This window comes from Desmodus rotundus, chromosome 3, assembly GCF_022682495.2.
Source record: "Desmodus rotundus isolate HL8 chromosome 3, HLdesRot8A.1, whole genome shotgun sequence".
Taxonomy (NCBI): domain Eukaryota; kingdom Metazoa; phylum Chordata; class Mammalia; order Chiroptera; family Phyllostomidae; genus Desmodus; species Desmodus rotundus.
In genome coordinates, this window is record NC_071389.1 from 120,277,759 (window position 1) to 120,349,847 (window position 72,089).

The 72,089-nt window shown below is 35.2% G+C and overlaps 3 pseudogenes; all 3 read left to right on the top strand.

The window, feature by feature from the left end:
- Positions 1-30,484: 30,484 nt before the first annotated feature.
- LOC112316436 (U2 spliceosomal RNA) lies at positions 30,485-30,658 on the top strand (annotated as a pseudogene).
- Positions 30,659-40,227: 9,569 nt separating this feature from the next.
- On the top strand, positions 40,228-53,348 carry LOC112303896 (proteasome maturation protein pseudogene; annotated as a pseudogene).
- On the top strand, positions 53,277-55,163 carry LOC112307859 (heterogeneous nuclear ribonucleoprotein Q pseudogene; annotated as a pseudogene).
- The last annotated feature ends 16,926 nt before the right edge of the window (positions 55,164-72,089 follow it).

A 72,089-nucleotide genomic window follows, 5' to 3' on the forward strand; every position in this document is an offset into this window, starting at 1 on the left:
TTTAATATTTATATTTTCATATTGGATTTCAGCAGTAAAAATCATAGAAAAAATCTACTAAAAACAACAATCCACTTATCAACATAAAAAAAATTATAGCTTAATACAACTACAAGGTCACAGATGTTTACGATGAGTTATCACCAAAGAAATTAAAAATGGTCAGTATGTACTCAAAATTTCAAGAAAGACCAAATTATGTAATTACATAGACTTGATAGATATAATGGTTTTGCTTTCAGTGTCAAAGTTTTGTCCTTGAAGATTTGTCACTATAATCACTGACGACTTTCTGTCTTGCTCTTTTTCTATATTTGGAAGACCTACCTTGCATAGGAAATAGATTTGTTTAAATGAAGTAAGAGTCACTGTTAAACAAGGACTCCAGGCCTCAAATAATGAATATGCATAATGGAAGTAAGAAATGAAGTACTCTAAAAATAGAATAACAGAATTTAGTGTTGAAAGCTATAACATCTATCTAGCATGTAATGTCTTTATTTTATTAGTGAGAGCAAAGGATCCAAAAAAGTTACCTGACTTGCTGAAGATCGCGAAGTTGCTTGTGGCGGCAGTGCTAAAAACTGCGTGCCTTGGTTGACAGGAGTGGGATGACTCTCTACTGCGGACATCTACCGAAAAGTAGCCACGTTTGTATCACTTTATCCATGCAACCAGTCACCCAACGAGCATTTCTATGCATCCAGATTTTATTCAAGGCTGTATCAGATAAGTAAAAATGCACGACATTTTTGCTTAGCCCCAGGGAGAGTTTACAACATTACGAAATTGCAAGTAGGATGTGTTATTCACACGGAAAAGGGCCAAATTTGTCTAGGACTTTGAAAATAAATAAAACCGTGGAGCAAAACACCAATTTTGAGTGATTGAATCAAAGAATATTTTCTATTTAAATCCACATTCAGTTCAAGTGGATTTAGTTTTATTTTATAAAGTTTATGTGCATTTTCCTAAATGATATGATATCATATCTTACATTCGCTTTGAAATAATCTAGCACAGATTATGTGGGGCAGAGGTGAGGGTACAGAGAAAACAACATTGCTGACAGTCGCTTGTGAATGTGCTGTAACGCTCTCCTCTATAACAATTCAAATGTTTTCATAATAACAATATATTTCTCTGTGTACTTTAATGTTACTTGGGCAGTTCCTAACCAAACATTAGAGATCTTAAATAGGCAAAATCCCATAGTTTAGCTAACAACACATCTTCCTGACTTCCTTCCTCCATAATGGGCCCTTCTTCTGCATTTATCTCTTCGAAATGCCACCGGACATGGAAACAATGCCTTCTTATCTGTAGTATTGTTTTGTCTTTCTGCATTTTTCAGAATTTACAACTCTAGGAGAATAAGTAACACATTTTACCCACTCTCACTGTGCTTGTGAGATGTGGGAGATACTGAAAATAAAAGCGTTTTGCAAGCTGTGAAGAGTTTAAAACAGGTCAGTCATCATTACGATAAAGATGATCAGAACGATGAAGACAATGATAATTGCTCCGATTGATTCTCTTTCCATTTTATCTCACACAGTTGCATGTGCAGTTAATGTTCTTATATCACTGTTAATGTTGCCCAGTTGTATACAGCAATGTTATAAATCAGTGCAATTCTGATAATGACTTTCATTTAAGTTATATGAACGTTGGTATTTTCCAAATCTGCATTTGAATATTCTTTGTTATGTCTAAAGATTTTTTTTTTTAAAAAAAACACCATTTTATTGAATATCAAGATAGAGTGTGACTTGTTTTATTTTTTTTAATTTTTTAAGATTTTCTTTATTTATTTTTAGAGACAGGGGAAGGGAGGGAGAAAAAGAAGGAGAGAAATATCAATGTGTGGTTACCTCTCAGTGCCCCCTACTGGGGACCTGACCCACAACCCAGGCATGTTCCCTGACTGGGAACCAAATTGGCAACCCTTTGGTTTGCAGGCTGGCACTCAATCCACTGAGCCACACCAGCCAGGGTTTAGAGTGTGACTCACTTTAATTTTGAAACTCTTTTTTTAATCCTAGGGGGTTTTGGGTAATTGGAAGCTGGAGGCCCTCTATTACAGGTCATTATTTATGTGAATGGAAAAGCTAATAATCAAATTAATTTTATTTTCTATTTTGATTCTTGTTCACAGAAACTCAGGCACCAATTTTTAATGTGTTTTTTCACACTACAAGGGAATTCTCAAGGAGAGAAAGTGAAAACTTTTCCTCTATCCATTTCATTCATTCTCCAGGGTTCTTTCCGTAATTCCTTCATGGAACCTAACTGAAATGGAGCTATTCTATGGTGATGCACTAATATAACTGGTACAATCCACTTTCGTCACCCTCAACTCTATCTTAATTGATATCATGGAACATGAAGAAGAACCTTCATATGTATATTTCACAGTGAAATAGTTTATTCCTAAATTTAAAAGCCCTAAGGTAATTATTTTTAAAGTTCATAAAATAGAACCAGAGACATTGAAATAAAGAACAAACTGACAGTAACCAGCGGGGAGGGGGGAGGGGGGTGATGCGGGAAAGGAAGGGAAGGGCTGGCAAGGAACCTGTGTAAACAACACAGGGACAAAGCCAAAGGAGGTAGGTTCGAGGGTGGGGTGGCAGGGCCTGGTGTGGGGAGAATGGAGACAACTTTATTTGAACAACAACAAAAATTATTTTAAAATATTTAAAAATTAAATTAAATTAAAAATAAAATAAAATGTATGAATTAATATTACGTAACAACTGTAACTCTACGAGGAAAGTGAAGTCAAATAGCAAGACGGTATCAAAGTTAGATTACTCAGCTCACAATTAGTGCCAAAAGTGAGAATTTTTCAAGCCTAAATTAAATAACTAACTCAGTTCACATATGACAATTACTGCTGAAAAGTTTGAAAAAGTTAGTATACTTTTTCTTATTCTGCAATCCTGCAATTTTCTTGTAAAATATATTTGTAAATATTAAAACATTTTAATATACAAAAATGACAGAGACACCAGATTTATATGTTAATGTATTTCCATACCTGCGCCTCATCTTTAAATACTAAATCCAGTTGAGAACAGTAGCCTCGCCATCACCTCATCCCTTTGCCTTCCCAGAAGCAGCCACGGCCTGATATCAGCATGTGCCCTCCCTGTGCACATTTTTCCACTCTTACCATGTACATCCACACCATTGACAATAGTGTTGTTTTGTGTGTGTTAGACTTTACATAAGTGCTTTTATCTTGTACAGAGCCCTTCATTTTCACACTTCTCCCAGATCATAAATAAAATCACAATACAGTCAGATGACATGTTTAACTGGCTGTATTCATAGAGCACATCTCAAGAACAGGCCCCTTTCTGGGTCAACTTTTTATTGGAAAAAATACTTAAGAACATACAACATGAAAGGTTAATGGAAACATTCATCATCTGTGACACTTAACCTGTAGCCAAACCTGTAGCTTTCACAGTCTAGTAAATTATTTACTCCTCAGTTCTGTCTCCTCTTAAGCAACGTGGGGGTGATAAAGGAATGCAATAGTGTAAAAAATTATTAGGATCTGATAAAACACACGTAGCCAAGTCAGTGACTTGGCATTAATAAATTCATTTCTTTCTTTTCTGAACTGGTGAAATGAGTATATGGGGAGATGTGGATCTCACACCAGCTTCATTCAATTGCATTATATCACCAGCTTCATTCAATTGCATTATATAAGCAAAAAAGAACACAAAGGAATGAGCTTACCAATTACAAATTGGTGTAACACAAATGTTTTTTGGAAGTCAATTATTTGGAATTTAAGAGATATTTTCCCATAGACAGAATGTCATACACAATGGGGTTTATTCATTCAGGACAGGAAAAACTATTAAATTCATATCTTGAGTCCATGGTTTAGACCTATATTCAAAGTATAAAAGGGCTACCAGAAAACCAATGCTTATATGAGGAAATGAAATATGATATCCAATTTGAGTTTCCAGGCACATTAGTACCCCTTTGGCAATCGATTGGAAACTTCCGTCCACAGCCTCCTTCTTTACCAAGCACCAAGAGCAAGATATGTCCTGATACCAAATGCTGGTACTGATTGACAGCACTTGGGGTCAAAAATCCAGCAAGTGACTTGAGAATTAGCAGCTGGGGTTGACAACTCTTTGAAGAAAGAGAATTCAAAAAAAACATCAGAGAAGGAGGGGTCAGGAGAAAAATCCTAAAGAATTACGGGTCTCAGGGAGCCCTGATACTGAGTTTCTCCATCCTGAAATGGTTTTCCTGTCACCTCCTTTCTCTTATTTCACTGGCTTTGGGCATTGGCCTGATGTTTCCTGTTTCATTGTTTCACTCCCCCTTCTGACAAGTGTTTCTCATTCTCTCTTTCACTGTACGAAAGAAATCAGTCCAATGACATGGCTTATTTTTAGAGCTGAATTCAAGGGCCATTTGGTCAATGCTTCAGTAATAAAAGACCTCAAATTTTTACTTCTACTTTTATCATCAAATGAGTTTATGCATAAAAGCCATGGGGATACATTGAAAGAACTGAAAGATGGTATTCATAGACCTTTAGTTAAACTGAAGCACTTCAAATATGCCACCATGTTTATTACATTGTTTTGTACTTCCTTCATTTTTCATATCCTTGGATCACAAAAGTATGCCTCAAGACTGATCCTTTCTTACCTCTGAGAAGGCATGTCCACACTCCATGATTCCTTAAGAGAAAAAGAATTGCTCTTTTGAACTTTGCTTTTGTAGTTATAATTATCATATTTTTCTTATTTTATTTTTTGAAAGAGCACAATTCAGGATACAAACTCCTGGCATGAATGCCATTGTTCACCCCCTGCAACTGGGAAAGGCATCCCTAATTGATGAGGGCGCTCTTTCTTGCTGAGACAAACACATTGGTCTCTACTTTTCTAAATGGAACATCTCAGGAAGTCACTAACAATTCATCAGTTAGTAAATGAGATGAACTATACTTGTAACTCCAACTTACATACTATAGGAAAAATAAAATCATAAAAATTGCTAAAATGAGTTTTTGAGTATAGAAAGGATTGAGAATTTAATTACATCTAAGAAGAAGAAAAACAGTGACTCTGTCCCTCTAAGATATCAAATGATCTCATTGGGAAGGAATGCAGGATGTAGAATAATACTGGGGCATATGAGTAAACTGAGAAAAATAGCATAGGGCATTGAAGATGTTACCTTCAGAACTTAGAAGGGGGGGGTGGAGAGAATCCTTAAGAAGATTAATTTTAAGTTTATTTTATTCTCCCCTAAACTCTCTCTTGCATACCATTCTGGTTCTCCCCAAAGTAACATTTTTCTAGACCAATCCTGAGTAATATTAGAATATTGCTTAGAAGTAGTAGGTAGAGAAGGGGAAAAAAATCTCAAATAGCAATAGTGAAAAGAGAAGTGTAATCACTGTGGTTTTAGAAACAACTTTTCATAAGTAGTTTTTCATAAATAAATGACATATAGAGAGTCATGAGTCCCTGTAGTTCTTTGGAACCTGAAAAAGTACAGCATCCTTTATGAACTCCAGTAAATTCTCTAAAAGTAATCCACTCTATTTATCTGTCCTGCTCCCCCTAAGTTGAAGGAGAGAATCACTGAGATCTTGCAGCATGGCCTCTGGCAAAAGGCAATCTTCAAAGGACAGAGCAATCCCCTGCCACAGAGGGTTCTTAGTGGGGCTGTGAGAATCTGCAAAGTGCTCATCGTGTCTTATAAGCATTGGAATTTCTGGTCTGTTCTACAGTTGATAAAATAGGACATACCACAACAGACAGATAAGTGAAGAAAAGAAATTTTTCCAATGTTACTGTTAATTTTTAAAGAAAATTAAAATAATCAAACAGCGAACATAGGTTACTAACTGCTGTAAGAAGTAAACCCCAAATCACAGAAACTTAACACAAGTGAAGTTTATTCCCCATGATCATTTGGGAATCCTGATTTGTTCTGGTGGCTTCTCCAGGCTAATATGGATTCCAGGTCACTCTGGAAGTGATCTCATCTAGACTGTTGGAAGGGAAGCCATCATTGTAGGCTCACTCTGAAAGTCTTTATGGTCCAAATGTGAAAGCAATTCACATCTCTTCTGCTGTGTTCTGTCGGCTTGAACTTAGTCACATGGACACAACTGACCACAAGGTGTGCTGAGAATGCATTCCAGCTGAGTGTCCAGAAATAAGAGAAAATGGGTTTTGGTGAACACCTAATAGTCTCATCCACACCCCGCTGTGTGCCTACTGTGTGCTATGAACTAGGAAGCCTCTTTGTATTTCTTACCTTGTCATCAAAACAACCTAAAATGAATATCATCTCCATGTTGCAGATGTAGAAATTCCATGTTATTTGGACTTGCTCAGTACTATCCCACATCAGAGCTAGAATTTGAGGTGGATTTCAAAATTTAGTCAATGGATACCAAAGCCCGGTCCAGGGACAACCTGCACTGAGAGTATTTAGAGGACACGTTTAAGTATAACTTGATGGGAATAACCCCTGGAATTTTGTATTCGGTAGCTTTGGGGTAAAGGCCAGTAATATGTGTTTTTTACCCCCCCCCCCCCCCCAGGTTGTTCTGTATCTGGCCAGAGTGGAGACCAACTGCTCTGTTTTCTTGAAATGAACCACTAAATGGACCCTACAGGGACATGAAAATAAGTAGTAATCAATTGCTCTCAAAAGGCATAAATGATAACATCAGACCATTCCCATTTTTTTCAATCTTTTATTAAACATGAAGAGAGCATTGAAGTAGTCAATAGCTTCCTAGGACGAATGGGTTACATGACAATGGTGTTTGAATGGTGACACTTGTCCCTATGGGAGTGAACTGAAAGATTTAGAAATTTCAGATGACATTAGTCACCAAGCAGCCATAAAATAACGTTTGTTACAGACAACCAGATGATGACTCAGCTGGGTGATGTTTGAATTTGTGTCTGAAAAACTCCCACTGTTTTTTCAAAGCAGAGTCTCTTTCTTAAAACGCTATGAATCTTAGTGTGACTGAAATGATAATGGTTAGAAAAATTTTCCTAATTTCTCCAAACTAAAAGTATATACTATACTTCACCATCCTCCCCTAGATTCTGGCTGTTCTCTTGAAAATCTTGGATAATGGCAGAAGCTTTGCTGAAAGGCATTTTCTGTTTTGAGCTCTTTCATATTGGTGTGATCTCCCACTGTTCACCTTCAGGGTAACTTTGGACCCTCATTCTAATGTTGTTCTGTTACCATTGAAATAACAAATAATTCTTAAAGACCTATTCTGTCAGTCTTTGTGAGCTCTACAGGTAAACATAATGATTCAAAGTTAGGGATTTTACTGATATTACGTAAAGGGGTTCAGAACAGGCCTCCCCAGGGTGTGCCACTTTGGCACACAAATTATTTTAAACTGAAGGCAACCAAGACCCTATGGGCTCACGAAAAACCTGTACCTCTCCTTTAAAGAATTTAAATTGGGGTCTTTACCATAATATGAGTTATCGCAAGAAATATATTTTAACGACCTATATGTATGGCAGGGCAAACATCTAATTACAGAACATCTGTTCCTCTATTGTCCTGTGAATTCCCTTCCTTCCCTTTGAAGTCCCAGGCCTCTATCCCACTTCTTGACTCAACATGGTATATATACCTCATTTAGCTTTCCAGTTTTGAACTTGTCATGTATATGGGGTTTCTGTGCATATGAAGTAAAATGTGGTTTTTCCTAGTTAAAGAAAATGCGTCCTCAGCACATGTGTGTGCCTGTATTATATATATGTACAGACACAGATGAATTCTAAATGCCAAACATAAATACACTATTGGAGAGTGCACATACCTTAAGATTACCAGCTGTTACTTAAGTCCAAATTTATCGAGCTATGAAATTCCAGAATAAGAATGATATACGTAGTTCCCTCCATTTAGCTTCAAAAGGGTTCGGAGAACTTTGATGCTTGCTAAAATGCTCAGCATACACACATGTGTGCACGTTTGGACACTGCTTAATATAAGCCATTACTTAAAATTACAGATAGCTCACTTAATAAAAATGCAAAATCTGCTGTTCTCTTTGTCTGTTAAAAATTATTTCCATGTGTTGTAATTTAGCATGGTGTAATTTGTTTGGAAAATTAAAGTAACAAAACCGTAGTTTGTCGTGTGTCTGAATGGCGGCAATGGTTGTCTCAGTGGGTGGCTGCAAATGTGGAAAAGTCATTGTCAAGATATGCAGACAGAATAAATACTGTTTACTGAGGGCTAATGTATAAGAACTAATAATAGGCATATTGTTGCGTGAAAAAATTACATCCCCGAGAAAACTTAAACGGTTAGCTCAGTGCAGTTAGCGCGCATATTCTTTCCGTCTAAACCACAAAATAACCTGCTGGAGAAAAAGGAAATCCAGAGCAGTCTTTTCTTTGTCATATCTCTGTGTTGTGTTATCTGGGGTTATGTGGTGGACTACGACTATGAAGTTAATAGTAATTAATGATGATTATAATCATTGGATTGTTAATATTTTAGAAGCATGATAACATGATTATTGTAATCATATCAAACATCATGAACACATGTCATTGTGCTAATGCTGGCTATTTTAGTCATTTAGAAAATTAGTGCATATTAAGAGACCAGTCAGGGCAATTTAAGAGTGTGTGAGAGTGCATGTAAGAGGAAAATGTTTAAAGGGCAAAGCTGACCAGCTGGAAAAGTAACTTTCTAGAACTTTTCATTCTCAGACCTTCTTCTGCAGGAAGTTTTGCATTTTTCCAATGCAAGACCCCCTAAAAAGAGTGAGAGTTAGGAAAGATCTCTTGGATCGATGAAGTTCCAATTACCCAGGCAAAGGAACCTTCTGTCAAGATGTAAAGTACTGGGATTTGGTGCTATTGACATGGATTAAAAACAAAGATGTATTTTTTCTTTTTTTTTAATGTTTATTTATTGATTTTTATTTTATATTTTTAAAGATTTTATTTATTTATTTTTAGAGATGGGGAAGGGAGGGAGAAAGAGAGAGAGAGAAACATCAAAGTGTGGTTGCCTCTCATGTGCCCCCTACTGGAGACCTGGCCTGCAACCCAGGCATGCACCCTGACTGGGCTTTGAACTAATGACCCTTTCATTTACAGGCCTATGCTCAATCCACCAAGCTACACCAACTGGGAAGATGTGTTTTTTCTAAGAAGATCCATGTAATTTTTTTTCTCTGATGAATTCTATCAAAACTATGGATGAGCTTGGTTTTGCTTTATAAGAGTTTGGTCAAGATTGGTAATTGTAATCTTATTGAATGGTAACTACAAGAAAGTGTCAGACTCCTCTAATAAGCACTTTATGTTGAATTTTTCAGTTAATTCCACAACAGCCCTGTGAGATAAGTAATATTATTAAACCAATTTACTGAGGAGGAATGAGAGACATAAATTTGTTAACTAGCTTGTCCAAGGATGCATAGTTCACAAGGAGCAAAGTGGTATCAAACCCAGGCAGGCTGACTCCAGAATGGAAATCAACGCCACTTCTCCTTCATACTGTACATGGAATTTAAAAGTACCTGGGCATAGTGTGAGGTTCATAGTTTCCTGATCCTTCTTCTGTATAAACCTTAAATAGGTAATAGCCAAAGTTATAGGCTGAATCCAAGTGAGGTGTATCAAGAAAATGACGTGAGAGTAAGAGTAAAAAAAATAGATTAGTATTAGCAACAAGACATTTGAAACATATACAAAATCTGAGACTAAAAAATATGAATAGAAACCAGCAGCCAAGAACTAGAAGAAGATGGGTATATATGAGCAAGATGCAAGGTAAGAACAAAGTGACAGCATGCAGAATGGTAAGTATAAACAGGGCGAGCGAGACAGGGATCATTCTTATAAAGGGTTTAGGTGACACATAGGTGAATTAACTGCAATGTGTAGTAAAATAACATGTAATTAACTACATTGCTAAAATGGAGTTTTTTGCTCATTATTGATTTGTCTCCAGTATTTATCCCTGATACTCTATATTTCAAAAATTATGTGATTTGGACAGTTCATACAAATTTCCAAAGTCATCAATCAACTAGACATGGAATTAATTTATTTTTACTTCAATTTTATTTTTCTTTACTTCTATATTTCTTTTTTTTAATCAGAGAATGTTCTTTTTAAAAAATATTATCTATTTATTTATTTACTTTTTTAGACAGGGGGTAAAGAGGAAGAAAGAGAGGGAGAGAAGCATCAATGTATGGTTGCCTCTCATATGCCTCATACTGGGGACCTGGCCTGCAACCCAGGTCCTGATTGGGAATCAAATTGCCCTAATTGGGAATCGAATTGGTGACCCTTTGTTTTGCAGGCCAGTGCTCAATCCACTGAGCCACACCAGCCAGGGCTATATTTTTTCTTATTGCTATTTTGTTATAGGAAAAATACATGCTTTTCTTTATCTAATACTTATCTTCTGCATCTTTGCTTATGATCCTTTCCTTACATGAATGCTGTCCCCTTCCTCAGAGATTATCTTTGTCTCTTCTGTTTCCAATTTCAGATCAGGTTAGTGCTTTCCTGAAGAAATTTTTCCTGGGCATCCCAGCACAGACTGACCTCTCTTTTTTTTAACTGAATGTAAAAAGAAAAATCAACTTACAATTTAGAAAATGTAATTTTTGTATGTTTTATCTCCTCAACCAAATTTTAAACCTTTGAGGACTAGGAATGATTAGTTCTCTTTTTTATGTGTATACAGATGGTCCCAGATTTACAAGTGTTTGACTTTATTATGATACAAAAGTACTACACGTTCTGTAGGAACCATACTTCAAATTTTGAGTTTTGATCTTTTCCTGGGCTGGTGATATAAGGCAGGACACTCTCTCTTGACGCTGCACAGCAGTGAGTCATAGCTCCCAGTTAGCCATGTGATCACAAGAGTAAACGACCGATCCTCTAATGCATACCGTGTTCCCAGTGTTTTGTATTTTCACACCCTATCATGTCTACAAAATACCCACCTGTGAGTCCTGTTTCTGGTGAAGAGGAAGGCACTACTTCTTGAGATAAAACTCAAGATAATTGCCCAACTGAAGACTAATATAAGTGTTCTGCTCATGTTTAAGGTAGGCTGGGCTAAGCTAAAATGTTTGGTAGGTTAAGTGTATTAAATGCATTTTTTACTTATATTTTCAACTTACATTGGGTCTGTCTAAATGTAACCCATGGTAAGTTGAGGAACATCTGTATATTCTCTGAGTTAAAATTAATTGAATTACTTTAATTAACTATCATTTACTGAATACTCACCACATGCCAGTTTTTAGACAATTTGTAAGTGGGAATAAAGAAGTAATCATTGAACAAATACACAGTCCTATTCTATAGCATCTCATCATTTGTTCAGGGAGGGTGGTAGTCAGAGTATGCTAGATTTTGCTGCCATAACAAATGCCTACCAAACCCTCACCACTTACAAAAAATAGTTTGTATGTATATCTTTCACAGTACATGTCCATTAACAGTCACTAGGCTCCACTTCATGATCTGCATTCCAGGACCCAGGATGACAGCTGAGGACTATGGCGGAGGTAAAGGAAACAGTAAACAGAACAAATCATAAGCTGACTCTAAAGCTTCTCCCAAAAATCACACACAACTTTCCCTGACACAACTCTTGGCAAAAGCAAGTTCCCTTGTACTGCTCAGTTCTCCAAGGTTGGAATATACCTTTCTGGGGGCTTGTGGGGTGGGAAGATAACTCAGAGAGGGAATGTTTAGTGAATTGTAATGCAAGTTATCTAATGGAGAAAGACATGGAATGCTACCGCTAACTGCTGTCAGAGAGGTACTCATAGTGTCCTATAGGAAGCTACCCACGGTGGACAGTGTCCAAGCACCTCCTGTCAGCATTGGAAAGGATGTGAAAAGCCATCTAATGTAACTGTCTATTCAAGGCAATCCATAAATGCTTGTTGGGAGAAACTGAAAGAATAAAAAACAAAAAATAAGTAGTGAGACCATGGGATCATTTCTTCCAGATCAGATACATTTTTGAATATAAGAAATGATACATGAAACAATAATCCATTCCAGAAAATTATTTTGGAATTCTACAAACATAATATATAGAATGTGCACTGTGAACTTTTTTACCCACAGCATTTTGTTGGACCAATGTTAATATCTGAAATTATCTTTACAAAACTAAAGATAATTGTCATTATCTTATTAATGATAATTTAATAATTATATCAACATATAAGAGCTCATGCAACTGGATTTTAAAGGGCTGATGAGTACCTTTATTATGCTAAAATCTGTTTGCTCTTTCAAAGCACATAGTGATCTCTGCGGATCTATTTTCACCAATTTTCTGTTTTATATAAATTTCACCAGCATTCTTTTTGCATAATAAAATAAGCTATACTCTGAATAATTGTCATCTGTAACTTGTTTATATGAATTCAGTGGATGTTTTCTATTACTTTGCTAATAGTTAAGTTTGTAATATATTACAAATTTCAATAGTAAGCATGAAGATATTTCTACATTTTATAATATCTATTTGTTGTGTAGAAAAAATCATGCAAGTAGACCCCATGCTCAATGTGGAAATGGAAACCCTAGTGATGTAAATTTCAACTAGATTTTCCTATAGAACTATTGATATTAATCTAAAATTATGACTATCCACTTCTAAAACTAATGGAATATGAAAGAAAAATGCAATATGGTAGATAACTGTCTTTTTATTGATTCTTCCCTCTGATTCCTTTCCAAAGAACAGAACAGTTCATGTCAATGGATGGGTGGGTCCTTCTCCAACCACGAAAAATGACATGGCAAAACTGCACTATAGGTCATACCAAATAGGTGCACTTTGAAGGTTTAGATACAGTTGTAATATCCCGGGTAAGGGCTGGTACTCTCCCAACCAATGAGGACTTCCTGTGATGGAGGCCAAGGTTGTGCATGGCATACATCTGTGGCCAAAAGACTTGATTACCAGTCATCATCATGCAGCTTAAAATCATTAGAACCATGGGGGCAGGTTTACTTGAGAAGAACCTGTTTTGCAGCTCTGTTTGCTACTTGTAAATTACCGCAAAATGTGACAGCTATGCAGATAATGTGTCTTCTTCTGATTCTTTCTGCAAATAAAAAATAATATTTTTACTCACCAACACTTTAGTAATAAATATACATAAAACATCCTAAATAAAATATTAGCAACTTAAAATCATCAATATAAAGAATGTTAATAAATCACAACCACATTATTTAAGATAAGTATAATATTCAAGTATCAATCAATGTAATTAACAATGTTAAAAAATAGCAGAGAAAAAATATAAAATCATTTAAAGACCAACAGGAAAAAAATGATTCAGCTTTCATTCCTGGTAAAAAATATCAGAACATAGGAAAAGAAAGGAACTTAATTAGATAAATCACATTAACAAAACCTTATACCAAATATCATCCCCATGGTAAAATGTTGAAAGCTTTCACTTTGAGATAAAAACACAAAGATGCATGATATCACTATTTGAATTTTACTTTATACTATCAGTCTCTGTGCAATAAGTCAAAGAAAAGAAATATAATGCAAAAGGATTACAAGTAATGAAAAATACATTATCTGTAATTTGCTATAACCCTGATTGTCTACTTAATAAATCCATACAGATCTATGGTGATTTATTAAAGTTAATGGTCAATAAGAAAAAGCAAAAAAAAAAAAAAAGAAAGAAAAACACGATAAAATAATAAACTATTGCATTTCTGTGCACCAGCATCAGAAAATGAAATTCCTAAGAATAAACCATTAAAAGCAACACTTTAATGCAAATTCTCTGAAGTGTTATTAAGAAAAATTAAAGGCCTAAAATATAGAGGGCTACCCCATGTTAGTGTTTGAAAAACTTACTGTTTGAAATATGGCAATTATCCTTAAATAGATGCAATGCAATCACAATCACAATCTCAGCAGTTTGGGAGAAAAATAATTATCAAATTCTGAAATTTATATAGAGATGCAAAAGGCAAACAATAGTCAAGACATTCTAAAAGAAGATGAACTATGGAGAAGTACTTGTTTTTCCAGATATAAGAATTCCCAGATATTACAAAATTTTGATAATTAAGTTAAGGCAGCACATAATTCAGCAAAGGGTGGCTATGTATTCTGGTCGTGATGAATAGAGAGTACAGAAAAGACCCAGGCATGAAAAGAAGGTTGTTTTTTCTATAAGAAATAAGTTGAATACTTTAGATTTCCAAAAAAATACATTGTTACTTAGTTAGGTATGGGGGAGGGACATATACAAGACATGTAAGAAAAGATTAAACTCTGGGATAGTCTTGATTCAGATTAGTTCTTAAATTGCTTTGTTGTTGCTTCTATTTAGGAAAACCCACAATGGAAATTTTACAGAATGCATTACGGTTGGGTTAACAATCTTTTAAAAGTGCCCTGATGTGGAGCTGATGTCAGAGGATCCATACACACTCAAATCAGATCTTTGCCAGCAGGTCCAATTTTGTGTGAATAAATGTGTATCTATTATAGATTGTTTACATTATCAGATTGGGTTTTTTCCCTTAACTTATCACAATTATTTTATATATTTTTAAAAATATTCATTTATTATTTCCAGAGAGAGGGGAAGGAAAGGAGAAAGGGAGAGAAAGAAAAATGTGTGGTTGCCTCTCTCATGCCCCCAACTGGGGACCTGGCCTGCGACCCAGGCATGAGCCCTGATTGGGAAGGCAACTGGTGACCCTCTGGTGTGCAGGCCGGCACGCAATCCACTGAGCCACAGCAGCCAGTGCACAATTATTTTTGATTAACTACTAGGAGTGAATATACCATGAAAGGTTTCTACTGTGCTTCTTATCGTGTATTGTATTTAAGTGCTTATAATAAAAACAAGCAGAAAAAGGGGAAGGGTGATCAATGAACATGTATAAAGAACACATGGATAAAGAGAAAAAAATAAAAGAATTAAAAAAAAACAAGCATACAAATAAATACTAAATTTCGTGGACTTATTAGGTGACATCTACAGTTTTTTACTTTATCTTAACTGCAAATTAAGTATATCTGATAAATGTTTATGGTACAGAAATATCGATGTGGAGAGAAATCTATCTTTAGAATGTTTTCAATAGGATACATATAAAATGTGATTTAATTTTCAATAAAATGAGTTTTTTGTAACTAAAAACTCTGAACATACTAACAAAGCTGTCAGCTAATAAGATTGCTATCACAAAACAGTTTCTCATAAAATAAGATAATCTCTTGCTTTCTTTAAAGAATAACCCTCCTGCCTCCTTATATTTTATCTCATTTTTAGTTTTATGCTTCTTTTAATTAAAAACTGATTTAAAAATAACATTTTCCCTAATGTTTCATGAAGTTATTTTTCTTAGAAATTATGAGAAAATATTTTTATCAGATTTTTTCTCCTTTAATACTTTTTTAATGAAATGACATTTATTTTATTTTTATTAAAATATACAGGTTCATGGCATATTTATATAATTTGGAAAATTAAAATGTGCAGATGAATATATAATGCCTAGTCTTTAGCTCAAAAACAACACAACATCTTGCTTTGTATGATATTTTCATAAGTATTATTTTTACACGTTTTACAAAAGTTTGCAACTTTCGTCTTCATGTAACATTTTATCATGTGTTTTGCATATAAGTTTAAACAGCAAACATATCTTACCTTTAACTTTTTTCAAAATGCACTTAATTTAGGGAGGCCTAAAAGTAAGTATGTGTGCTGAAAATAAAGATATTTATGATTTTAAATATTTAAGCATAATTTCAGCTTGAACATGAGAGATTATTGTGATATGTTATCTACCAAATATTAAAGCCCTCTTGATTGATGAATTAATCTATGTTTTTTAATCTTGAGTAGAAAACAACGTTTGTTCTCCACAACCTCTGGCATGAAGAATATAAATGTCTTATGTAGATTTCGACAGTTGGATGTCCTCCTCAAAATTTCAGTTCTGAAGCAGATGTCTTAAAAGCCCAGAAACTTTGAAGATACCCCCAGTGGAGAAATGTGGTATATTTGGTGAGGGTCGTAGCAGAACTGGGTGTCCGAATACAAAGACAAGGGCCAATGGGAGTGAATCCTGAGTAGCATCCTAACCCTGAGATCCCTCAGGGTAATAGGTCTATGGTCTTGGCTCTCTGGGCTCATTTTCTGGGTTCTGTTAGGCAGCTATTTTTGTTAAATGTACAAACCACCCAATCATAAAGATTTTTCATGCTTTACCTAATCAGCTTTAGTTTTTGTTTTGGCCACCAGAAACCCTGACTAGTAAAAAATTACAGGGCACTGAAGTTAGCCTCCATACCTGTCAAGGTCAACTTCAAACTGACAAAATGAATGAACTATTTTTAACTTTAAATAGTTATTCTCAGGCAACTAAATGTCTAATCTCCTTTTAAAAATGAGAAGACAACCTCTAGAATAGCTTTAATATGTGTTTTAAAATGTTTCAATGATACAGTGGGGTAGGAAATGATACAATGGGGTAGGAAATTTAAAATGGTACAATGGGGTAGGAAATAATAAAGATAATCTTCACTTCTCCTCATATTTCCTAAGTTACTGAGAGTAACTGCTATATTTGGGGTTTACTGAACACTCATTTTAATTGTACTAATGATCGAATTGCATGTCCATTCATTTCACTGGTGTCATACTAAATTAACCATATACTTTCCTACAGCCTTTATGCAGCCATGTTTTTACAAGTTAAGAGTCCCATGTGTTTAGAATCTCGAGAAAATTAATTTTGTTGTTTTTTATTTGTAGCCTATCGTGATCTCAAGACCATTATTGGTAGTCTGCCAATTATATTATTGACATTGAGAAAAGTATTTAATCTCTCTGTTCTTATTTTATCAAAGTAAAGTCATAATGACAATTTTAATGTATCATTTAAAACTAAGATGCAAAGCATAAGATCATATGTTTTTGTAGTGATGCAAGTAAGGAAAATTCCTAGATAAAGTATTATTTGAGCTGGACCTCAACGGGTGAGATTTAAATAGATAGAGATAGATGGGGAGACGGTATTCTCAGGACTTGGAGTTGCATTTAAAAGGTGGAGAAAGGAAGAGAAAGACTTAGTTTTCATGATCTGTGTTGTGTTTGTAAAATGATATAGTAAATATAGTTTAAAGAAGTTAAATATAAGATAAAGAATAACACCTGACATTCTACAAACCAAATATACCCACTCTTAATTCTTAACATTCTTCTATACATCTTTCAGAGCCTTGATATATGTGTAATATACATATACCATTTTACACAAATGGAATTGCATGATACCTGGTATTTATCAGTTTTTTTCAGCAATGTATCATAAAGTTTGATAATGTCAATGAATATAAATCTGTTAAAAAGATTTAAGGGATGCATAGTTTTCAGTTGTAAGTGTGGATGATTATATTTTACCAACCCTGTGCTGAACTTGGTTTGCTTCCAATTTATGAACAGTAAAAATACTGCAATGATGAAATCATGGTTTATCTTTTATCTCTTCAAATATTAATTTCTAAGTTTAATTAGATATTGGAAGTTAAACCTTTCGAAGATTGGAAAAAGAAACATCAGCCCTGGCTGGTGGATTGAGTGCCAGCCCGCCAACCAAAATGCTGTGGGTTTGATTCCCAGTCAGGGCACATGCCTGGGTTGCACGCCAGGTCCCCAGTTGGGGATGCGTGAGAGGAAACCACACATTGATGCTTCTCTCCCTCCCTTCCCCCTCTCTAAAAATAAATAAATAAAATATTTTTTAAAAAGAAACATCAATAGAAACTATTCAATTTGAATAACAGATACAAAAAAAATTAAAACATAAAAGTGTATCAAAAAGTCTGACATGTGTAATTGGAGTCAAAAGCAAAGTGAACAAAAACTAGATTGTAACAAATAGATTGTAACAGAAAATTAATGTTAAAAATTTTCTTAAATTTTGTGAGGAAAATGAATTTACATATTCAAACAACACACCAAACTCTAAACAAGATAAGTACAAAGAAAACATGCTAATTGTGTCATTCAAACTAGCTAATGAAATTCAAACATAAAAAGAAAATACTTATAATAAAAGAGAGTAGAAAAGGTAAATAGGCCTATAAAGTTACAAAATGCTTAAATTTTTTTTTCAGGAAGTGATCCAAAATGAACTCTAAGTAGATTTGAAAAGTTAAGATGCACATTGTAATTTACAAAGCAAGCACTATAATAATAATGCAAAGACATGTAAAACACAAGTAGATTAATTAAAATAAAATATTTAAAATGTATATGGCTAACTGAAATACGCTAGCACAGTAGGTAACTGAAAAGTGCCAGCACAGTGGGTATAAGTACGGGGTAAACACACACAGCAATAACCATAAATGTCAATTCTTAGTACCAGCTATAGGAGTAACAGGTTAGGAAGTCATGTAAAAATATTGCTGTATCCTGTCATTTTCATAAATTAGTCAACACTGACATGTGGAGAAACAGGACAGAGAAATTTGATTCGGAGAGTTTGAAAAATAAAACATATGACTGGTATCAGGAGTGATAAGAACATTTACTTTTCATAATTTTTTTCATTCTCTTTGGAGATACACATATCTAAGTCTATATATCCATTCAAAAATTAAGATAAGTGGATAACAGCACAAAACACTGAGTAATAATTACACAATGAAATGTAGCAATAAGAATTAACTGATTGACTGCTGAGACATATGTTAAAAAAGGAAAAATACTAGCAATCAAGAGCACAAATTGAAGTGATACGTTTCAAAAATAGGTTATTCGAATGGACAGTAAATTCATACAACTATCCACAACTTCTTTGACATGAAGGAAATGAATGGTAAAATAATATTGAAATTCTACTTCACAACCCTCCCCGATGGCTAAAATGAAAAGAGCTGGTGAGGAAGTCAAGCGACAAATTACTGTTGACAGTCGCTATAAAATCTGATGGTATTGACTACATCCAGATGTGTGTATGCCCCACGGTTGTATAAACTCGCTCTTAGAAATGTGTGCATCAGAAATGTATACAGCCCTGACTGGTGCGGCTCAGCTGGTGGGGTGTTGTCCCTCAAAGAGAAAGGTCACTGGTTCTATTTCCAGACAGGGCACATGGCCTGGCCTGCAGGTTTGGTCCCTGATCAGGGCGTGTGTGCAGAAGACACAAACATCGATATTTCTCTCCCTCCCCCGCTCTAAAAATAAGTAAATAAAATCTTTTAAAAATTGCGCACATACATTTACTAACCACACGCACCGGTTTGTCCATAACAACACTAGGCAGGTAGGAAGAAAACCACCAAATGTCACTCGGGATAAAACGAATTTTGAAAATTTCACTAAAAAGATTGTTTTAAAAATCATGACATGTGGAATACTTTAAGTTGCACTAAAATAGAAGAACATAAAACATATGGGAATGGTCAATAAATATTCTTGGTAGATTAACAAAATTATTTGAAAAACACTAAAATAAAATTAAATGTAAAAAAATATAGAAAATAAGTTGATAATCATCAAGCAAAACATCAGAGATGAGTTTGCTTTAAATCATAAAAAAAGGAAAAATGGAAAAATTATTTTAACTGTTTTTTTCTTTTAAAGTTAACTTGATTGAAGATGGAAATCACAAACACAAAATATGCAGAAATTATTGGCAATTTGAGCACTACTCAGAGATGTTTGTAATTATTTAGCAATAATGAGAATAAATAAACTGAGAAAAAAATGTTTTATTGAGGTTTATCTGTGGTGCTTAAATAAAATGCAAAGTCTGTGGAAATCCTGACTATTTTCATGTATGTTGGGGCATAGAGACCAACCTCTTAAAAACTCTCCTGAAATTCCAGTGCAGGTTATCTTTGGACTGCTCTGTGAGAAATAGTAACTAAATATTCAACTCTAAATTCTGTTTACTAAATGGAAAGGGGAAATCTAGCTTCAGGCATAGCTTTCCAAACATGATATTGGCACATTCAACATAGCACATTTAAACCTCACTTGTATTACTAGAAGGTAAAACAAAAATCTGTAGAAGAGGAAAAATAAATCTTTTACTTCCTTCCCTATCATTCTTTGATCTTGAGCTCTGCCTTGGAATTTAATTCACAGCATGAAGACATTAAGGAAAAATGCTAATGTCAACGTTTCTGCTGTTCTTTGAACTAAGGTTCTCCCGAGGCGCCTGCATCGACAGGGTGGCAAGCCAAAGCCTCCGAACAGAGGAGACTGACACTAGATAGGAGGTATAAAGCAGGAATGCCCAAGGTTTTGAACTTCATTGGCCATCTTATTTTGGCTTTAAATTATTCAGTACTTTCTTTAACTATTACACCTCAGGAAATTTCTGCCTTAGGGAAAGGTAAGGAGCTTGTTCTCTTGTTTTTGTTATGGAAACAACTAAGAAATGGGAGAATTATATGGCATAGGAATTAAATCACAATAAAGCTATAAAAACATAAAAGGTAATCAAGATATTAACAACAATGAGCAGATCCAATTACAAGGAAGTCTGACATAATTAAGGCCCAAGAAGAAATATGTAACAAGTAATGTACAAGAGTAAATACCTCCTATTACCATAGAAATACTGGGAAAGATGTTAGACTTACAAAAATTTTAAGTGGGAGACGTTGCAAGTCATTTCACCTAAATAATAAGAGGAAGGGGAGCTATAGAATGCTAGATGACTTGAACACATAACAATTATGCTTGGGTAACTACAGAAAGTTGATACTTCTTTATAGCACTGAAATTTTGTAATATCACGTAACTGCTAAAACCTTTCTTGGAACACAGAACATATTTTGACTTATGGGTTTCTAAAGGAGAAAACAGCCAATATAAAAGGAATAACAATTGTGTTAACATTAGTATTACGTAAATCAATAAGCAAAAATATGTTAATTACATTTCTGGGTTTTACTTTCTAAACATCATCTAAATGTGTTAGCAGAATATGAACTGAGCAAATTGTCAAGTGATTAAGTACTAAAGTGATTTTTAGGTTGAAATCTTTCTTGAGTCTGAAGGAAACTATTACTAATACAGAATACGAGTAAAGATAATGAAACAATGGAGAAAAATTAGCAGTCTTAAATTACAGAACTTGAAGGTGAATAGGTCAATGAAAGAATGAATGAATCCAAGATTAAATATGTACTATTTTTTTTTGTGATTAGGATATAAATCAATTGAGACTTATAAATGACTGAAAATTGAGGCGATATTTATAATCACTTTCAAAAAAGAAAAAACAGTATAAGTTGTATATATTTGAACAAAGTACAAAATTGTTAACATTTTTGTTAGAGAAACAAGTATTTTTAGTGGTCATGTCCTATTGTTAGCATGAATGATGGTGGGCCATTGTTATCCTCAGATAGAAAGAACATGTTTTCTTTTTATCTCCCCTCCTTCGTTTAATTAACTTGAATACCACTACTTAACAAAGGTTTCCATATAGAAATTATTTTTAGCATGTTTATTTTTCTTATACATTAGCTCTCTAAGTTCTGTCTCCGAATAGAGACTAAAACAAGTCTTACAAAGTGGAGGAGTACAAAGAGACATTTGCACGTGACAGTGAACAAACTGACTGCGTGCTATGTTGGTCCAGCAGATCTAGCACTCTGAGTTGTATTAATTAAGGCTTTACTGTAAAACTGTTACTGGGCAGAGTGGGATTTGGCCATCTGCTGCCCAACACAAGCATAACCCAAAAATTGTTGGGGAAGGAAAAAGGGTTTTATTAAAAGGTTGCACAATTTGGAGGAGCCAGGGGCACCCTGGCTTCAAGCTGATCTCTTCTGCAAAACACAGAGAGAACCCAGCCACACCCAGTACTAAAGTAGTGTCCAGACACCCCACTCACCCTATTCTTATTTGTCTTCCTAGGGCCCAGGTTGTCATGTGTATGGGTTCCGTCATCAGGTTCTCTTTCCCTGCAGTGTGTACTCTTGGGGGTGGTGTTGCCATTGCCTCGCTTGTAGCTTCCTCCTTTTTCCGGGGCCAGGGCATGCTGCCAGATCACTGCAGCCAGTTGTGCAAGGGGCTCCCATTTGTGGGGCCGTGGTAGCCAAGGCTGCTTGCAACCCTGGAACTGGTGAATGCCCACAGTCCATGCATCTGTGTGTTACTCTCAGAGCCAAGAATTGGAGTGGTCTGGGCCCCACGCCATGCAGCATGGAGCCGCAGCATCCCACAGGCCATCTCTGGTGAGGCATGTGTCCTGAGCGCCGGCTCCCAACCAGCGAGCCAAGCAAGGACAAGGCAAGAACTGCGAGCCGGCTGATGCCTGGGCGAGTCCGATGAACACTCTGGACCCTCCGACTGGGTGAGCGAGGGAAACACAAAAAGGGCCAAGTTTCCGCATGCCCTCCATTTAAGTCATCCACTCCAAAATCCCACACGAGGTGGAAGCAACCAAATTCCCAGCCAGTCTAGCTGTGTCTACCACGCTTGTCAGTCTGCACCGCATCTCTCTGTCCCTCCTCCTGTCACCGTAATCCAGAAGCGGGTAGGAAAGTTCCTTGCCACACACCTGAGGCATAGTGTCTCTGTCCAGGGCAAGGTGTCCCACTTTGGTTTGTTTACCCTCGCTCGTGGGTACAGAAGTCTGCCAAGAGGTTTGGTTGCTATGGCAATCCTGCCACCTTCTGCACTTCCCAAACCTCTCAGAAGTCCCGCCCCTCTGGCCAGCAATCTGGCTAATACCTCCTGTTACAAAGTCAGTCATTTATTTTCAAGACACAGTAGAAGAGTTAATGGGCTAGAAAGCATTGCTTCACTTAAGATGTACTAATATTAAAGATCATAGCAAGATTTCAATTAGTATCAATATTTGTTGTTTTAAAAATGCCAAAAATATATATCCGATTTTAAAATATATTTTATTTTAAACCAAATAGAGCTTGTTCTATTTTTCATAAAATGTTAATGAGGTACTGACAAATGGCTAGTATCTTTGACAAAATTGATGATAGGATATTTTGGATTTTCAAGTAATGTACTCTTTTAAAAATCTTTTTATAATTAAGCATAATAGAGCAGTTGAAAATATGAATAAAATTAAAATTATTAACATTTGATGGATTGTTGAGCTATCCTTTTGTTCATTGCCTTAATTCTCCTAATAAATTTAGTATATCATGATAGTACCAAAATGAGAACGTTCTGTAGTTACAAAACTTACCTAAGGCATTTAATGTAGAGAGCATAATCAAAATCTCAAAAAAGTATTCAAACCCAATTAAAGTCTAAAATGGCCTTGTGTCTTTATATATATACATACATACTTACATACATTTTATATATATACATATATATATATACACACACACACATACTTTGACAAGGTAGGATGGGAAGACCACTGAACTAGATAGAGGTCAGGATCACTGGCGTCTTAGCTTGTTCATTACCTTTGTGGCCTCGCTTCCCCCATCTATAAAAACAGAATAAAGAGTCCTCAATGATCTTTTCTCCAGATTTTGTGGTTTATTATTTCAACCAAAATATGCATTCCCTCTAGAGATTTTCCTTATCTACATCACAGAAATTACATAGTGCTTGGACACTCGTGTTATTGGAAGCATGACATCTATTTTGGCTTACTTTTAGCTGGAAAATCTCTGGAGAATATTGGAATTGCTCAAGAGTTGTCTGCTAATCCAATCTGATTAATGTTTAAGAAATATTTATACACTGAAAAGGTATTGCAAGGGTAAAGATATGAACACATAAAATAAGCCAATGTTGGGGGATAAAATATCACATGCATTAAGTGTTACCTGCGTTGCTATGTGTTGTCTTCACTATCAAACAACTGAAAAGTAACCTTTGGTCTCAGGTATTATTAAAGAAAGATGAGGATTAAGTGTTTTTATGGTTGGACCTTAGATTATTTAAATTTCAAAATGAAAGATTTTCAAGAGGTATACATGGAATGAAGTAGAGAAAACAACCGATTTATAGATGAATAGTTGTAAAATTGCAGATAGAGTTCAAATTATGGTGAATTGTAAACCATACTGATTACATTATAAACCAAATGCTAGTCTTTTTAATCTAAGAGTTTCTTTCGATGAATGTGTTCTTGCTTTCATTTGTAATTGATAGGCACTAATCCAGCTACATTCTTTCTCTTTACAATTTTAAAATTCATTTGTCAGTTACAGTTGGCATATAATATCACATTAATTTCAGGTTTAAAGCAATGATTAGACATTTATATACCTTACAAATAGATCACCCCGATAAGTCTAGCACCCAGCTAGCACAATACATACTTATTACAGTATTATTGATTATATTCCTTATGCTGTACTTACATCCCTGAGACTATTTTTATAAATGGCATTTTGTAATTTTTAATCCCTTTTATCTTTTTCACCCATCCCCTCAATCTACCTCCCATCTGGCAACCATTAAATTTTTCTTTGTATCTATGACTTTGTTTCTGCTTTGTTTGTTCATTTATTGTTTGTTTTTTTTATTTTCCACATGTAAGTGAAGTCATATGGTATTTGTCTTTCTCTGTCTGGTTTATTTCACTTGGCATAATACCCTCTACGTCTATCCAAGTTGTCACAAATGACATGATTCCATTCTGATTAATATTCTGTTGTATATATGTCTCACTATTTAATCCATTCATCTATTAATGGATATTTAATTTGCATTCATATCTTGTCTATTACAAATAATGCAATGAATAGAGGGGTGCATGTACCTTTCAAATTAGTGTTTTGGATTTCTTCAGATAAATACTGTAGTGGAATTGCTTGTTGGGTCAAATGGTAGATCTATTTTGAGTTTTTTGAGGAACCTCCATACTGTTTTCCATAGTGGCTGCACCAGTTGGCAATTCCATCAACAGTGCATGAAGGTTCCTTTTTCTCTATATCCTTGACAACACATGTCATTTGTTGGTTTATTGATATTAACCATTCAGACAGGTGTGTGGTGGTAGTCCTCGTAGTTTTGATTTGCATTTCCCTAATCATTAGTGTTGGTGGGCATCTTTTTATGTGCATATTTGTCATCTGTATGTCTTATTTGAAGGAATATCTATTCATGTACTCTGAATTTAAAAAAATCTTAATTGGATTTTTTGATGTTAAATTGAATGGGTTCTTGACATAATTTGAATATTAATCTCTTGTTGGATACATCATTTGCAAATATCTTATTGCATTTATTAGGTTGTATTTTTGTTTTGTTGATATTTTCTTTATGGTACAGAAATGTTTTATTTTGATGTAGTCCTATTTTTTTTTTGCTTTTGTTGTTTTGCTCTAGAAGACATATCTTAAAAAATTGCTAAACCAATGTCAAAGAGTTTATTTCTTATGTTTTCTTCTTGGAATTTTATGGTTTCAGGTCTCACATTCAAGTGTCTAAGTAGTTTTAAGCTTATTTTGGTATATAGTGTAAAAACTAGTCTAATTTTTTTTTTTTTGCATGTATCTGTCCAGTTTTGCCAACACCACCTATGAAAATACTGTCTTTACAACATTGTATTATTCTTATCATGGTTTATCTTTTATCTCTTCAAATATTAATTTCTAAGTTTAATTAGATATTAGAAGTTAATCCTTCTGAAGATTAAAAAAAGAAACATCAGCCTTGCTTGGTATGGCTCAGTGGATTGAGCACTAGCCTATGAATCAAAGAGTTGCCAGTTCGATTCCCAGTCAGGGCACATGCCTGGATTGTGGGTCAGGTCCCCAGTAGGTGGCATGTGAGAGGCAACCACACACTGATGTTTCTATCCCTGTCTTTCTCCCTCCCTTCCCTTCTGTCTAAAAAAATTAATAAATAAAATCTTTAAAAATAAATAAATATTTAAAGAGTACCACATCCATGTCTGATTTATTTTTAAGCAATAAAAATACAATGGTGATAAAAAGTCAGATACTAATTGACATTCTAGTTGGGTAAAAGGAAGATAAATTAAAAACAAAGAAGTTACATACAAGTGCTTTGAAACAAATAGCACAGAATAATGTGATGAGAAAAATTTAAAAAAACATGGTGGGACTAGAGGAGACAAATATAGACATAGTTGTCAGGTGTCAGGAAGATCTCCCATGACAGTTAGACTTAAATTATGAGGAGGAACTCACAAAATACTTAGGACTTTCTAGCCCTGGCCATGTACCTGCCTGATCTGTTTTACGTCTCTCTCTATCAGGTTCACTTCTGGACTACATGAGGCTCAGTTCACATGTTGTTTACTTGGAACATTTTTCTAATGAACAAGGCTAGGTTGGGACCAATCACAGTGTCAAAGATAGAATTTAAGATTCAGAAAAAGCATTTAATAGAATTCAGCACCCATTGATAAAAGCTGTCAGCAAAGTGGGAATAGGAAACATACCTCAATGAAATAAGTGCCATATATGAAAAACCCACAGCAAACATCATACTCAATGGACAAAATACTAAGCATTCCACTTAAGATAGGGAATAAGGCAGGAGTGTCTGCTTTCACCTCTTTATTCAGCATAATGCTGGAAGTCCTAGCCATAGCAGTCAGGCAAGAAGAAGAAATAAAAGGCATCCAAATTGGAAATGAAGAAGTAAAACTGTTTTTATTTGCAGGTGTCATGATGCTGTATTTAGAGAGCCCTAAAGATTCCACCAAAAACTACTAGAACTGATAAATGAACTCAGCAAAGTAGCAAGATACAGGATCAGTATTAATAAATCGGTTACATTTTATATGCCAATAATGAACTATCAGAGGGAAATTAAGAAAACAATCCCATTCACAATTGCTTCAAAAAGAATAAAATACCTAGGAATAAATTTATCCAAAAATGCAAAAGACCTATACTCAGAAGTAATAAGACACTGAAGAAAGAAATTGAAGAAGATACAAATAAGTGGAAGCATATAAGTGGAACCGAGTTCATAGATAGGAAGAATTAACATCATTATAATGTTTGTTCTACACAAGTAATCTACAGATTCAACACAATTCCTATTAAGATACCATTGTGCTTTTCACAGAACTGGAACAAATACTAAAAAATTTTATATGAAATCACAAAGGACCCTAAATAGCAGCTGCGATCTTGAGAAAGAAGAGTAATGTTGGAGGAATCACCCAACCTAATATCAAACTATACTACAAGGCCATAGTAATCAAAGCATCCTGACAATCGCATAAAAATAAACATATACATGGGTGTAACAGAATAGAGAGCCCAGAAATAAACCGACACCTTTATAGTCAATTCATATTTGACAAAGGAGACAAAAACATACAGTAGGTTAATGATAGTTTATTCAATGATTGTTGTTGGGGAAATTGGACAGATACATGTGAAAAATGAAACTAGACCACATTTTTATGCCACACAGAAGAATAAACTCAAAATGAATTAAAGACTTGAATCTCAGACTCAATACCATAAAAACCCTAGAAGAAAACAAATGTAGTAATATCTTGGACATTTCTCATAGAAACTTTTTTTTTCTGATATATCTCCTTAGGCAAGGGAAACAAAAGAAAAAATACACAAATGGGACTACGTCAAACTACAAAGTTTTTGCATAACAGAGGAAACCATCAACAAACTAAAAAGACAACGCACTGAACGCACTGATAAGGGGTTAATATCCAAGATTCAGAAAGAATTTATAAAACTCAAACCTCCCTCAAAATACAATGCAATTAAAAAATGGGCAAAGGACATGAGTAGACACTTCTCCAAAGAGGAAGTACAGATGGTCAGTTAACATGAAAACATGCTCAACATCACTAGTAATCAAAGAAATGCACATTACAACCACAATGAGATACCACCTCACACCTGTAAGAATGGCCATCATCAATAAGTCAACAAACAAGTTTCGGTGAGAATGTGGAGAAAGAATGCTCGAGCACTGCTGGCGGGAATGCAGACGGGTGAAACCACTGTGGAAAGCAGTATGGAGTTCTCCAAAAACTTAAAAACAGAACTCTGTGAAGACCCAGTGATTTTACTTTTGGAAACTCATCCGAGGAAACACAAAACACTAATGCGAAAGAATATATGCACTCTTATATTCATTGCGGCATTATTTACAATAGCCAAGATTTGGAAACAGCCCAAGTTTCCATCAGTAGATGAGAGCATAAAACAGCTGTGATACATTTACACGATGGAATACTACTAGGCTGTAAAAAAGATTTTTATTTTTATTTTTGCCACAGCATATTTGGTCCTAGAAAACATCAAACTGAGTGAAATAAACTAGTCAGAGAAAGACAATTACCATTTGATTTCACTCATATGTGGAATCTAATGAACAAATTAAACTAACAAGCAAAAATAGAGACAGACTCAGATGAAGATCCGGCTGACAGCTCTGGGGGTATTGGAAGGGTGGAGGGATTGATGGAAGGAGAAAAAAGAGAAAAATCGCATGGGTGTGGACAACTGTAGTGACTGCAGTACGGAGAGGAGTGGGTGTGTAGAAATGGATTGAAGGATAAATGGTAACATAAAAATACAATAAAAAAGTAATGTAAATTTTTTAAAAATCATCTGCATACTGCATTGTGTGCTCATTGCCTAAAGTCTGTTTCTGCCCCCAGTTACCCCCCTCTTTGCCCACTTCCACCTCTCCCCACCCTCCTTTCCCTCCACCACCATGTTGTTGTCCATGTAAGAGAATTAGGTCTTTTACAAAATAACCTAATGTCATAATGGCTTCCTTACTTGTCCCTCAAAGGCCTGGGTTCTGGGGCTTCCTAGAACTCATAATAAAAATGTTCAATTAATTTATTCATTTTCCAACTTTGAAAACAAACACAGGATATTAAAATACCCTCAATGTGTACCTTTTTCAAATACTTATTCCATAAATATCCTGGTAGTATAAACATTAACCCTGAGGTCACTGTTTGTTTAACACTGTCTAATTATTAAAACACATTTAAACAGTAAACTCAGACAAAAATATGTTTGCCTTTCAAATTACAATTTATAATTATTCTCACCTACCCCATTTGCAAGAGATGGGAGTCTTTTGTTGTTGTTTTGCTCAACAGCTCCTTAGCAAAGTCCTTCCTCAGATTAAAAAAAAAAAAGTTGATACTCAACACATCAATCAAAACTTTGATTTTTTCTTCAAAAACTATTTCATCCCAGAGTCCCTCACCCATTCTTTTACCTGCTACAGTCAAATCCTTGGAGTCATATTTGACTCTCTCTTTCTTGCTCATATTCCACATTCAATCCACCGATACATGCTGATAGCTCTAATTTCAAGATGTTTGTAGAATCTTTACCCTTACTCCTGTCAGAAAAATCTTTGACTATTGTAGCCGACCTAAACTGATCTGCCTTTCCCCAGCCTTGCCCCCCACCATCTAGGCTGCACAAAGCAGTGGGAGTAGGCAGTTAGAGTCATGTGTCATCATGTCACTCAAAACTCTCCAAGGTTTTCTTATTTTACTCAGACTAAAATCAATAGAATTTTTCACAGTATGTAGGACCCTACATAAGCTGCCTTAGAACATCTCCCTTCCTTCCTTTCTTCTTCTTCTTTCTCTCTCCCTTACTCCATTCATCTCAGACAAATTGGGTCTTTTACTATTTCTTAGGCATGACAAGCAAGCATTTGCCTTCAGAATTTATAAACATTTTTTTCTTCCTCATGGGACAATTTTATTTAACATTTTTACCAAGCCCCTCTGTAATTTATTTAGGTCTCTATGAGAATTTTCCTACTCGCCCTTTTTAAAGTAGCCATTTACTCTCTTCACCCAGTTCATGCCCACTCTTTATTTTCCTACTTCCTTTATATTTTTTAACCTGACTTTCTATCATACGTTTGATTATTTTTAATGCTAGTCACTACCACTGAATATAAGCTCTGTGAATAAGATATTTTCTTCACTGCTGTCAGCATCGTCCATCAATCCGGGCAAAAGAGGTCTCTGCTCTGTGCCTAGTACTTTATAAAGTCCTGAATGTCGTAAACACACATAAAACAATTCATTCAAAAACACATGGACACCTATAGAAAGATGATTTGCAATGGTCTCCTGCATTGCTGCATGCTCCTGTTCTTTACTATCTTTTCAAGGATGTTTTTATACTGAATAGCTTTGGAAGATAGAAATAGTGTCTTCCTCTAGAGACGTGTTTCCTAATCTGGATACTAAAGGTAATGCTTGTCTTCTGGGCAGATGTTGGGCAGGTTTGGTACCATCCTCCTTAAAAGAATGGGAGTTTCCTAAACTTAGGGTTCTTCAGCTGGGAACTATTGTGTGCACATCATCCCCCTGAGCTGTTCCTCATCAACCCCATGGGCTGAGGAAATGTGGAGCTCATTCTGCTTTCTATTCCATAAGTAATAAAATCCTCTGCTTCTTTCATCACTTCTTGGCCCTTTGGCTAAGACTAAGTGTAGTACCTGTTCTTACTAGTTTAAAATACTCTGTCTCTGACCCAGGAATCTCACCTCTTCTGCAATCATCTGTAACTGGAAGATCAAGTTATTCACTACAGGTAGGGTAAAATCTCAGTTCCTTTTCATATCTGGACACTTGGGACCCAGCACTCAACACTAATACTGTGCAATACATAATTCTCAATTTACAATGTTGTGACTAATGCAGTCTGAGATCCAGAAATTTCTCCTTATCTCTTACCCTGTGTACTTGAGAGATAGGCAAGCATATCCCTGTACTGTGTAAAGAAATGGGAGTTGTGCTGCTCCTTTATCAGTGATAAATTTTGCTTTGGAATGTGGGAAAAATCTAAATGATGAATATCCCTAAGTAGAAAACAATGAACTCATAATTAATCAGCTTAACTCATAAAATTCATCCTCTATGATTACATCAATGCAATACATTTTGGCATAAAATACAGTATCGTTTCATGGTAGTGCTGACTATTGTTTTTTTCTCTTCTAATCTCCAGTTCTAGAGGGACTCAGGAATTAATGTGATGCTCTCAATAGCTGTACATGGGGCTTAGGAATATTTTATGACATTAAACAATTCCCATTACTCTTAAAATAAAATGTAAGTTGTTCCAAATACAACATGCATAAAATATAATACCTATAATTTACATCAGTTTTTAGATCTAGATGTTGCTTTATGAGGCAGTAAAATTGTTATAGATAATTGTTATAAAATAGTCTACATATGAAGTTAAACATTTCTGTAACATATAATTTAATAAAATATTTTTTAATACAATCTTATTTCAATGTTTAAAAACAGTATGTAAAATTCATGGTTTATTTCCAACTTTTCTTTGAAAATTTTAGTCATAATTTTGGCTGCCTCTACTTCAATAGTCCAAAGTTTTTCTAAATTAAAATTAATTTAGCCCTGGCTGATGTGGCTCAGTGGATTGAGTGCTGGCCCATGGACTGAAGGTCAACGGTTTGATTCCTGGTCAGCACACAGGCCTGGGTTGCGGGCCAGGTCCCCAGTTGGGGGTATGCAAGAAGTGACTGATTGATGTTTCTCTCACACATTCATGATTCTCTCTCTCTCTTTCTCCTCCTTTCCTTTTTCTCTAAAAATAAAAATAAATAAATTAATTAATTAATTAAAATTAATTTAAAACATCATCAAAGAACTGCAATAAGGCAAGAAAGGTTAATATGGCATATTATTAATAGAACACAAATTATGTGGAAATTGGTAATAAGAATATAATTATTGATTTTGTTATAGTATTGCAAAGAAAATGAAGGTCAGAGAATAAAAATAGAATAATTTGTGAATTATGTCTCTAAATCTAACATCACTGGTTCAACCACACAAAAACCAAATATATGCAATAGAAATCAAATTCAATTATTTCATATTTTGCTGACTTTTAGTCATTTAAAATGTAACTGAGTACATAAGTTTGACTTATTATGACAGCATAGTTTTAAAAGTAATTTAATTTATAAATTTCAAACATTAGAAATTTGTAATCTGGGCCTCTGTTTTTACTCTGTTCCTGGATTAATAATTGTTAGTAATTAAACTGAATGCTTGATTTAAAGAATTACCATATAGCAGATGTTCAGTGTATTTCCCTTTAATGTATAAATGAGTGTTCACATCTGGGTTTATCAATATCAGCAGTTTGCCACTTGTATTATAAACTTTCAACAATTTATTTTTTCATGTTTAATGCATTTCCATATTCACTATCATTCCTTTTTTTTTACAAATTCTGAACTTTTTAATGTTTAATGAAAGATAATTTGCATAGCTACAGAATTATTAGGTTACAATATTTTCCCTTTAAAGCTCTGTAGACATTGTGTCTCTGTCTTAAGAAATGTATTGTTTTACTGAAGTCTTTACTAATCTGATTTTACTTCTTTGAGGGATAATTTGTTTTCCCTGCTTGGATGCTTCCACAATTCATTTCTGGTTTTTTACATTTAAAATTTTCAGATATGTTTCAAGGTAGATACTCCTTTTACTTATTTGTTCTAGAAACATGTTAAGGCTTTTACTTTCCAGCCCCAGAATCTTTTTTTTTCTTCTCCTGATGTTCTAAAAAGCTTTCTTCTAAAAATGTTTGATTATTATGACTATTTGCTTTGTTCTGTTTTCCTACAGAAATATTTATTAATGTATAATAACTTATTTGTGATAAAAAAGGCAATATAAATTGAGGAAATAATTGTTTTGTATTTCCACTGGATTCCACACCAGTAGTATTATATTAATAAGTTAAAAATAATATTATAATAGTCAAATTAATAAAATGTACAGTAAATATACAATAAAATAAAATGTAACCAGAAAGCTCAAGCTTTTCAGACCAGTGTTTGCTGTAAGCTTGGACAATTTGCTGTGGTCACGGGCTCCACCGCCCTTACAGATGACCCAAATGAGCACTATGTGGCTGGCTCCTGTCCAACCTTTCTGACCTCATTTCCCACAGACCCTCAGCAGACCCTTCACCTCAGCTGGAGTGCAGGGTTTATAGCCCCGCAGCATCACACTCTAATTACCATTTCCCCCAAATCTTCTGATGTTTTAAGCCCACCTTAAGTAACTTTTGGTATTTGAAAACTTCTCTCATTACTGAAGCTGCAAAGATCATTCCCTCTTAGTCTTCTGTACAACAGAATGTGTTCAACAGGCTCTCATAAACATGTACTGCCATAAAAGTAGCAATTGTGTGGGTGCCTATTAGTTGTTTCCTTCTAACTGGAGTAGAGATGAACAAACAAATGGAAGTAATGACATTGCTAGGCAACACCATCACAATGAGCCCTTATTAGCATCACAGTTCCATCCTGGCTTAATCTTACTTGTTCCAACCTCATTTCTTTAATATGGCCTTCTTGCTATATTACCCACATCAAACCACACAAAAACTTGGGTGTGAAGGATGCCACTGCCCGTGTTTTTACTTCTCTGATATTCCACTTTATTTATGTACCAATTACTATCTCTACTTTCAAATTTTCCTATTACATTCATAATGTGACTAACCAGAAGCCCTGTGCTTTGTTCAGCAATTATCGATCACGGATTGCTATTCAGCATGCCATCCTTCCAAACCTTCAAGTTGGCATCATCATGGACTCTGGTCATGGCTGAATGTTTGGGGGCTACTTGTCCACTATCTTGATACAATCCTGGGGGATTACATATCCCGATTCTCCAGAAGAAAGGAAATTATATTCCTCCAACCAGCCCCAGCCCTTCCTCCGTCTCCTCTCCTCCTCTTTAATACATTCTCATTTTTATCTTTAAATTTACACTTTTTCCTCTATTTATTTTATCTGAGAACCTATCCAGACACATGCTTTTCCTTCCCATCTGTTCTTCGGATGAAGATAGAACTACATATTCTAAGTGTGTGGTTTGGGAAGCTGGGATTAAAAAAACATGTTGCAAGACCACACAATTTTTGTCTTCTGTTTTAACTTTAAAAGGCATTTAAATCTAAATTGTATTTCATGATACAACTTGGTTCACTCCCTGAAATTTAGTATTGGTCATTAAAACATTGATGTACGGAAACAAAATAAATAGTAAACAAGCATGCTAGCTCACATTAAAAGTTTTTGTGCCAAACGAGGTAGAGATATGAAGTTAGCTCTAGAAGGCTGTTCTCCCATGTTATTGAAATCATCTTAATGTAGCTTTGAGTAAAATAAAGCTACGAGCTTTGTTTTGAAATGGCAGTATTTCTGATATTGTGGTACTACAAACCTAACCCATTCTTGGCAAGACAAGAGAAGAAAATTATATCTTCATAGTTAAATGTAAGTCACTGCAGATTATGTTCCCTATTTTTTTTAAATGTGTTTTAAAAATTAGATATTTAAACTTTACTTTGTCTGAAAATTATACTTCTATTTGTATATGGTTGTGTAAGTGTGTGAGTTTTCAAGCAGTTGCTTAGATTATGAGATAAGAACATAAAGGTTGTAGAAAGAATGTTATGCATGATCCTAATCTCATCTGAACAGAAGGATGGTGAGACTGGACGACTGAATTTGGCAGAGTTCAGTGGCACTGGAGGCTGCCATGTTTACACACATTGCTATTGTTTGCATACACTGTTGTCTAACTCAACACTCATTCCCAGCACTCTTTTCTCCATATTGTGATTTCCCTTTTTTTCCAGCTAGGAGAGTCCATATGTCACTGTTTGGGGCAATAAGATATAAGCAAAAGGGTAATGGGTAGGTTTTCTGGGATGTATTTGCTTTTCTAAAAGAAAAAACGACAACAACAGAGGTCCCCATTTCCAACCTCTTCCTATTCTAAATGTAGGTGTGTTTCTGTATCTGAGAAAACTATTAGCCACCATGAGAAAGCAGCTAAAAACATCACAGAATTCGGGGGCTTGACAGTGTTGAGCCATTGACACATTAAGAGCACACGCTTACCCATGGATAATGTATTATGTAAGAAACATAAAACCTCAACCCAACTCAGGGACAATAGCACTTCCCTGCATGATAATGAGTGTGACTCTTTCGAATATTCTAAGACACTGGGTACTTTCAAGAAAAGCTAAAATTGGGGTGTTGGACTTTAGTCTGGAGAAAGAAAGACACTTGGTTCTCTCTGTGTCTTAACTCCCTTGAGTCTGGAAACCAAAGACCAAATATCGTTGGCACATCTTCCGTGGTGGAAGAGCTGGTTCTTTGTACACAGGAGCAGGGGAGACTCAGCAGAGTATTATCCTATAGATGATGCTGAAAATGAGCCTATAACCCTTGAGAATAGCCCCATGTAACAATGGGGAGTTTGCTTGAGTGCTTTCTTTCTCTTCCCTTACCGATGATCCCCAAAGCCTTAATAAAATATTGCTGAATGTTGAGTCTGGAGTTAGTTGGACCATGAAAAGATAAGAAAACCGTTTCTGTGCTTGATTTGGAATGATAAAGGAGGACACAGCTCCTTCCTCTCAGAGTTCCAAGCAGACAACAGTGGTGTCTACAAGCTGGCAGTCTCACTATTAAAGGCATGTGGGCTTACAAGAGAGTTCAGAGGAGAAGGTATATAGGACATGTTCCTGCACACATGTGACCTTCTCCGAGGAACCCTTGGAAGCAACTGTAGACACTCTGATATTGCTTAGCACAGGAGACCTTCCATCATCCACACTGGGCATTCAGGGACATGCAACTTCACCATAACTGGGAGAGCTAGTGAGTCCGGAGAACAATTGAGTTACATGGGTTTATATCAACATAAAATGTTTTACTTACTTGCAAAAACAACATATTCCACCCTCCTGATTTAGCACTGGTTGTAATGCTGTGACTTTCATTATATTCATTCTGGAGAAACAAAAAAATAATGATGTAATTGAAGGGTGCTGATGTGGCCTAGGAAGACCAGTCCCTCTGACTTAGTGTAACAATTATTTGTGAAACCAGAATCTAATTAGCAGTGGATAAAGTGAAACATTATAATTTTTCAAGTTTGCCAGAGCACTTACCAAAGAAGAGATATCCCAAACGATGCTAATGAGATGGCTTGACACACTATTTCTTGTATAGTATAATAAATAAAAAATGTGTCTGATTCATTGGTCAGTTTGGTTTTCTCTCCCAGGGACATTTTCAGGGATGAAGGGAGAATGATGATTTTTACTCTATCACCGGTACTTTAACTCTCCTCACACATAAAGAGTTTCAGGTAACTCGGTCTTGAAGACCATATCAGTATATCCAACCACCTATTGCATAACTTTTTAAAGCACAATAAAAATATTCACATTGTGCCTTGTAGTTGTGGATTGAGAATGGTCACGAATGAAAGAAAATCCACTAAATTAATTGTTCATTTTATTAAGAAAAACAAAGAGATAATTCACCTATCTTGTTTACCATTTATTTTGAAGAAATGTTTTTATTAAAGAAAATGGACAATGAAACATTGAACTTGAAAACTATGACCAGGACCTTTTTATACAATGCGAGCTTTTATTTGTTTGTTGTGAAATAAATCATTTTAGTGTTTCTACTATATTTCTTTAAAAATTTGTCTAAAAAACATATATCTATACAATTGTTTTTAGGAAATCCATAATTTTATTATCTAAATGACATCCTGAGAAAATCAAGGATATTCCAGGGAGATATCAAGGCTGAGTCATGGTAAATGGCTCCCACTGTGGGAATGGTGGATGGGACATACATTCTAAGGGCAGGGGAAGAGGGAGTAAGAAGCCTCTGATTGCCCAGGTCTAGCTTGCAGGCCAATCCACAGTCACCTCCTCTGGACGACCTCCTCCAATGAGAGGCAGAGACCCAAATGTAACTATAACATATCCTGAAATATATTACTTGCATCTAAATAGAACCCATTATTTCAGTGTCTTCATTGATAGAAGAGTATTTCACATTGATCTTTTCAACCTAAAATTTAATTACCCTTTATCCCCATTTCTCCTAATTATGTTTCCATTTCCAAGATAATTGTTAGAGAGAATTTGAAGAAAGCTTCCAGTAATATTTATTACTTGTTTGTTTGTGTTCATTCGTTGCTTGTTCAGAGTATTTTGTAGCTTTAAGTTGATAGGAGTCAGGTAGTTTTTCCTAAATATTTGCATAATTGATTTTGATCATGTCATCAATTATTAGTTAAAAAACACGATGTTTGAGGCCATTTTCTCCCTCATAAACTATCTTTTAGCAAAGCATCGAAGACCTGCCTGTGCACTGGCAGATGGAGTGCAGCAGCTCACTTCTAATTGACCAGTTGTGGTTCTGTTTTCATTGTGAACCATGTGGTCACTTTAACGACCACCAATGGTTTGGTTACTCCAAATATCCCTCATTATCCTGAGCATTTTCATCAGGTTGCAGGCTAACAGTTCAAATTTCTGTCGTTTAATAAGTAATCCATGTTCTCAATTAATATGTAACTTCTTTAAAAAGATTTTATTTACTTATTTTTAGAGAAGGGGAGAGAAGGATAAAGAGAGGGAGAGAAACTTCAATGCACAGTTGCCTCTCCCACGTCCCCTACTGGGGACCTGACCCACAACCCAGGCAGGTGCCCTGACGGGGAATCCAACCAGCGACCCTTTGTTTGCAAGACAGCACTCAATCCACCAAGTCATACCAGCCAGGGTTTAAATATATAACTTTTAAAAGCTAACATTTGAAAAGTATATAGGCAGAATATTATTTTAGTGGATGGTTATTAATCATTTGCTATCTAGTATCAAGTCCTTGCTCCTCAGTGAAACCTAATTTCCTTTTAGGTAAAATCCAGTTCACCTCCCTTCCTATTAAGAAGCCTAATGATCTGATCGCTGTGTAATAGCTCTCACTGTCTCATCTTTTCCTTTTCTCATTCTCCTAGGGAGCCGAGCCAGGAGCTGTGCTAGCAATCCGGGGTCAACGGATGGCTATCTCAAGGATTTCAACTGAGAGCCTTAGCCAGTTTCTGAGGATCTCTACAACCTTCCCTCATGGTTTCACTACAAACGTGTCTTAATTAAACTTCCGATATAACTTTTAGTCTAACAATTTCAAAGTCTTTATTACTTTTGCAAATACCCCACTCATTTCTACTCCTTTGTTCTGTCTGCTCCTCTTGCTACTGCCGGAGTTTTGCTGAAAACATGTCTTTTTCCTTTATCGATATTAACCTAACACACTTTATTTTCTTTTAATCTCCAAAAACTCTTCCTGTTTTCTTGGTCCCATGATAATCACTCATGTCTTTGACCTTCTGTAACATTCGCATTTCTAGCATTGGGTACTAGATTCTATGCTGTAGGTTAGTGCCTTCGAGTACCAGATTACATAACGTTTTTCATTATTTTAAAGACATTTTCTGAGTTTACATTTGTCAATGGATTTATAGACTTCATAAAGACAAAAATCTCTTTCAACAGCCAGGATATAATGGCTGATATAAAATAACTGTTCAAATGTGTTTGTTGAATTGAATATTAAAATACGTTTTTAATCATTTCTGAAAATTTATAGAGAAGTATTTTAGTCATTTAACTTTAGTAGTTTCATGCCTTTTGGAAGTTTAAGACACTAAGTTGTTCAGGTCCAGGACACAAGGTTAGGTGCCAAAAATGTTTAAACCCTGAATATAAATGCATTTAAAACAAAGTTTATTTGTCTTAACTTCTTTACCTGAAAACATACAAATATATAACTCAACTCATGAATATTACTGATCTTATGTGACAAGGTAATGTAATTAGACTCAAAAAGAAAATCAAGATTATTTTGTATGTCTTTTGATTCAATAAACTAGACTGAATTTGTGGCTATATTGTCATGATGATTACTTATAATGGGCCCTAACAAACTTTTATTAATCATCTACTCTGTGCAAGCCTCTATGCAATGTGTCGGAATAAGACATAATTACTGCCTGTGAGGAAAATTATCTCATAAACATATAATTAAACATAATATGACAAGTGAAATAGAAGATGCATGTGAGAATTCTGGTCAAGGTGGAAGAATAGGTAAATGCCATGTTCTCCTCCTCCCATGACCCCATCAAAATTGCAACAAAATTATAATAACAACTCTTGAGAACCTGGATACCAGCTGAACATAGCTCCCATAACAAAGAATATTAACAAGAGGCCACTTAATACTGTAGGAGGGGCAGAGACACAAAACATGCTAGTCCCACACCACGCGTGGCAGTTAAAAATCAGTAGGGATATCTCAGTAGGGATACCGGTGGAGGTCCACCTTGAAGAGTGAGCCGTCCCGCCCCCACAGTGGTTTCGCACTCCCAGAGCACCAATGTCAAAAGAGGAGTCACCACAACATCTGCCTGTGAAAATTAGTGGGCATTTCATCAGGGTCAGATGCAAGGTTGCTTTAAATCCAGGTGCCCTTTTAAAGGGCCCAAGCACAAACCCACTCACTCACAAACACTCACCCTAAGCTTTGGTGAAGAGACAGCAGCTCAAAAAAAGTCAGAGACATATAGGAAGAAACTGAATTGATTGGCTTCAGGTGAGTGCTTGAGGGGCCACTCTCTCTGGCACACAGTTGTTGGTAGGTGCCATTCATTGATTCTTTGTGGAGCCCTGTCTCTGACCGACTTGCAGGCATAAGCAGGCAACAGATCTGAGTCTCCATTCACCTGGCTAATACCTCACACCTCTTCCTTCCACTCATGAGCACCCTCACCAACTCACGCACCAGGATAGCCTCTTTCAGAAGCTGTTCCTTATAAGTGGCTAGTCTCAGCCTGTGCTAAGGACTTTCCTAAAATCTCTCAAAGATCCACAAACTCAAAACGAGCAGCAACGGGACTCAGGCATGCAAGTACTTCTTGCTAAGCAGTCCTATGCTAGGCACTACAGAAACCCAGCTTCGGACTGTAACATAGCCTCTCCGAGGTGCTTCCATGTCCCGTATAGACAGCTACCAATTGCAGATCACTTTTAACGGGTCCTGCTAAGTGATTCTGGGCTGGACACAGCCAGCAGCTGACCTTGGCCTGAAGTGGAGCCCCTCCCAAGAGGCCCCATAACCAGCACACATGGTGGCAGGCTTCAGCCCACATAGAGCACCACCCAATTAGTGTCACAGTGACACACATGAAGGGTAGAACTGGCAGGCACCAGGGCCCACCTGACGCAACGCCAGCTTCCTTGAATCAGTCACCATATAGAAGCATGTCCATTGTAGTACTAATGAATCTACTAATAGCTAGTCAAATGCACCCACTGAAGGGCCAACAACAATCAGGGCTCAACTTCAGTAACAGCATAAATACTACCCACACAAGGAACATTCCTGGAGCACCTGCCTCAGGTGGCCAGGGAGAATGTATCACTCAGCCTACAGGACACTTACGAAATAAGGCCACTCTTCTGAGACCGGGGGATATAGCAGATCTGCAAGGAAACAAACACCAGGAGTCAGCCAAAATGAGGAGGTAAAGAAACGTGTCCCGAATGAAAGAATGAGACAAACCACCATAAAAAGAATCAAATTAAATGGAGACAATCAGTCTACCAGATTCAAAGTTCAAAATGCTGGTTATAAGAATGTTCAGTAAAATCAGAGGAAAAATAGTTGAACTCAGTGAAAACTTCAACAAAGAGCTAGAAAATGCAAGACACAAGAAAGAAAACCTAAAAAATAACAAGTCAAAAATGGAGAATACAACAACCAAAATGAGGAATATATCAGAGAGAATCAATTGTAGATTATCTGGAGGGGAAGTGGGGGGAAACCCTGGCTGGTATGGCTCAGGAGATTGAGCACCAGCCTGCGAACCAAAGGGTTGCTGGTTCGATTCCAGTCAGGGTACATGCCTGGGTTACAGACTAGGTCCCCAGTAGAGGGCACGTGAGAAGAAACCACACATTAATGTTTCTCTCCCTCACTTTTTCCCTCCCTTCCCTCTGTCCAAAAATAAAATAAATAAAATCTTTGAAGAAAAATAGTAGATTATCTGAAGCAAAGGACTAAATCAGAGAACTAGAAAACAATTAGTGGAAAACAATCTAAACAGAAAATGGAAAAAAAGAGAAATACAAATTTTAAAAAATGAGTATAATAGAGTATAACAACCTCTAGGTCCATCCATGTTATTGCAAATGGTAAGATTTTATTCTTCTTATGACCTAGTAATATTTCATTGTATTTATGTACCACAATTTTTTAAGGCTAAGTGAAATAAGCCAAAGAGGGACAAATACCATATCATTTCACCTATATGTGAAATCAAAAGAACAAAATAGACAAGCAATAGTCAAGAAATGGAAACAATCTAAGTGTCTATTGACAGACAGACAATTGGGTAAATATATATATTATAACTCATCATTCTAAAAAATAAAATCTTACTATTTGTGACAAGGATGAACCTAGAGGTACTATGCAAAGTGAAATAAGTCAGATAGAGAAAGATGAATATTGGGTTGTCCAAAAAGTTCATTTGTTTTTTCCCATAAGATTGCTTTAGTAATGCTTAGTTATCTTTAAGTTCATTTGAAATGTTTGTTAGATTGTATTGTGACAGCTGTCATATCAGTGTTCATTTAAAAAATCTTATCAAAGTTGCTGAATTTTTGTGTAAGCATTTTAATATTGAAGATGGAAGAAAATAAGTAACATTTTTGGCATACTATACTATATTATTTCAAGAAGGGTAAAAACACAACTGAAACACCAAAAAACTTTGTTCAGTGTATGGATAAGGTTCTGTGACTGAAAAAAATAGTCAAAAGTGGTTTGTGAAGTTTTGTGCTCAAGATTTTTCGCTGGATGATGATGCTCCACAGTCAGGTAGACCAACTGAAGTTGGCAGTGGTCAAATTGAGACATTAATTGAGAGCAACAAAATTATACCACATGGGAGACAGCCAACATACTCAGAATATCAAAATCAATAAAGTTATTTGTTAAAATGAAAAGTGTGTCTTTTATTTTGTGGAAAAAAACTAAACAAACATTTTGGCCAACCCAATACCATATGATTTCGCTTATCTGTGAAATCTAAAAAACAGAATAAATGAGCAAACGGAACACAAACAAGCTCATAGATACAAAGAACAAATGATGGTTGCCGGATGAGAGGGGAGTTAGGAGTCTGTGTGAAAAGAGTGAAGGGATTAAGAAGTACAAATTGGCAGCTACAATATAGTCATAGATATCTAAAGTACAATATAGGGAATATAGTCAATAATATTTTAACTATGCAGGGTGCCTGGTGGGTACTATACTTACTGGCGTGATCACTTTGTAAGTTATATAAATCTCTAACCACTATGATATTCCACTTTGTAAAAAAATGTAGTAAAAGCTCCCCAGGTTATTGAAATATATTGATATCATGTTACAAAGAAATTTACCTATTTTCTGTTTTTGGTTTCCTAACTCAGGATGAGAAAAAGTGAAAGAATTATTATATGAAAGTATTTAGGGAATTTTTCACTCTGCATAATATTATATTATGCTTTTCTCTTTATGCCCATACCTAGGCTATTTGTTGATGTTACCTGATTTCCCTACAGAAATTTTGTAGGCCATAAGGGATTGGCACAAACTATTCAAAGTGATGAAAAGCAAGGGTTACAACCAAGATTACCTTACCAGGCAAGGCTATCACTTTAGAATAGGGGAGATGAAAATCTTCCCAGGCAAGAAAAACTGCAATTAATGAAAGCAATGATCAAAGTGTTGGGAGGGAGAAATTTGTCATAAGGTGTTATTATAAAGCACTCACACTTCCTGTAAAGTGCTATAGTGTTTTCAGAAGTGGCTTTAGATTAATTGTAAATGCATATCATGCAACTCAAACAAAATGACATGAACAATACGAATAGACGTGTGTGTGTGTGTGTGTGTGTGTGTGTGTATATATATCCTAAGGAAATTAAGGTAATAACCTTGCAAAACAGAGAATGCTGAGCACAGATGGGTTCCCTGGTGAATTCTACCAAATGCCTAAGGAAAAAATTATACGAATTCTCTACAATCTCTTATAGAAAATACAAGCCAAAGGAAAACTTGCTGACTAATTCTATGAGGCCACGTTACCTTATCATTAAAACAGAGAAAGGTCTTACAGGAAAATAAAGCTATAGATCAGTATCTTTCATAACATAGATACAAAAATCCTCAACAAAGTATACACAAATTGAGTCCAACAATGTATAAAAAGTATTATATACCATGAACAAGTAATGTTTATCCCAGATATACAAACAAGTTCAAAATCAATTAATGTAATCTATTATATCAACAAAATAAATAAAAACCACATGATTAGATCAAAAGAAACAGAAAAAGTATTTGACAAAACCTAACAACCATTCATGATAAAAACTCCGAGCAAAAGAAATAGAGGGGAACTTTTTCAATTTAATAAGAAGCATCTACAAGAACTCTATAGGTAAGATCATACTAAATGGTGAGAAATTCTAAGTGCTTCTGCTAAGTTCAACAACAGAACAAGAATGTTTCCTCTTACCAGTGTTTTTCAACGTTTTACTGAAAGTTCTAGCTTATGCAGTAAAATAAGCTAAAGGAATATAAGGTATTTGGATTTGGAAAGAAGAAATGAAGCTGTCTTTGCAGATGGTATAATCTTCTATGTAGGAAATCTGAAAGAATTGAAAAAAACATCTTGGAACCAATAAGTAATTATAATAAGATTGCAGGATACAAGGTTAAATCACTTTCCTTTATACTAGCAAAGAACAGGTGGAATTTAAAACTAAAAACATATTACCATTTACACATTAACACCCCCCCAAAATAAAATATTTTGGTATAAAACAATATATGTACAGATTTATTTAAAAACTAAAAACTCTGATGAAAGAAAGCAAAGAACTAAATAGATATTCTATGCTCATGGATGAGCAGACAATATTGTGAAGATGTTAGTTCTTCTCAATTTCATCTATAATCAAATGCAAACCCTAACGCCAGGTAGTAATTTTGTGCATATTGACAAACTGGTTCTAAAGTTTATAGGGAGAGGTAAAAGACCTAGAATACCCAACTCAGTATCGAAGGAGAACAAAGTTGAGCATCAGCACTATCCAACTTGAAGATTTATTCTAAGTAATACTATACGCTAGAGCAATAAAGACAGTGTAGTGTTGGTGGAAGAATAGACATAGACAAATGGAAGAGAATAGATACTTCAGAAATGGATCCTGATACATGTAGTCAATGATCACTAACACAGGAATAAAGACAATACGATGGAGAAATTATAGTCTTTCTTTCTGCTGTTGGAACAACTAGATATTCACACTCAAAATAATTCAATCTAGTTACAAGCTTTATACCCTTCACAAAAAATTAACTCAAACTGGACCATAAACTTAAAAGTAAAATACCAAACTTTAAAACTCCCAGGAGATAACAGGAGAAAAACTAGTGACCTTGGCTGTGGTTATACCTTTTTAGATATAACACCAAAGGTATGGCCCATAAGAGACATAAGCGGTAAGTCGAACTTGACTGAAACTGAAAGCATCTTCTCTGTGAAAGACATTGTGAAGACACTAAGAAGATAAACCAAAGAATGGCCAAAAATATTTGCAGAGGACACATATAATAAAAGACTTCTGTCCAAAATACACAAGGATCTCTTGTGTATTTTTAAAACTCCACAAGAAGAAAATGAACTCGATTAAAAAATGGCTAAAATACTTAAACAAACATCTCACCAAGGAAAATATGCAGGTGGCAAAGAAGAATGTAGATGAAAAGATGTTCAATATTATATATCACTAGGGAATTGCAAATTAAACAATAAGATACCACCATATGCCTGTTAGAATGTCCAAAATCTAGAACACGAACAGTAACACCAAATACTGCTGAAGATGTTGACCAAGAGGAACTGCCATTCACTGCTGGTGGGAGTGCAAACGGTACGGCCGTATTAGAAGACAGTCTAACAGTTTCTTACAGAAGTAAATGTACTCTTACAATATGATCCAGCAATCATAGTCTTTAATAATTATCCAAAGGATTCGAAAACATGTCCACATAAGCAACTGCACCTTGATGTTTACAGAAGCTTTATTCATAATTGCCAGACCTTGGAATCAACCCTGCTGTCCTTCAAAGGATGAATGAATAAACTGTGGTGCATCTAAGTAACTTAATAGTATTCAGCACTAAAAGGAAATGAGCTGTCAAATAAAAAGTTTTTAAAAATGAGCTTTCAAACCATGAAAAGACATAGAGGAAACTTAAGTGCATATTACTAAGTGAAAGAATCTGAAAAGGATGCATGCTGTATGATTTCGACTATGTGACATCTAAATAAGATAAAACTATGAAAACAATGAAAAGATCAGTAGTTTCTAGGAGCTGAAGGAAGAGAAGGATAAATGGGCAGGGTACAGAGGATTTTTAGCAGAGTGAAACTATTTTGTATGGCACTACAAAGCTGCACATTTCTCATTATATATTTGTCCCAAAATGTACAACATCGAGTAAATCCCAATGTAAACTATGGAGTTTGGTTGATAATGATGTACCAAAATAGTCTCACTAATTATAACACATGTTATACTCTGGTGGGGAATGTTGATAAGGAAGGAGGTTTGAGGGTCATGGGTTACACGGGAAATATTTGTACTTCCACTCAATTTTTCTGTGAACCTAAACAGTTCAAAAATAAATAAATAAATAAATAATTCTATTAAAATAGTAAATTTCAAGTCTTCTTATTTTCTTACATTTCTTTTCCTCTAGGACTATCTTTTTTAAAAAGTTATTTAAAGTAAAGGAGTTAGCAAAAGTAGGTTTACAGTTGTAAGAATGCAAAACAGAGTTTATTCATGTATTATTATTTATTAATTATTGTATTTTCCAACTGAAAAACTATAAAAGCACTTTTGCCCATCCCCAGGTATATCTCTGTGTGTGAAACTGCACCGATAAAAGCAAACAAATGTTAGATAATTTAATAATCTGGATTAGTCTTTTCAACGATTGAATGTGTTTCTCAATTAACAGGAGTCAATAAAAGGGGTTACATAGGTGATTCCAGATATATTTATTTCAGGTTTAAACATCACTTGAGTTTTTAAAATTTTCCTGGGATATGCACTCTTTTTTTTTTAATTGAATGTTGTTGGAAATAGATTGTTTCAGTGGTATAGCCTTAGGATATTAAGAAGACACAGATGAAGCAATTGTAATGAAAATGGAATTAAAAAAGCTTAGGTTCATTTCTTAGTTGTGACTTTCACTATTTATGTAAACTTGAAAAGGTCCTTATTTTCCTTAGATTCAATTTATTCATCTATATAATAGAAATAAGGGAGTTCATCTTGCAGTCTTACTATGATAATTACTATGATAATTAAATGTGCCTCTCTACTGGGAGAGCAGAAGAGAGAGCAGGAGAGGGGAGCCAAGCCCAGTAACTTATACATAGTATTTAAAAATGATTAGTATATATTGAACTCTCAATATGTGCCAGGCACTGCTAACTATTTTATGAATTTTAATCACATTGCCAATACGATAAAGGCATTATCTTCCCCATTTAATACATAATAAGATGGAGTTTGTAAAACTTAAAAGTTTTTCCAAGGTCACCTGGTTAGAAATCCATATAGTGCACAAAATCACAACAATTTCTTTTTTTTTTTAATTTTTTCATTCATTATTTTTAGAGAGGGGGGAAGGGAGGGAGAAAGAGAGGGAGAGAAACATCGGTGTGTGAGAGAAATGTTGATGACCAGGTTGCCTCTCCTACGTCCCCAACTAGTGACACACCCCACAATCCAGGCATGCGACCTGACCAGGAATTGAACCAGCAACCTTTCAGTTCGCAGTCTGGTGTTCCATCCCCTGAGCCACACCAGCCAGGGCCACGTCAGTGTCATTAACCAGTGCACAGACCTGCCTTGGGTGTCCCAGCATTTGTTAATGGATGGGAATTCATTCAGTTTGACAAGCAGCACAATAATAGTACTGCCGTTCTGCATTAAAGTGTAACTGACATGGCAGAAACAGAATAAAATCAAACTGAAATGGCCGGGGGGGTGTGCTGTGCATCCGAATAGCAAGAGAAATAGCCAGAAATAAATTTATGTAGGCAAGAGAAAAGAAATGTGAATGAACACTATGGAGTTTCTGCCCATCGCTTTTATCTTTTTTATTTTTTTTTTGGTCTTTTTTAAAAAAATATTTTTGTACCAACATGTGTTAAACAATAAGGAAGAGCTGAAAAACACTAAGCATTACTAAACAGAAATTACTAAGGAAAGTGGTTGCCTAGCAGCAAAAATATACTGTTTTGACATTATAGTGAGGATTGATGAAGCATTAAAATAGTTCATTTTAAAAGCTAAGGTTGCTTTGGAAATGTAAGCACATCTGGTCTGTTTTTAGGAGTTTTTATTAAGAGGCTTTGTATTGGTTTTATATGATGTGTAACAAATTACAAAAAAATTAGCACTGTAAAACATCACTCATTTTATTATCTGACTTTCTGTAGGTCGAATGTCTAGGTACAGCTTAACTGGGACCTCTGTTCAGGGTCTGGCAAGAGGTCAGCTGGGCTGTTTTTATCAGGAGACTGGGCTAGGACAGGATCAGTTCCTAGGCTCTCTCTGACCTGGGCAGAATTCATTTCCTCTGCCGGGAGTGTCCAACACGCAGCCTGCAGGCCTCACACAGCCCAGGATGGCTATGAGTGTGGCCCAACATAAAATTGTAAACTTACTTAAAACATTATGAGATTTTTTTGTGATTACATGTCGCAATGTATTTAATGTGTGGCCCAAGACAACTCTTCTTCCAGTGTGGCCCAGAGACGCCAAAAGTTTGGACACTGCTGTGAGACAGTAAAATACCTGGCAGCTTATGTCTTCAAACCAAAAACAGAGAAAGTCTCCCACTTGGAGTGTTTGCCTTCAGGAAGAGCCTAGGCCTTCTTTTATATATTAGGTGAGACCTACTGCTCAGTATAATCTCCATTTTGACTACTTCAAACTGGTTAAGTATGAAAAATCCTGTCCCTTTTGCAGTATAACTTAACATAATTACAGGAATGACATCCAATAACCCTTGCCATATTCAACTGGTTAGAAGCTATCACAGTTTCCACCAACATTCAAAAGGTGCGTACTAGGTTTTGAAAATCATGGGAGACACCCTAGAGTGTATCGGCTACAAGAATGAACTAATAGCTCCATTCTTATCTTCTTTACCACAACTGAGAGAGAGATAAAAGGGCAACATTAAAGTCATTTCACACTGGTCAGCATTCATTTCCTAGACAAATTATCTTTACAGTAATTAAAAAAATGATTATTCATGAGTTGCATAGAAATAATATCTTAAATCTTAGATTAAGTTCATCTCTCAGTGGATTATCTATGGTATAAATAAATAGGATATAAGCAATGATTCTTAAAAAATAGATGAGATTTTTGAAAACTTAGCAAATAGGCTAAAGTTTTTTTAATTCATTTTGATGCATGTTTTACTTCTAATCCATCCATGTTATTAGAAAAGGGTTTGTTTTATTAGATTTCCATTATGTTTTATGTGGCAAGATATGAAAACAAAATTAATATATGAGAAAAAGCTAAATACATATCATTTATAAAACAAAAAATCACCTTTGATGGTTATCTAAATTATTTTTATTAACAATATGCTAATCTTATAATAATTTTATATTAACATGCCACATTAGTGCTTTTCATATCACATTAAATTTTGGACATAAACTATTCTAATGACCGTGGCATTCTATATTCCTTTCGTCAGCAGAATTAATTAGCTGTGTAGATTCTTCCCTATAGCTGAAGCTTGGATAATTTGGTAAATTGGGTTTATCTGAATAGATACCAATGTCAAAAGATAATTTTCACTCTAGTTTTAAATGAAGTAAGAAGCACTTAAGAAAAAAATTAACCACAGTATCTGGCTCCAACAGTCTAACAGCTTTGCTTCAATGTGTGTTTTACTCACCGTACGTCAACTGCTGTTCACCAGCTTTCGCGTTTCCACATATCGTGGCTTTATTTTTTAATGAGTAATGAACAGTGTAATAAGATGGAATTATTCACAAATAATTCAGTTATTTTTTAATTGTCTAACTTGGATAACTTATACCTACTGAAATTATGATGTGTTAATCAGAGAAATATGCTACTATGAGCAAAGCCAACCTGAGTCCTACATCTTTCTGAGATGACCTTTTTTTGAGAAACAAATAAAATTTGTTTTCTTTTTATTCTATATGGAAAGTCAATATTATTGTCAACATTTTGAGAATAACCAAGAATAGTGGGATTTTTTGAGGGGGAGAGTACCTGGCACCTCCCAAGTCTGATTTCATAGCCTATCTATTTTTTTAATTGAATTTTTATCAAAATTATTTATGCATATGGTTTAAGAGGGCAAAGCATTTTATATGATATTTATATTTAAAAAATAGTAACTCCTGTATACTCAAACCCAATTATTGTTCCCTGTGTTCTTTCAACACTTCTAGCTTAATCTTTGGGTATTTATCTATATACCAACTGAAGGCATCAGCCCTATGCAGAAAGCACCACTTTATTTCAACAGGCAGGGATTTTAGAAGGCAGACAATAGGTATACAAGTAAGGTATAGTAGGTAAGGAAAATGTAATTGTTCCACTTAAAAATCAGCTTACCGTTTACCAAAAATTGAATCCTTTTTATATGTGTTCTCATTCGATACCTATTGCCTAGAGCTCTATTGTAGAATTTATGGATTATATTCTAGTCATTTTTAGCTGTCTTCCCATTTAGGCTATAAGGCCCTTAAAGTATTCTTAATATTCATATTTAAATCTATATTTTCTAAGAGACTATCTGTCCCATAGTAGGTTCATAAAAAATACTTAACTGAATCAAATTGTAGTAATTTTGGATGTCACCTGGCTGGTATATATTGTGAGCTTATTTACTATTGTAGTAAATTCTTTGAGGGTCTATATTTCTTTTAGATTTCAGAGGCATGAAGCACTACCTGGAGAGTCACCACACTCATGTGCCAAAACAGTGCCTTCACTGTTTCATTGCTAGAACCCTGGGATCCTAAAGGTACTGATGCAGGAGATAGCATAGGAAAAACTCTTGAGACTGCACTGCTGTTGCTGGCCAGCAGCTACCTCCTGGTTGCCAGGCAACACCTTTTCGCACTTAGGTAGCAGCTAGGAATGAGTGGCCAGAAGAGAAATAAAGGCAGGGCCCTCACCATTGCACCCTAACAAAAAACTTAATACAGGAGGCTAAGAGCAAAGGAAGACATGTCTCTCCTGTTGACTCAGCAGTCCTAAGCCTATTGGATAAGACTGCCAGGTACTTCGAACAACACAAGCAAAATTATGGTAGTGCAGGAGGAAGGACCCCTTGAAAGTCTACGTGTATCATCTCCACATAGTTTTCTCCACATTTCCTTTTCTCCACTAGCTGGGAAAAGGAAAACCTTGAGACTATGTCTGTATCTCAAGGCAGAGAAGGGAAAGGGAGGGATCTACAGTGCCCAAAGAAAAAGCCCATAAAACAACTCTCGTTAACTGCCTGCTTCCCATCACATACGAAAAATGAACAAATACAGTCTGGAGCAAGATAAGGATTCAGGCTAACAGACCCCCACACATACCTACATTTGAGTAGTCAAGTCTGACACCACCTTTACCTGTCAATCATAATATAACTTCCTCACCACCATCCCACCTTCTATATAAGTCCTCAGAACAAAGGATTCTCTCGCTTGGCCCTTTGGCCACACAGGGGGATCCTGGCCAGTCAGCTTCTGGACAGAGGGCTGCTGGCTACTCCTTTTTTGGTCACCCAGTCTCTTGTCACCCTGCTCTTGCTACCCTTGCTCTCACCACCCTTGCTTTTGCCCTCCCATTAGAACTTAGCTCTAATAAACTTTGCTTGGAGGCTAGGAGGCTTGCTGATCTGTAATTCTTTACTGTGTCAGCAAGAAGAACCAGGTTATCAGGTTTCTGTCATTAACAGTACCAAGTACCTCTTCAAGTTCATACACTACAAGGGGAATATACAAAATGAAACTAGGCCCATCCTTGTCTCCTAAAGTCCCATAGCAGCAACGTAAAACTGTAAAACAAATCACCTAAGAGGAGGAGGGTTATTAAGGAAAACTAAGTAGAGACATTTCCATTTGCTTCCCTACAAGCATTTCAATGCCAATTTAAAAGTATTCTGGAATCTCTAGTAACAACAGTCTGTTTTACTGCTGGTAATTTTGGGATAGACATCTAGACAGAACTCTAGCTTTAATTTTTTTTTTCACAAAATAGTTTTATATTAAACCAAAAGACATTCTAAAATATGGGCAATTACAATCATAAGAAAGCATATTTATTGACCATGTACAAAGAGGAGAAATAAACATTTAAAATAGATTTATTTCTAATCCTTTAAAGTACTTACACAGAGAATATATTCGTTAGGACTGGCTGCAAGTAATGGAAAACAGCTTGACTTAAGTGAAGTAAAGTGGAGGCAGTAGTACGAGGATACAGCAGTGGCTAATTGAGCCCAAGGACAGGCAAATAATCAGAACTGGTGGGGGGAAAGCTGAAACCAGGAACAACACTTGTCAGAAATTCTGTGTTTCTACCTTTGTTTTGCTTTTTTCTGTACACTGCATGGATTGTATTCAGAAGCCTAGACCATACAAAGGGACTAGAGGTGCCAGCATGGGTTTGATTAAAAATTCTCCATAGTAAGCTAGTGATAGCATATATTACAATAATACATATTATAAATGATCTTCAAATTTTGTTGGCCTTGATATCCAAACAAATGTCAGAGAAAATAATTTATGTTATAGAAATATCAATATACGAGACTATCAGTGCTATAATTTAGAGTACTCTTCAATAAATAATTAGCTCAACTTCAGTTCAGACAGAAACATTTATTATCATTATTATTTTACCCAATATGGCTACAGATATTTAGCTAAATCTAATCATGTCTTTTCCCCAACAGTTAAAATAATAGATTACAGCCATTGTAAAATAAGTCTAGAGCTTGCATTTCATTTGTCTCCTGGAGGCATAAATGGAAAAAGAGATAGTCACTTTCTGTGCCATTTCTTTAGGTTTGTGATATATGTGTTCTTTCTAATTTGCTGAAAAATCATAGTTACTGCCACTTTGACAATTTCACTTATGTTGGAGCACAGAGACCCCTCGGCACCATTGTTTGTCATTTGAAAGGTACTTGCATTATGTTGGAGAATATTTTCAACCGTATTAAAAGTTAAGCAATATACCATTTCAAAGATAAAAAAGAATATGATAGAATATCACTTTGGGAAGAATATGTTTTTCAGAAAATAATATATGGGTGAATGTAAGATTATATTTTTTAAAAGTTTTGAAAGATTTTAGATTTGGCAGAGAACAAACAATGTTGAAGTTCCATTTAGTGTACTAAATCTTTGCAGTCAAAAAGTGTTTGTAAATAATAAAAAAATACATTCTAAAATGACCCTACAATTAATGAATTTAGGATTTATCAATAAAGTATTTTGAGTACTTTCATTTTGACATGTATCAACATGTATTGACATGTTAATATGGACAAGCTAGTTCATATTGTTTTTAATTAAATAAGAATTCATTAAATATCTGCTATGTGTCCATATAATGAGGTGTTAAAAATGTGTGATATAAATTTTCTTCTTAAAGCCAGTGAAGTCAGAAAATGAATAATTGGCTTTAAAAAATATATGTAAGATAGAGGCTGTTCACGGAGCAAGCTAAAAGTGAATACCAGAGGACTTGGATCTCAGCTAAAGGACCGTATTCCAGTTACAGAACTTTCAGCGAGTGGACCTTCTGAAAGTCATGATCTTCTTCGAAAAGGCTTTACTTGTGTGAAAAATGAACTTTTGCCCAGTCATCCTCTTGAATTATCAGAAAAAAAATTCCAGCTCAACCAAGATGAAACGAATTTCCCCACTGAGAGACGTCCAGGGTCTGTGTGCTCCACTAAAACTGCAAGTGGGGTTCAAGGCAGTGCAACAGGCTCGCACCTTCCATTCCTTCCCGGCTCAGACCTTCCACTGGGTGTTTGGAGGGGTAACGACCAGACTATTGGGGTTGAAGATATTCTTAATGATCCATCACAAAGTGAGCTAATGGGAGAACCACACCCGACGGTGGAATATGAACTTGGTTTGCTGTGATGCAGTGTGCTGATCATGGAAATGAATGGGCTCCAGCTTGTTTATATCGTCTTTTTACTACCATTGTATGTGTACAACATTGAAAGTACTGACGCATGAGACAAAATTTTATATATATATATATATATATATATATATATATATATATATATATATGTATAACAGGACAGATTAAAAAAAGAAACAAGGACAGAAGGAAGCAATTCTTTCTTGTTTCTTATTGTAAATATTCATTTTACATATGTGGAAACTGAGTTTTATATTAAACAAAAGAATCTTCCAAGACCCAATCACATAGGTACAGGTGCGCGGGACACCACCTGGAGAGGCTACTCGGCCTTGGAGCTGGGACCACCCAGCGAGCACAGGCTCAGCTGGTTGCACACAATGATTTAGATGGAAGAGCTATCCAAGCTTTAAAAGAATTCAGAGAAGATGGCACATTGGCAGCTCTTCACCAGTTCAAAGACAGTGATCTCTCTCATGTTCAGAACAAAAGTGCCTTTTTATGTGAAGTCATGAAAACTTACTATGCAGAGAGAAAAACAAGGGCCTAAAGTAGCACACTCTAGCAAAGGACCAGAGGAGACAAAAATTAAGACACTCTTGGAAAGAACAGATTACACACTTGATGTGACCACTGGACAGAGGAAGTATGGGGGGCCACATCTCCATTCCATTTATTCAGGTCAGCAGCCTTCTGTTGGCACCGAGATATTTGTGGGGAAGATCCCAATATCTGTTTGAAGACAAACTTGTTCCATTATTTGAGAAAGTGGGATCTACATGGGATCTTCATCTACTGATGGATCCACTCACAGGTCTCAATAGAGGTTATGCGTTTGTCACTTTTTGTACAAAAGAAGCTGCTCAGGAGGCTGTTAAACAGTATAGTAATCATGAAATTTGTTCTGGAAAACACACTGGTGTCTGCCTCTCAGTTGCCAACAATAGGCTTTTTGTGGGCTCTATTCGCAAGACTAAAATCAAGGAACATATTCTTGAAGAATTTAACGAAGTAACAGAGGGTCTTACAGATGTCATTTCATACCACCAACCAGATGACAAGAAAAAAAAAAAAAGTAACAGATGTTTTGGCTTTCTTGAACATGAAGATCCCAATACGGCTCCTCAGGCAAGACATAGATTAATGAGAGACGAAGTCAAGGTCTTGGGAAATGCTGGGACTGTTGAATGGGCTGATGCTATGGAAGATCCTGACCCTGAGGGTATGCAAAGGTAAAAAGGCTACTTGTGTATTGGCAACCTTGCCAATACTGTAACAGAAGAGATTTTAGAAAAGGTATTTAGTCAGTTTGGGAAACTAGAATGAGTCAAGACACCAAAAGATTATTCCTTCATTCATTTTGATTAGTGAGATGGTGCTGTCAATGCTATGGAAGAAATGAATGGCAAGGGTTTGGAGGGAGAAATTATGGAATTGGTTTTGCTAAGCCACCAGATCAGAAAAGGAAAGAAAGAAAAGCTCAGAGGCGAGTAGCAAAGAATCAAATAGATGATGACTACTACTATTATGGTGCATCTTATATGCTGCTTCCAACAATAGGTCAAGGGTGTGGGTATAGGTGGTTATGGATATCCTCCATATTATTGTGGATATTATTATTATGATTATTATTGCTATAATTGCTATAACTACTGTGGTGGATATGAAGACCCATAGTATGGTTACAAAGATTTTCAAGTAGGAGTTAGAGGAAGGGTGGTAGAGTAAGGGGTGCTGCTCCATCCAGAGGTCATAGGACTGCTCCTCCAGGTGGTAGAGCCAGTTGGTTACTCACAGAGGCATTCATGGTAGCAGAGGAGGTGCCCAGTAACACAGAGGCTGCAAGCAGGCAAAAGGTATCCAGGCCAGTCCTGACCAGTTACAATGAGGACTGACATGCTGTGTGGGACTACACCAGAAGCTTGCAGTAATGGTAAGGAAATAAAGCAACTTTAAATATCTTGGCTGTGTAGAAGCACATTCTAGTTGCAGAAGATCTTCCTGTGAAGATCATGGAATCAAATATAGGACATTGAACTGATGCTTGGACTTTGATATGAATTTCTTTTTTAACAATTTTCTCTGCAGTGCAAGTCATTAAACTAAAGCTATTCTGTTTTCCAAGTGTGTTCCACTAAGGGCTTCAGACCAGTACTGTCGTCTATTAGGAACATGGCCACACAGCAGGATGTGAGCTTGAATGTAATAAACCTGAATTGTGTGGAAACCATCCCCATCACCCCGGTCCATGGAAAAATTGTCTTCCACAAACTAGTCCCTGGTGCCAAAAAGGTTGGGGACCACTTATCTGGAGGGTTATCAGTTGGGAGGGGGAAGGGAGAGAATAGGGGAAAAGGTTCAGGGGTTAAGAAGTACAAATTGGGAATAAGAATAGTAATTGGTATGTACAAAATAGACAGGGGGAGGGTAAGAATAGTACAGGAAATGGAGAAGCCAAGGAACTTATATGTATGACCCATGGACATGAACTAAGGGGAGAGAATGCTGGTAGAAGGTGGGGTAGAGGACAAAGAGAAATAAAGAGGAGAAAAAATGGGACAGCTGTAATAGCACAATCTATAAAGTATACTTAAAAATAAAACAATAACTGAAAAAAAAAAGAAGTACAAATTGGTAGGTACAAAATAGACTGGCGGATGTTAAGAACAATATAGGAAATGGAGTAGCCAACGACCTTACCTATTTTTCTGTGTATAACGCACACACATGTTTTTGGTCCAAACTTTCAGGAAAAAAAATCATTCATTTTAATTTTTAATTCAGTTATTTATTTATTTATCCTTAGATACTTGTTTTTTGTATTAAAAGGAATTTTGGCATTTATTTTTGAACACATTATGGTACAAGAAATTTTATGTAACAAATAATTATAAAACACAAGAACAGACACAAGGTACAAGAAATTTATGGAATTAGTACTATCCATGTATAATGCACATCCTTATTTTTCCCTCAAAAATTTAGGCAAAAAGTGTGGGCAAAATACATTATATGCATGACCCATAGACGTGAACTAAGGGGTGGATTACTGGAGAGAATGGGGATACTGGGTGGAGAGGGGCAAAGGGGGAAAAATTAGGACAATCGTAATAACATAATCAATAAAACATATTAAAAAATAAATTAAGCAAGCGAGAATAGGGAAAGGATAAATTAAAGAGATAATGAAGGCAAAATCACTCCAGTATGTAAGTGCGAGGAAGAGATAAGTAAAAGGTGAAAAGCAAGGGGTGACATCAATAGCTTGTTGTTTTTTTAATTTATAAAATACTAAATTGATGTATATACTTTATAACAGCATTTATTGGTGATTTGTTTTAAGGGTGCTGGAACATTAAGAGTTTAAATGTTAGAAGATTGTCCATTACAGCTTTACTATTTCATATTATTTTTGTAAAGAACAGTACAAAACTATTATTAAATTTTAAAAAAGAAAAATTTCTCTTTTCCTTACTCTTATTGCTTCATCCCCAAAATTTGGGGAGCCCTTAGATTATATTCAATAATAAGCACAGTGGACAGTGGTTGCTTCCAAAGGCTGACCGTGCAGTGGTGAAACCAATTCTGCTCATACAATAAAACAAACAAACACGTAAATGCTAGGAAAAAGCAGTGAAGAGTTCTGTAAGGTATCTTGTTGGGAGCAGTTAAGATAGCCACATACAAGTGAACATTTTGGAATGAATTCATGAGAAATTTGAATATGGTAAGAATTTACCTGGTGGAGTAAGAGGAAAAGAGTATATCCTTGTAAATATCTTAGACATGTTGACTTGAATTTACCATTAATTAACTAAAGAATAAAAAGAAGAGTAAAAAAGTAAATAAATAACTTATGCATACTTCTTTTAATGCCCCGTTTAATACATACACACATGCCAGAACAACAACACTATAAATGGTAGTAATTTTCACTTAATACACTTTGTATTTTTATTTTAAATTAACAATAGAGGTTAATCTTGTGATAAACATGTACTTTTCTATATGTCATTGTAAGTATGATTAATCAATTGTAACTTTATTATTTATACCTATTTATTTTGGAAACTTGGACAATATTATGAATTTAAACATAGGTATTTTCCTATTTTTTAGATAGTTTTAATTTACTGAAGTCAACTGGGATGAATCCATATTTTATGTAAAGTATAATTCATGTAGTAATGTAAATTTCAAAATTGACAAGTTTTCTACCCAGAAAAAAAGTGATAAAAGTAAAAAAGCTAACATTATTTCTTGCTTTTAATCAGACTTAGATTCAATAATCAAAATTTACACTTAAAAGAGTCCAGACATCATTGGACCAAATCTTCATATTTTATAAGCAGGGACCTTTCCATTTTAAAAAAATCTGGTTTTTTTCCCCCTTCAACTCTACTCTTTTATAGACTTTAGTGTCCATCAAAGGAGTAATGAATGGTGTAGAATAAATTCATATATGTATATATAATTTTAAAAATATTATTGCTATAACAATAAAAATACTCTAAAAAATTAAGTTGAAAGAATATTCCAGAACCACCCTCCTATTTTATACACATAACCCTTAAACAACACCTGTTTGAACTTCATGGGTCCGCTCACAGGTGTATCTTAAAAAATAAATACCTGTACTGCTTCGGATCAGTGGCCATACGTTTGTGAATGAAGGGGGATGACTGCTATGACTGGTGTTGCTTTATATGGGAACGTGAGTGACTGTGGATTTTGGTGTTCACAGGGTTTCTAGAACCAATCCCCAGGGCATACCAAAGGAAAACTAAGTTTCTGAGGGATTCAAAAGATGTGTGTATATTTTCAATTGCATAGGGGTCAGTTTCCCTAACCCCCACACTTTTTTAGGGTCAACTGCAATTTCAATTTTCCTTTTAGCCAAGTGAATGAGAGAGGGGAAAATGGGACCAGGAGGTCATTTTTCAAAAGTTCACTTTTTTCTTAATGGAAGATGAAAATCAACAATTGAAGCCAAATGTCAGTGCAGATGTATGGAAAAACAAGATAAGCATCGCTCTGTGGAAGAAGAGTAGCAAGAATTTTCTGACTCAGTTGTTTAGTTCATAAAATTACCTATTTCATAACTCTACACTCACTTTGATAAATTTAACAATGGTTCTTCAATAAAGTTTAAACTTCTGCCATGGACTTTAAGTATCTTTATCAATTATTTTCTCAACTTATCTAATTATTCTCCTTTCTCCCTAGTAACTGATTGCCCACAGCCCAGAAAAGCTGGCTTGAGGGTGCAGAAAACACACACACACAGAGATAATAATTTTCTTAACTACATTTTTGAAAAAATAATAATTTCTTTAACTTAATGAAACTTAAGGCATTTTATGAAAAGTCTGTGTGTAGTTAATATTAATTATATGAAGGCTTAGTGACTGTATGTGTGTGTGTATGTGTATATATATATATATATATAAAACAATATTGCAGGCATTTTTGTGTGTGTGTTTCTTTTGCCTACCCAGAATTTATTCTTAATATTCCTTCCCCCAAATCCCCAGTTTTGTTTAGACAGCTGCTCTTCATGAATTGGCTGTAAAGCATAGAGAACGCCTACTTGATCTCCAGCCAAAGTATAAGCCTTATTGGTCTAAAGGCAGTCTCATTTCCCTTGCCTACTTTTGGTTCACAAAAAAGCATATGACTTAATTTTCATCAATGAGATGTCTGAAGAAAAAAATTGCTGGGGTAGAAAGGATGTTGAAATTTTTTTTTTTTTTTTACTACTAAGAAATGTACAAGTGATGTATTCTTTTCCTTTTCTGGGCATTATTGTATAAGAACATGCTGAAGCCATGTTGCCACCAGCCTAAAGAAGAAAGCAGATATGAAAGACTGAATGAAATCATATATTTACACTACTGTTGAATTTCTTAATTAGAAAACCTATATCCCATCTTATCTCTGGATATCTGTTATGTGAGATAATACATTTATCTGTTGTTTAAACAAGTTTCAGTAAAGTGTTCATTTCTTGAAGCAAAGATTATTCCAAGTGATACAGATGAGATCATTGTTATTTAGATGAGAGTTAAAGAATTTTCCTTAAACATAAATTTCCCATGTTTGCGTGGCTTTCTCAGACAAAATATTTCATTGCGTGAAGAAACAAGCTTGCATTAACATTGCCTATGCAATGCATAGTGACCGTAAGGGAAAAACACAGCGTGGGACTGTATCCACTTCATCACACTGGTTCTTCCATCCGCACACTTAGTGTCGGCACAGCCTTAATACAACAAATAGGTTATTCAAAGCTTGGCTGTGTTATTTGACTGTATGAAATGTTATAAGCGAACATTTGTTTATAAAGTTCTTTTGAAAAAATATCTTGGTTATACATTAAGTAGAAATATATGGATTGAATTTTCCATAAATTAGTGTTTAAGCTAATAAAAATGAACCAAAAAGAGATACCCCTCAAATTGCTGAAGAATTTCCCCAGTTTTTTATAATCTCGGTCAATTCACTATTAAAAATTAAAGCAGAGATACAAATGGCTAAAATCACGGTCACAAATGTGTATAAAAGATCTTTGCAAGTTGTACCATATAAAGTAAACAAACTTGTGATACCCCTCTGACTCATACACTTGGAATGTAGCTCTTTGGAAATGCTCTTTATAAAAAGAAAGACTAATTGTTTTAACTTTTAAATGTTAAAGAACATGCCTTATTGCTCTTGGAACACATTCCAGTGGAACAATAGCTGGAAATAATATATTACTCTTAGGATATCCTGCCAGTTGGCATTTTGCAGTTCACAACCCATATCCAACAGGAGGTGATAGCCATCCTTATTATTGCCAAAGAGACAATGTTTCTCTTTTCTTTGCTATAATCTTAAAATATTTTATTACAACCTTCATCTACTTCTTTCTTATTTTTGAAGGCATGTTTGAAATCACTCACCCCTAGGTTTTTACCTAGAATTTTTTTAAAAACTTGATATTTTTAGTGATTAACTATAAAACATCAAAATTTCACTTATTAAATTATTAAATCATTTAACTTTAATTTTTTAAGTACATATGACAGGTAGTATACTCCTACAGAATGCATAATGTGAAGGAAGGCAGACACTGTGTCTACTCTGTCTACATGTTTTTCTTTAGAAAAACAGAAAACAATAACCCAAAATATGTGTAGGGCTAAAATATGGGAAATAAAAAGTCCAGTGTAATCACAGAATGGGAGCATCAAGCTAGTTTAAAAGGGGCAAGGAAGCCTTCCTAAGGAAAATGATCTCTAAACATGCCTTCAGACTAGAGGTTGTAATATTAATTGAGAAAATCAAGAAGAGCATGGAAACTATAAAAATGCATTGCACATAAAACATAAAACAAGTATTATTTCATGAAACATTTCTTCAACTCTACTAGCTTAAAGGATGAATGAAGATAAGGTAATCAAAAATGAGGAATTAGAATTCTCCTGGCAGGACAAGAATTTTTCTGGCAAGGAGAAGGATGTGCATGTGCCCAAGGGTATGAACGTTCCTGTAATTCTAGAAGCTGAAAGTTTACAAAAGCTGGAGAAGTTGCTGGGATCCTGGGTCTGAGAAGAAGGTAGAGCTGGGAGTCAATGGGTGTGTGAAACACCAGCCATGAGACGAATTCAGGGTAGAAAATAGCTGTCAAGTATCTTCATAAGCCATGCCATGAGGTTGGGTATTATTTTAAGATCGAGAGTTAGCTGCCAATTGGTTTTCACTGGGAGGATATGATCACGATTGCAGGTTGGAGAATAGTTCTGATTATGTTGTACAAATAACAGAGAGGAAAATCAATCCTGGAGGCAGATGGCTTGCAGTAATTCAGATGGTCTAGTCAGGCAGAGTGATTTGGAGCATATAGAGAAGTGGGTGGATGTGAATGCCCGGTGGAAAGTAAAGGTAAAGACTGGTGGCTGTGGGAAAGGAAGGGACATGCAGGTGCCTGGAATGCCTATCCAATTGCAGGCAGGAGCAATCCGACGTATGGTGCTAATTTTGAGATGGGAAACACCGGGAAAGAAATGTGTTTGTTTGGTGGGTAAGGAGGAAAACAGTTTTCAGTTTGGGACATACTGATAGTGAAATCTGTTCATTCTCAAACCATTTATAGTAAAGAAGCGTCAAAAGGATGTTGCTAAAGGTCAATTCATGATAAGACAGATGCAGCTCTCTGGTACGTTTTCTAGGTGAGAGGCTGAACTTTCCAGTTTCTGTGCATTTCAACATAGGTTCTGCCACCCTGGCTTTCTCGTCATAGTTCAAGTAATAGTAAGTGATATCTTAATATATTAGTGTTTGAACTTTAGATTTTTATTTTCAAATAAAATGCATTTTTCTATTAAAAAATTTAAAGTTAGTAACCACTATGCTAACAATTGCTTAACAAAAACAACCTTTTAATACAACATAGCCAATGACCAAATACATGGTAATTTTAAGTTTAAATTTTTTTACTTGGATATGTGAAATGAAGATCATATATTATTCACACTGATTCATGTGATTTTTAAAAAGAAACTTAATTGTATAGAGATATAAAGTTTTCACTTAAAAATAAATGGAGTTATATTTTGTTGTGAATAAGAATATTTTTTGACTCCCACAAAAGTTATACTCACACCACATTATAACAAAGAGGATTTTTATCCTAACAATTATAACTTTCTGATGGGTGAGCACTCACAATGTAGTAGAATTAAAAATCACAAATAGAAATTCTGCCCCTATCTCTAGCAATTCACTGGGAAATGTTCATGGTATCTGTTATTAAATTAATGTCCCTTCAATTTTGGGCTACATATACATACTGTCTTGATACCAGTTACTTATGTAAAAACGTACTATTCAATTCAATAATATGTACTGATCAGTTGTCAGATGATCCCCGTGAGCAAGTCACCTCAGACCACGTTTTCTCCATCGATAGTGTTTGTGTTCCTGTTGGCAGGATAACGCTCCCTCTGAGAGGGTGAATGGCCCAAGGAAAATGTTCCTGTGAGCCATTCTCATTCTTCCTTAAAGATACAATTAGATTAAAACAAAACAAATTAAAAATGAGTTAAAACCTGTGGAATGTGAAATAAAATAGTTTGAACTGGGCATAGAATTTAGGGGGTGTGAGTGAGACGCACGCGTCCTAGGTCCCATTTGCATATTATGTTTGTGCAGCTCGTCCATTGTATGTACACACTTCATGTATTGTCCCAGTGTCTGAGGTTTTTTTGCGATGCATTCTTTTCTTCTCTTAAAAAGCAGGATTCTTGAAAATCAAAAGTTTTCCTTTCAACACTATGGTAACTGCTATAATTTTCTTCAGCTCTTTAGAAAGGTTAAAGAATCAAATTTCCCGTGACTCTGTATTTTGGGCAACAAAGGTTTCTGAGTATGTGTGGGAGGAAAGCTCAAGGATAACCTGGGAAACAGCCCTCAGTTTCCTCCTGTCACAGGAGCAAGGCCACAGTGGGCACCACCAGCATTTGTGGCAAATGTAGGGGAAATGAGTTGTCACTATTTATCAGAAACCTGAACAATGCCAATGGCCTCTTGCCCAGTGATTTTCTTAAGTAGAAAAGTTTATTGTAGCATCACTTGTAATTTTAAAAGCTTACTTTAGAAAACTAAATGTCCAAAATAAAGACTAAATAAATTATAGCAGAGCTTCTTGATAGTAACTATAAAGACATTAGATTGTTATATATTTACAAAAGCAACATTTTGTGATTTACAAAAAGTTTATATTGACATGCAAATACTTATAAAGCAAAGTAAAATAAGCAAGATTTATCACTGGAAATAGTTTTTCCTGCATAAAAACATGCAACAATAGATTTAAAATGAAAACAATATAATATTGACTTAAAGGAATTTTACCGCAATACTCACAGCATTCATTTCTCAAAGATAATATAACAAATAAATTTATTTTTCTTCTATTGCAGTTTAAATATATTTTAAAGTAAAATTTGTTGTTTAATAATGGAAAACATAAACTTTTAACAATTGTTTTCTTCTGCAAATTTATACTCCACATTATTGAAAGAGGGTATAGACAGACTTTGGGGGATGAGGGAGAGTGGACGATAGGATTAAGGTACTTTGCATTTCTATGGCAAAATGGTAGCTAGTTTAATAGCTGTGTTAGGAGCTGTGCCACGGGGCAAGGCGGGCATGACTTTCAGACGTACCCTGACTCCTGACCTAGCCAGAGGAGGTGGTTCCCCCCCAACAAAGTGAGTCATTCTTGCCCTGACTGAGGATGGCAGCAGAGAGAATGTAAGCCATACAGAAAACTGGCAAATGTAGCTCATAGTGAGAGGAGTTGGAGATGATGAGGCCACACAGGAGGCTCCAGGTCAGGACTGAAACTAAGGGCGGGCAGCTTGTAGGGAAGGAAGAAGCCATGCTGCTGGTAGTGAGGTAAGAACTGCGCAGGTAGGGTGAGTGTAGAGGAGAAAGAGCCACGATCTAGCAGTTAGGGCATTTGTAGTGACGCTGATCCACTGCGAGAAGGGAGAAGGGAGCAAGCAGCTATGTAGTATGGAGTCAGGAGCAGCCATGAGGCCTGGTGTAGTAAGGAAGGAGACGTACTGCTACTCTAATCATGGTCACTCCAGCTGACTCAGAAGCCATCAAGGACTCTTCCTTGTAAGACACTGACCTGCTGCCTTGCAAACCTGGACTCTCTCTGGACTCTTGGGACTGACTTGTGCCTTTCCTGGGCTTCACCATGACCCAGTGCTTTCCTGGACTATTATTACATGGAAGATGATGACAACGTCGTACCCCAGATCCTGAAGGAGAGAGTTGCTGCATGAGGATGGCAACCTCGGTACCTTCCAGAGGGACTGGAGAATTGCTTGTGCAGCTGGCTTAAATTCAGATAAGGAATGGGGAACTTCTAGTTTTGGAGTTTTGGTGTATAGCCTGGTGGGGAGCAAGGGAAGAGCTGCGTCTTGTGGGAGAACAGGGCTCTGAGCAGAAGTGCTCCCAGCGCCCCCAAGGTTGGAGTATTGTAAATAAAAACATGTTTCCTCCAATACTGGTTGTTGGGTCATAGACCAAGGCACCATGTGAATGGGCCCCTGCTGGCTTGGTTAAATTATTACCCCAAGTCCACCCATAAAAGACATTTAAACAAAGAATCTTTCTAGACTCCGACAAACATAAAACTATTGACCTATATTTTCAAATGAACTAAGAAAACTTTAGGTTAAATTTATCTCTGTTTATTGCCAGAACTTTTATTTTTATCAGTAGCAAGATGTCTGTTATTGCTGTTGTTACTATCAACTTGTATTTTATGCTACCATAGTAGGAAAAAATGTTTTGCAATAGTAAAATTCATTGAAGTAATATAATTTTAATTCATTCTCCTTCTTAAAAAATAGCTATATAATACTGAATATTTAAAAGATAGACTTTAAAAACTAGGTCCAAAATGGCACAATAATAAATATTTCCATATTTGGGTTCAAGGGTTGGACATCCAACTCCATGTGTTAGAATGGCGGGTGAGAGAAAGGCACGAAGCAATGCTGAAAACTATTCATCCATTCATTTAATGTCCTAGATGTTACCTTTCTCCCACGGTGGAGCAGTATATAATCTCTCCCGCTTCTGTGCTCTTTTTATTAGCATGAAACTTGCTTTGCAGCTCCCAAAGCTGCAATCCAATCAGACACATAGAGTAATTCCCTGTTTCAATGCTTCTTCCTTTAGTCTAGTTCCGAATACAAATGCACACCATATTGCTTTCCCAGAGGCAAGCTAGGAAAATCTTTTTCTTTCTATAGTAGAGTCAGAGAATAAACATTTCAAGATTGAAATCCATTCATCTGTAAACAGAAATGTCAAAGCAGACATTTACTGAAGAATAAAATAAGCAGAGATGATCATTTCATAGCCTGCAGTAGATTGAAACTAGTTAAAAAGCAAATACCTCTTTAGGCACACCATTTCCTCTGTCTGATAATGGGTGCTGATATTTGTTTTGCAGTTCTTCTAATTGCTTTGCTTTTACATTTATGAACCCCCATTTCACTTACTCATCAGCCACATGTGGGTGAAAACGGATGGTGAGGCACAATCATTTACAGATACACTTTTATTAAACAATAAAAGCTTCTGGGACTGTGGTCTTTAGAGGCAGTTAAACAATTTCATCCTTTCTTTCAACTTCTTTCAGCTGTATCCTTAACCTTTATAAACCTTCACAGGAAAGGAAAGTTCACAATGTGCATAAAATAAGAAACCCCTGAATTATTATTTAGTGTGTATGGATACTCCTGGGAACTTAGCCTATTGATCTGTGCCTGTACCCCATGCCCTAAAAATTGGGAAGGGTAGAATCTAAAATGAAATGTGAAGTTTTTGCCATGTTATCAAGTGCCTGAGTCAAAAGTTATCTGAAAGTACTTTCAGAAACGGGAAGTAGAATGATTCTGGCTAGTGCTCTCAGCTGTTTAAAAATCACACGGAGAGTGCCATACTGAGAACCAAAGGGTCGCTGGTTCAATTACCAGTGAGGGCATATGCCTGGGTTGCAGGCCAGGTCCCCAGTAGGGGGTGTGTGAGAGGTAACCACACATTGATGTTTCTCTCCATCTCTTTCAGTCTTCCTTCCTCTGTCTCTAGAAATAAATAAATAAAATCTTTTAAAATGAATGAATAAATAAATCACACTGAGCTAAGAGATCACAGTTAATTTCATTAAAGTAGTTGCCTATATACAATATTTGGAGAGAGAAAAAGAATTTAGAACCTCAATTCAACCTTCCACAAGAATAAATTATAGGTTTATCCAAAACTTAAATGTGTAAATCTTAACCAAAGTGTACTAGAAGAAAATATTTTACAATAGTGAAATATTGGAAAAACCAAAATGTTCATCAAAAAAGAATGGCAAAATATTACATTCAAATTATGGAATATGATGCAGTGACTAAAAACCATGAATTAGTTCACATATAACAGCATAGAAAGAACTGGGAGTTGTATTATTGAGGAAAAAAAAGCAAAATACTGAGTGAATTGTGTTGGATGACACCATTACATGAGAACATGTACAAAACAAGACAATTGAAGTAAGCTTTAGGGTGGCCCGAGATTGTGACCTTGAGAGAGAGTCATAGCTGAGAGAGAGAGAGAGTTCAACACTAGGCAGACTCGACCCAGTTGAAAGAGAGACAGCTAAGGATCCAGGGAAATCTTGGAAGCTGGAGTTCACAGGGGAGAATACTGGATAGCAAAGAGCTTAATAGAGAGAGAATTCTGGAGATCAACAGAGGGTTCCCTAAAGTAATCAGCAGAATACTGATGGGTGCATCATTTGAGAATACTACTACTTTAAGTAGAGGAAAGCACCAACCAAAGGAGTTATAGAGACCACGACCCAGTGCTCATATAATGCTGGGTACGGTGAACATTCTAAGAAGTCATAAGGGGAAACTTCATAATTCATTGCCATTTGTTAGAATACTCACAAGATGTTTGCTTCAGAAATAAGGTATAATTAGCCCTAGATTAAATGCTGTTCTGGTTCCACCAAACAAATATTAAAAGACTTAAAGGATCAAACTGTGACTATGTAACCCAACTGTGTCCCAGTATAAAGCTCAAGACTATATATAGACATACAAAACAATGACTATCAAACAAGGTAAAGCTCACCATGCATGACATACGATCAAATTTTTTCAGACATGCAGTGAAGCAGAAAAATATGAACCAGAATGAGGAGAAAATACAGTCAATTTAAAGTGACTGAGAACTGACATAGATAAAAGAATCAAACAAGTATATTAAAATAGTTCTCATCTACTGCATTCTACTGTATGTTCAAAAGTCTGTTCATGAAAGCCTTTATGAGGATGAATACAAAAACATATTAATTAAAAATAAAACATTATATTTTCATTCACTCTTTTATAGCTTCATCCCCAAAATACTTATTAGGTAATATTTAATATAAGGCCATGTGGTCACTAAGAAGTAAGCAAAGTAGACACTGTGCCTGTATTTGTAGGGCTTACATTTTAGGTTAGAAAAAAATAACATAGTATGGGGTTTATAACACATATAGAAGTTAAATCTATGATGGAGGGAAAATATGAATTATGTTATTTTAATATCCTTAAATTTTACATGGTATGGTATGATATCACTTCCAGGTAGACCATGATGACTTAAAGATGTAAAGTCTTAAAACAGCCACTTTCGTAACAAAACAGGGAGTTATAAGTAAAAAACAAAAGAAGAAGATAAAATGGATCATAAAATGTGTTTAATCCATAGGATGGCAGAACAATAAGAAAAAATCTACAACAAAGAATAGATGAGATAAATAGAAGCAAATAGCAAGATAATAGACCTACCTAATTATATTAATAATCACATCAAATGCAAATAATCTTAACATTCTCATTAAAAGAAAGAAGTAGGCAAATATGCATTTGGGGTATTAAAAAAACAAAACCCAATTATAGGCTACAGGAAACTCATTTTAAATACAAAGAACAAATAGGATAAAAGTAAAAGAATCATAGTAAAAAGCAGAGAAAGCTGCCATGCTAAAACTCAGTAACAGAGAACTGAAGAGGCTGTGCTGTTAATACCAAAGTGTATTTTACAGCAAAGAACATTTATTCAAGATAAATAATCTCATTTTGTAACAATAAAGAGGTCAACTTGCCAAGAAAAACCAACAATTCTAAACACTTATTCATTTATAACAGAGCTTCAAATATTTGAAGCAAAAACTGATAGAACTGTAAGAAGAAATACACAAATCCACAAATATAATAAATGTCAATACCTCTCTTTTAATTATTAATAAAACAAATAGGTAGATAATTAGCAAAGATAGGGTAGACTGAAAAACACTATCGACCAGACAATTTTCTGGGAACAATCCACTCAACAACAGAATATACATTTATTTTTCAAACAGAGAACATTTACCAAGATAAACCATATTTAGGTGAGATTGTCAGTTCAACAACAGTACAGAAAGAAGATAGTTACATATGAATTTCAAATAAACATTACATGATATTTTCTTATTAAAGACTTTATTTTTTAAAGCAGATTTAGATTCACAGTAAAATTGAAAGTACAGGGGCATTCCACATACTTCCTATCCCCTACCCAAACGCATAGCCTTCCTCATTGTGAACATCCCCACTAAAGTGGTACACTTCTTTCAATTGGTGAACCTACACTATGCCATTATCACCCTAAGTCCATAGCTACATTAGGATTCATTCTTGGTTTTGTACAATCTATGGGTTTGGATAATATATAATAACAAGCATCTACCACGATGGCATCATTCAAGGTATTTTCACTGCCCTAAAGATCCTCTGTGCTCCACCTGTACTCATCCTTTTCTCCCCGCTAACCCTTGGAAACCATTGATCTTTTTACTATCTCCATAATTTTGCCTTTTCCAGAATGTCATCCAGCCGGAATTATATAGCATGCAGACTTTTCAGATTGGCTTCTTTTACCTAATAATATTCATTTAAGGTTCCTCTATGTCATTTCATGGCTTGATAGTTCATTTCTTCTTAGTGTTAAATAAAATTCCATTGTTGGAATGTACCGCAAGCTATTTAATACCTACTGAAGGACATCTTATTTTTTCCAGGTTTTAACAATGATGAATAAAACTGCTCTAAACATCCTTCTGCAGGCTTTGTATGAATATAAATGTTCAACTCCTTTGGATAAATACCAAGGCACATGATTGCTAAATTTTATGGTAAGAGTAGGTTCAGTTTTATGAGAAACCATCAAAATGTGTTCTAAAATCTCTGTAACATTTTGCATTCCCACCAGCAGTGAATGAGTTTCTGCTGCTCTGCATCTTCACTAGCATTTGGTATGTAAGTGTCCTGGATTAGGGCCATTCTAATAGATACCTAACCGTATCTTGTTCTCATTTTAATTTATCCTTTCCTGATGACACAAAATGTGAAATAATTTTTCATATGCCTATTTGTCATCAATATATTCTTTTCGTGGAGGCTGCTGCTAATCTTCAGCCAATTTTTTAATATGGTGACTTATTTTCTTACTGTTGAGTTTTAGGAGTTCTTTGTATATTTTAGATAATAGTTCTTTATCACATGTACCTTTAGCCTTTCCTCCCTATGCTTGTCTGTGGCTTGTCTTTTCATTCTCTTTATCCAATAGTATTTTTAATATAATTCTGCCCCATGTTATATTTGAAATACACTTATACTAAAAAGAATTATTTGTTTATTGATTTGCAAATATTGTACCACCCTTGCATCCCTGGGATGAATCCCACTTGATCATAGTGTATATTTTTAATGTATTGCTGGATGCGATTTGCCAATATATTGTTCAGGATATTAGTGTCTATGTCATCAGCGATATTGGCTTGAAGTTTTCTTTCTTTGTTGTGTCTTTATCTGGTTTGGGGATTAGGATGATGCTGGCCTCATAAAAAGAGTTTGGGAGTCTTCCCTCTTCTTGGATTTTTTGGATTAGTTTGAGAAGGATAGGGGTGAGCTCTTCCTTAGTGTTTTGTAAAATTCTCTGGTGAAACCATCCGGTCCAAGGCTTTTGTGTGCCCAGAGTTTTTTTTTATTACTGCTTCAATTTCAAAAGCTGTTATCGGTCTTTTTAGGCTTTCTGTTTCTTCTTGATTCAGCTTTGGAAGATTATATTTTTCTAGAAATTCATCCATTTCACACAGGTTTTCAAATTTCTTAGCATATAGTTGTTCATAGTAATTTCTTACAATCCTTTGTATTTCTGTGGTATCAGTTGCAAAATTTCTCCTTTTCCATTTCTGATTTTATTTATTTGGGTACTCTTCCTTTTTTCCTTGATGAGTTTGGTTAAAGGCTTGTCAATTTTAGTTATCTTTTCAAAGAACCAGCTCCTAGATTTATTGATCCTTTGATTTGTTATTTTAGGCTCTATGTCATTTAATTCTGCTCTGATCTTGATTTTTTTTTCCTTCCTTCTACTCTCTCTGGGCTTTGTTGTTGTTATTAACAGACAAAGAAGAATATTAACAGATGAAGGAAAAATATTAACAGACAAACAAGAATATTACATAATTATAAAAGGATCAATCCAACAAGAGAATATAACCTTTGGAAATATTTATGCAACCAACACAGGAGCACCTAAATATATAAAGCAAATTTTGATAGACATAAAGGGAGAAATCGACAGTAATACAGTTGTAGTAGGAAACTTTAACACCCCATTGACATCAATGGCTATATCCTCTAGACAGAAAATCAACAACGAAACAAGTAGCCTTAAATGGCACATTAGACCAGATGAATTTAATTTGAGAGTATTTCATCCCAAAGCAACAGAATACACATTCTTTTCAAGTGCACATGGAATATATTTCAAGATGGGCCACACATTAGGCCACAAGTCCCAATAAATTTAGGAAGATTGAAATAATATTAAGCATCTTCTCCAACCACTATGGTGTGAGACTAGAAAGAAATTACATGGAAAAAACTGAAAAACACACAAACTAAAGGCTAAACATGTTACTAAACAATGAATTGGTTAAAATGAGATCAAGGAAAAAATCAAAACATACCTTGAGACAAATAAAAATGAAAACACAATGACCCCAAATCTAGGAACACAGCAAAAGAAGTACTAAATGAAAAATTCATAACAATACTTCCCTACCTCAAGAAACAAGAAAAATCTCAAATAAATGATGTAACCTTACACTTAATGGAGTTAGAAGAAAGAACAATGAACAAAACCCAGAGGGACTACAGGAAGAAAATAATACAAATCAGAGCAGAAATAAATGAAATAGAGTCTAAAAAAGTTTAAAAACCAATAAAAACAAAAACTTTTGTATTGAAAAAATAAACAAGATTAATGAACATTTAATGAACTAGACTAATAAAGAAAAAATTAGAGAGGGCTTAATAAATAAAATCAGAAATGAAAGAGAATTAGTGACAATTGATACCATGTAAATACAAATGATTATAAAGACTACGCCAAACAATTACACCAATAAGTTGGACAATCTGGAAGAAATGATAAATTTCAAGAAACATTCAATCTTCTAAGTCTGAATCAAGAAGACACAGAAACTCTAAACAGATGTCTAAAGGACAATAAAAAATAAAAATAAATAAATAATTTCAATTAAAAATAAAACTATTTATTTAAAAATAAACAAACAAATAAATAAATAAACAATAAATTATTTATTTTTAACAAATACTAGGTTTATTACAAAAAAGTCTAAACAGATCTACTACTACCTATGAATTCAAATTAGTAATTTAAAAAACTCCCAACAAACAAAAGTCCTGGACTACATGGCTTCACAGATAAATTTTACCAAACATTCAAAAAAAATTAATGCCTATCATTCTCAAATTATTTCAAAAGAATTCAAGAAGAGGAAAGATTTTCAAGCTCATTTTAGAAGGTCAGCATTATCATGATTTCAAAACCAGACAAAGACATTATAAAAAAAGTATTCCTGATGAACATAGATTCAATATTCTTAAATGTAATACAGTTATTAGTAAAACAATTCACCAGAACACTAAAATGATTGTAAAATCAATTAATGTAATATACCATATAAATAAAATGAAAGATAAAATTCATATGAACATATCAATAGATACAGAAGAAGACATTTGGCAAAATGCAATAACCAGTTATAATAGAAACTCTCAGCAAAGTGGGAATAGAGCGGGGGCGTCAAACTCATCTTCACCAGGGGCCACAAGGGCTGAATGTAATTTTAGAACTGG